Here is a 72,089-nt window from a genome sequence, read left to right as displayed (position 1 = left end):
AAGAAACCAAAGTTGTCGATTCTTAAAGTTTGGGGCTGTGATGCTTATGTGAAAAGTTTCAACCTGATAAGCTCGAACCCAAATCGAAGAAGTGCGTCTTCATAGAATACCCAAAGGAAACTATTGGGTACACCTTCTATCACAGATCTGAAGGCAAAATATTCATTGCTAAGAATGGATCCTTTCTAGAGAAGGAGTTTCTCTCGAAAGAAGTGAGTGGGCGGAAAGTAGAACTTGATAAGGTAATTGTACCTTCTCCCGAATTGGAAAGTAGTTCATCACAGAAATCAGTTCTAGTGATTCCTACACCAATTAGTGAGGAAGCTAATGATGATGATCATGAAACTTCAAATTAAGTTACTACAGAACCTCTACGTCTTCCAAAGTACAATCCGCACCAGAGTGGTACGGTAATCCTGTTCTGGAAGTCATGTTACTAGACCATGATGAACTTACGAACTATGAGGAAGCGATGATGAGCCCAGATTCCGTGAAATGGCTTGAAGGCCATGAAATCTGAGATAGGATCCATGTATGAGAACAAAGTGTGGACCTTGGTGGACTTGCCCGATGATCGGCAATCCATAGAAAATAAATGGATCTTCAAGAGGAAGACAGATGCTGATAGTAGTGTTACTATATACAAAGCTTGACTTTTCACAAAAAGGTTTTTCGACAAGTTCAAGGTGTTGAATAGATGAGATTTTCTCACTCGTATCGATGCTTAAGTCTGTCCGAATCATGTTAGCAATTGCCACATTTTATGAAATCTAGCAAATGGATGTCAAAACTGCATTCCTTAATGGATTTATTAAAGAAGAGTTGCATATGATGCAACAAGAAGGTTTCGTCAATCCTAAAGGTGCTAACAAAATGTGCAAGCTCCAGCAATCCATCTATGGACTGGTGCAAGCATCTCGGAGTTGGAATATATGCTTGATGAGTTGATCAAAGCATATGGTTTTATACAGACTTTTGGAGAAGCTTGTATTTACAAGAAAGTGAGTGGGAGCTCTGTAGCATTTCTGATATTATATGTGGACAACATATTGTTGATTGGAAATGATATAGAATTTCTGGATAGCATAAAAGGATACTTGAATAAAAGTTTTTCAATGAAAGACCTCGGTGAAGCTGCTTACACATTGAGCATCAAAATCTATAGAGATAGATCAAGACGCTTGATAAGATTTTTCAATGAGTACATACCTTGGTAAGATTTTGAAGTAATTCAAAATGGAACAGTCAAAGGAGTTCTTTGCAAGGTGCGAAGTTGAGTAAGACTCAAAATCCGACTATGGCAGAAAATAGAAAGAGAATAAAAAGTCATTCCCTATGCCTTAGACATAGGTTCTATTAAGTATGATATGTTGTGTACCAGACCTATTGTATACCTTGCTCTGAGTTTAGCAAGGGAGTACAATTTTGATCTAAGAGTAGATCACTGGACAGTGGTCAAGAATATCCTTAGTAAGGACTAAGGAAATATTTCTCGATTATGGAGGTGATAAAAGAGCCCATCGCAAAGAGTTACATCGGTGCAAGCTTTTACACCAATCCAGATGACTCTAAGTCTCAATCTGGATACATATTGAAAGTGGGAGAAATTAGCTAGAGTAGATCCGTGCAGAGCATTGTAGACATAGAATATTTGCAAAATACATACGGCTCTAAATGTGACAGACCCGTTTAATAAATTTATCTCACGAGCAAAGCATGATCATACCTTAGTACCCTTTGGGTGTTGATCACATGACGATGTGAACTATGGGTATTAATCATATACAGATATGAATATTGGTGTTAAATCACATGATGATGTGAACTAGATTATTAAATCTAGTGCAAGTGGGAGACTGAAGGAAATATGCCCTAGAGGCAATAATAAAGTTATTATTTATTTCCTTATTTCATGATAAATGTTTATTATTCATGCTAGAATTGTATTAACCGGAAACGTGATACATGTGTGAATACATAGACAAACATAGTGTCACTAGTATGCCTCTACTTGACTAGCTCATTGAATCAAAGATGGTTAAGTTTCCTAGCCATAGACATGAGTTGTCATTTGATTAACGGGATCACATCATTAGAGAATGATGTGATTGACTTGACCCCTTCCGTTAGCTTAGCACTTGATTGTTTAGTATGTTGCTATTGCTTTCTTCATGACTTATACATGTTCCTATGACTATGAGATTATGCAACTCCCGTTTACCGGAGGAACACTTTGTGTGCTACCAAACGTCACAATGTAACTGGGTGATTATAAAGGAGCTCTACAGGTGTCTCCGAAGGTACATGTTGAGTTGGTGTATTTCGAGATTAGGATTTGTCACTCTGATTGTCGGAGAGGTATCTCTGGGCCCTCTCGGTAATGCACATCACTATAAGCCTTGCAAGCAATGTGACTAATGAGTTAGTTGCGGGATGATGCATTACATAACGAGTAAAGAGACTTGCCGGTAACGAGATTGAACTAGGTATTGAGATACCGACGATCGAATCTCGGGCAAGTAACATACCGATGACAAAGGGAAGAACGTATGTTGTTATGCGGTTTGACCGATAAAGATCTTCATAGAATATGTGGGAGCCAATATGAGCATCCAGGTTTCACTATTGGTTATTGACCGGAGACGTGTCTCGGTCATGTCTACATTGTTCTCGAACCCGTAGGGTCCGCACGCTTAAAGTTCGGTGATGATTTATGTTATGAGTTTATGTGTTTCGATGTACTGAAGGTAGTTCGGAGTCCCGGATGAGATCGACGACATAACGAGGAGTCTCAAAATGGTCGAGACATAAAGATCGATATATTGGACGACTATATTCGGGAAAGGTTCTGAGTGATTCGGGTATTTTTCGGAGTACCGGAGAGTTACGGGAATTCGTATTGGGCCTTAATGGGCCATACGGGAAAGGAGAGAAAGGCCTCAAAGGGTGGCCGCACCCCTCCCCATGGACTGGTCCGAATTGGACTAGGAAAGGGGGGTGCCCCCTTCCTTCCTTCTCCTGTTTCCTTCCCTTCTCCTACTCCCACAAGGAAAGGAGGAGTCCTACTCCCGGTGGGAGTAGGACTCCCCCCTTGGCGCACCCTCCTCCTAGGCCGGCCGTCTCCCCCCTTGCTCCTTTATATACGGGGGCAGGGGGGCACCTCTAGACACAACAGTTGATCTCTTGATCTCTTAGCCGTGCGCGGTGCCCCCCTCCACCATATTCCACCTCGGTAATATCGTAGCGGTGCTTAGGAGAAGCCCTGCGTCGGTAGCATCATCATCACCGTCATCACGCCGTCGTGCTAACGGAACTCTCCCGCAAAGCTCTACTGGATCGGATTTCATGGGACGTCATCGAGTTGAACATGTGCTGAACTCGGAGGTGTCGTATGTTCGGTACTTGGATCAGTCGGATCGTGAAGGCGTACGACTACATCAACCGTGTTGTGCTAACGCTTACGCTTTCGGTCTACAAGGGTATGTGGACAACACTCTCCCCTCTCGTTGCTATGCATCATCATGATCTTGTGTGTGCGTAAGAAAATTTTGAAATTACTATGTTCCCCAACATCGTCCAGCCTCCACCGGCTACTGTTCAACCAGCCCTCCATGGGGTCCTGTTCATCCACCCCTACCTCCTCGATCAGGGTCCTGTTCATCCAGCGGCAACGGCCTACCACCACGGGGTCCTGTTCATCCAACCCCTACCGGGAACTATTCATCCAACCCCCAACAACGGTCACTGTTCATCAAGAGGCAGCGGCAGGTTCAATCGGCTTCAGTTAGCAGCAATAATGAAAGGAATCGCTCAATCGGGTTCAGTAACGTACATAGCTAGTGCAATCGCTCAGGTTCAGTAAGCGAACGCCTCGCTTGGGTTCATTTAGATCCCAATGCCTCGCACACACGCGCGTACGTGTACGAGAGAAACGTGCAAACCTCAGTGCATCGTTCAACCCTGACCACCCACGGTAACCGGGAACTCCCCGATATTTTCCTCGACCTCGCTTCTACCATGATTTTTTCTGTCATGGACGGCACAAAGAATGTCATGCAGGTGCTTCCCCAGCCCACCCAGAACGAAAAGCCCATTTTCTATCATGACTTTTTGTCATAGAAGTAGGAGCCCACCACATCTATGATGATACGTGCTTTTGTCACAATTATCACCATAGAAATTCATATGCATGACAGGAAAAAAAATCGTTCGGCCCAAAATGTCATGGATGTGTCTTTTTTTTATAGTGTGTGGTGATATTTCAAACATCAAAGCAAGACATAGCATAGGTTAAAATCACCCAAACAAGTTTATGACATAAAAGTTCAAAATCATGCCCACAAACACCATCCAACCAAATTCAAAATCATCGAAACAAGTTCATGACATAAGTTCACACAAACAAATGGCACATCAACTCATGCCTCATCCTCATCTTCGTCCTCCGATTCTTCATCCTCCGAAGACGATTCTTCATCCTCTTCATTGTGTCACGTCGCATCATCATGGGGAGGTCGGAAGGCATTGGCAAGTTCTCCATCAGCATCAAGCGAAGGCATGTGAGGCACACCGGAAGACATGCGTCACCCATGTCACTGATACGTCTCCAACGAATCTACTTTTCCAAACACTTTTGCTCTTATTTTGGACTCTAACTTGCATGATTTGAATGAAACTAACCCGGACTGACGTTGTTTTCAACAGAACTGCCATGATGTTGTTTTATGTGTAGAAAAGAAAAGTTCTCAGAATGTCCTGAAAATCCACGGAGGCACTTTTTGGAATTTATAAGAATTATTGGGCAAAAGAAATACACTAGGGGGCCCACACTCTGTCCACGAGACAGGGGGGCGCGCCCCCTCCCCCTGGGCGCGCCCCCCTATAACGTGGGCCCCCTGGACCTCCACCGACCTCAACTCCAACTCCATATATTCACATTCGGGGAGAAAAAAATCAAGGAGAAAGTTTCATCGCATTTTACAACACGGAGCCGCCGCCAAGCCCTAATCTCTCTCGGGAGGGCTGATCTGGAGTCCGTTCAGGGCTCCGGAGAGGGGGATTCGTCGCTGTCGTCATCATCAACCATCCTCCATCACCAATTTCATGATGCTCACCGCCGTGCGTGAGTAATTCCATCATAGGCTTGTTGGATGGTGATGGGTTGGATGAGATTTACCATGTAATCAAGTTAGTTTTGTTAGGGTTTGATCCCTAGTATCCACTATGTTCTGAGATTGATGTTGCTATGACTTTGCTATGCTTAATGCTTGTCACTAGGGCCCGAGTGCCATGATTTCAGATCTGAACCTATTATGTTTTCATGAATATATGTGTGCTCTTGATCCTATCTTGCAAGTCTATAGTCACCTATTATGTGTTATGATCCGACAACCCCGAAGTGACAATAATCGGGAAACTTCTCGGTGATGACCGTAGTTTGAGGAGTTCATGTATTCACTATGTGCTTATTCTTTGTTCCGGTTTTCTATTAAAAGGAGGCCTTAATATCCCTTAGATTCCACTAAGACCCCGCTGCCACGGGAGGGTAGGACAAAAGATGTCATGCAAGTTATTTTCCATAAGCACGTATGACTATTTACGGAATACATGCCTACATTACATTGATGAACTGGAGCTAGTTCTGTGTCACCCTATGTTATAGCTATTACATGAGGAATCGCATCCGGCATAATTATCCATCACCGATTCATTGCCTACGAGCTTTTCACATACTATTCTTCGCTTATTTACTTTTCTGTTGCTACTGTTACAACTATTACAAAAACCCAAAAACTATTATCTTTACTTTTGCCACCGTTACTTTTATTATCATACTACTTTGCTACTAAATACTTTGCTGCAGATACTAAGTTATCCAGGTGTGGTTGAATTGACAACTCAACTGCTAATACTCAAGAATATTCTTTGGCTCCCCTTGTGTCGAATCAATAAATTTGGGTTGCACTTCACCCTCGAAAGCTGTTGCGATCCCCTACACTTGTGGGTTATCAAGACTAATTTCTGGCGCCGTTGCCGGGGAGCATAGCTCTATTCTCTGAGTCACTTGGGATTTATATCTGTTGATCACTATGAAGAACTTGAAAGACACTAAAACCAAGATCTATCCCTCAACTACGAGGGGAGGTAAGGAACTGCCATCTAGCTCTGCACTAGATTCTCCTTCCACTATTAGTAAGCTTGCGACACCTAAACCTGCTAATGCTATGAATTCTGATATGTCGCATGTTATTGATGATGCCACTTCTGCTATGCATGATGAAACTACTTCCGTGCGTGATACTACTTTGCCATTAGGTGAATTTCTTGATGAACAACTTGCTAGAGTTAAGGGGAATGAAAATATTGAAGATGCTATTATTGATGATAGTGATGATGTAAGTTCTCCCAATGATTATGTATTACCTATTGTTCCTGAGGGTTATGTTATGAATGAAGAAGCTGCTAGAGCTATCTTTGCTTGCAATGATAGATATGATCTTAAGAAATTATTAGCTAAATGGAAGCAGTAGTCTCTTAATGCTAGAATGAAACATGGTCCTACTTTTGCTACTTCGCCTATCTGTGTTACTGATAAGGATTGTGAATTCTCTATTGATCCTGAGATTATTACTCTAGTTGAATATGATCCTTTTTATGGCCTTGAATCTGAAACTGTTGTGGCACATCTTACCAAGTTGAATGATATAGCTACCCTTTTTACTAAGGATGAAAAGTCTCGCCATTATTATATCCTTAAGATATTTCCGTTCTCGTTAAAGGGTGATGCTAAGACTTGGTATAATTATCTTGCTCATGGGTGTGTGCGTAGTCCCCAGGATATGATTTATTACTTCTCTGCTAAGTATTTCCCTGCTCATAAGAAACAAGTTGCCTTGCGGGAAATATACAACTTTGTGCAAATCAAAGAAGAGAGTCTCCCACAAGCTTGGGGGAGGCTTCTCCGGTTACTTAATACTCTGCCCGATCATCCTCTTAAGAAAAATGAAATACTTGATATCTTTTATAATGGACTAACCGATGCTTCCAAGGACTACTTGGATAGTTGTGCTGGTTGTTGATACGTCTCCAACGTATCTACTTTTCCAAACACTTTTGCCCTTGTTTTGGACTCTAACTTGCATGATTTGAATAAAACAAACTCGGACTGACGTTGTTTTCAGCAGAACTGCCATGATGTTGTTTTATGTGTAGAAAAGAAAAGTTCTCGGAATGTCCTGAAAATCCATGGAGGCACTTTTTGGAATTAATAAGAATTTCTGGGCGAAAGAAATACGTCAGGGGGCCCAGGGCCTATCCACAAGACACGGGGGCGCCCCCCCTAGGGCGCGCCCCCCCTATCTCGTGGGCCCCCTAGAGCTCCACCGACCTCAACTCCAACTCCATATATTCCGTCTCGCGGAGAAAAAAATCAGAGAGAAAGTTTCATTGTGTTTTACGACACGGAGCCGCCGCCAAGCCGTAATTTCTCTCGGGAGGGCCGATCTTGAGTCCGTTCGGGGCTCCGGAGAGGGGGATTCATCGCCGTCGTCATCATCGACCATCCTCCATCACCAATTTCATGATGCTCACCGCCGTGGGTGAGTAATTCCATCGTACGCTTGCTGGACGGTGATGGGTTGGATGAGATTTACCATGTAATCAAGTTAGTTTTGTTAGGGTTTGATCCCTAGTATCCACTATGTTCTGAGATCGATGTTGCTATGACTTTGCTATGCTTAATGCTTGTCACTAGGGCCCGAGTGCCATGATTTCAGATCTGAACCTATTATGTTTTCATGAATATATGTGTGTTCTTGATCATATCTTGCAAGTCTATAGTCACCTATTATGTGTTATGATCCGACAACCCCGAAGTGACAATAATCGGGATACTTCTTGGTGATGACCGTAGTTTGAGGAGTTCATGTATTCACTATGTGTTAATGCTTTGGTCCGGTTCTCTATTAAAAGGAGGCCTTAATATCCCTTTGTTTCCGCTAGGACCCCGCTGCCACAGGAGGGTAGGACAAAAGATGTCATGCAAGTTCTTTTCCATAAGCACATATGACTATTTACGGAATACATGCCTACATTACATTGATGAATTGGAGCTAGTTCTGTGTCACCCTATGTTATAGCTATTACATGAGGAATCGCATCCGGCATAATTATCCATCACTGACCCATTGCCTACGAGCTTTTCATATACTGTTCTTCGCTTATTTACTTTTCCGTTGCTGCTGTTACAACTACTACAAAAACCCAAAAACATCTATCTTTACTTTTGCTACTGTTACCATTATTATTATACTACTTTGCTACTAAATACTTTGCTGCAGATACTAAGTTATCCAGGTGTCGGTGTACTAGAGTAGGGGTACCCTAGTATCCCGAACTTGTGCACGGGCAGTCGCAGCGCCCCGCGGCAAGGCTTGCCGGGTGACCGCCAAGACCCTCCGTGGTTCCCTTGAAGACCATTCAAGAACAAAGTACTCAAACCAAGGCCCCGGCAAGAGGAGCTTGCCGGGAAGGCCAACCCAGGCCCCGACAAGAGGATCTTGCCGGAAGAGACAAGACCCCGACAAGAGGAGCTTGCCGGGAAGGCCACTCAAGGCATACCAAGAAAGCTTGCCGCGACGCGCCCTACGTCCCGGCAAGGCCCGGTGAGCGACAAGCTCCCAAACACGACAAGACGACGACCGCGGAAAGGAGCTTGCCGCGGGAAACCCTCACTTCGTGCCCGCGCTCCAGCACACCTGCTGACGTGTCGCTCTAGGACTCTCCCAAGCACACGTGGCAGGAGGTTGCGCAGCTAGGGGTGCGTGGTGGCGAGCGGAGATGAAGAGAAGGCCATCGTGGCAAACGGTGGTGCTCCTAACAGTCACTTTTTGCACTGTTTAGGCAACTCAGACAGGCATTCAATGACCTTGTCCCCTGCCATCAGAGTTAGGTAGGGTGCACTGTATCCACAGTAGCGGTAGCTGCACCTACCGCATCCTTTTCCATTTTTACCCTTCTAGTCTACGTTGCCCCCTGTCGGTGACCCCTTTAAAGTATAAAAGGAGGCCCAAGCGCAACGTAGAGGGGGGCCGGTTCGGCTCATTCGAAACACCAGGAACACTCCCACGCTCAGTCTGATAGCGTCCATCGCTCCTGAGCAAGAACTCAATACACACAAACAAGCAGCAGTAGGGTTTTACGCATCCGGGCGGCGCGAAGCTGGGTAAAAACTGCTCGCGTGTACCGCCTCGATCCGCTCTTTGTTCGACCTCCGCCCTCACCGAACCGAAAGGGCCCCTGTCCCCATAGGTGTTGGTGGAATCAGCCTCCCCGACATCTCTGGCGCGCCAGGTAGGGGGTGTCGAGATCGTGCGAACCCGATCCGGCGTGCACGCGAGCTAAATCTTCATCGTCTTCATCGACATGCCACCGAAGAAGAAGGATTCGGAGGCAGCTGTTCCATCTGCGTCGCTTTCACCGCCTCCGGAGCAAACGGGTGGTGAAGTGGACACCGGCGGAAGAATGGGCGTTGATTAGGGAGTCCTCAGCGAGGCCAAGTCCAAGGACAAGGAGGCACAGACCTCGGCGTCCATGCACGCACCGCGTCCCTCTCAGGAGGCGCGGGACCAGCAGCGTCATGGCGTTCGCAGCGCCATACGTCCGCTGGGACAAGATCAAGCTGGTGGTTCTCGTGGCACTCAAGACCAACATGCACGTCAACATGCTGGCTCGAGCGAAGTACGGTCGCCTGGACGGGGCACTGCTCCTTCTAACATGGTTAGGAGTCCGAGCACACCCCACTCCTCGCACCGTTCACCTCCGCCGCCCACCACTCCAGCAGAAGCCTTGGCGCGAGCTCAACTGCTCCTAGACTATCCTCCGACGGCGGACAAGACCGACGAATGGAGGGCCACTATCCAGAGCCTCATCGGCTTCACCAACGGCGACACTACGCGGCAACCAAGCACCTCACTGTCGCGGCAGGACAGCCGGACGCGAGCCAATGGCAACAAGACTGGGGGAGGTGCGACTTCCATGCACTCTCCACTACGAAGACCCAAATCGCCGACTCGCCGAGTCCACCCCGACAGCGGCTCCACCGCGTCGTCGGACCCACGAGCTCGTCGCGACCAGCGCCAAGTTCTTCATGAACGACAACAAGAAGACGCTCGAACCCGCATCGAGCGCCGAAGAGAAGCGCGACATCAATCCGACAAGCGCGCTGGGCCCTTTGTTGACATGCATGCGCCAGGGGAACCAGGCGATCTGCCGTACGCGGTAGGTTGTCCTGCGTTCACCCATGAGATGCGGCAAGTCCAGTGGCCCAGCACGAAGAATTTCAAACCAGACGTACCAGAGAAGTACGACGGCAAGACGCATCCGTCGGAGTTTCTCAGCATCTACACCATCGCGGTGCAGGCTGCCGGGGGACGGGATGATAAGATCCTTGCCAACTACTTCCTGCTGGTACTCAAGCCCAACGTCAGGTCCTGGCTCATGCACTTGCCGGACAATTCCATCTCCTCTTGGGCAGATTTATGCCATCAGTTTGTCGGCGCCTTTACAGGCGGCCACAAGCCACATGGCCAAGAGAGCGATCTTCATCTGCTCGCCCAGAAGGAAGGAGAACCACTGCGCAAGTACATTCAGAGATTCAGCCGCGTACAGCACAACATCCCAGACGTCCACCCCGCCGCAATCATCAGCGCGTTCCATCAGAACGTGCGAAACCGAAGGATGAGGGAGGAGATGGCGATGTGTAAGATCAGAGACGTAGCGAGCTTTATGCCCTGGCCGACAAGTGTGCACGCGCTGAAGAGGGGAGGAGGCTCCCCGGAGAGGATACAGGAGCAGGAGGATCTGACAGTGAGGATGCCGCCCCGGCAAAGAAAGGCCGGCGGCGGAACAACAGAAGGAAAAAGGGCAAGGAAGTGCTAGCTGTCGAGCAGACCGGCAACGAAGGAGGCGCCAAGGAAGCTAAAGCTGGTGGCTCCGGCAAGGAGGCCCAGCCTGTGGCGGCCGCCGACAAGCAGGACGGCTCCGGCAAGCAATATTGTAAGATTCACCGCACCAAGGGTCACGATCTCCAGAACTGCAAGAAAGTCGAACTGCTTGTTGAGCAACAGAAAGCTGAGTACGAGCGGCACGACAAGGAGAAGGCCCAGGAAGGTGCTGGTGGATCCGGCAAGAAACGTCCCGGCCGAGGAGGACGCCGCGGCAAGGCCAAGCAGCGGCAAGGAGACAGACCTCCCCACGGCCGCGACAAGGATGAATATGACGACGACGATGAAGACATGGATGATGACGAGGCTGATGAGCAGGAATTTCAGAAAGCTACAGAGGTCCTGTGCGTTGACGGTGGTGCTTCTCTGCATACTTCGCACCGCCAACTCAAGTAGTGGATGCGGGAGGTTAATGCAGCGGAACCATCCGTAGAGTCACGCAAGCCTCTGAAATGGTCCAGCACGCCTATCATCTTCGACATTGAGGATCACCCTGATCGCGTAAATGCGGTCGGGTGCTTGCCGATGTTGGTTTCACCAACTATCCGCAACCTCAAGGTCACGAAGATGCTAGTTGATGGCGGGGCCGGCTTGAACCTGATATCCTCCGAGGTCCTTCAGAAACTCCAGATCCCAGACAGCGAGCTCGAGGAGACCGGCACATTCCAAGGAATCAACCCGGGAAGGAGCAAGCCGAAGGGGAAGATCACGCTGCCGGTCACATTTGGCAGCGAGATGAACTTCAGAACTGAGAGGGTCACATTTGACGTTGCCGATTTTCCATTACCCTACAATGGGATCCTTGGTCGTCCAGCGCTCGCCAAGTTTATGGCAGCCTCTCACTATGCATACAACATACTCAAGATGCCAGGCCCGATAAGTGTCATCTCTGTCCCCGGCGACAAGAAGGATGCCTTATCTGTGCCGACAAGATCTACCGGGAAGCAGCAGCCGCAGCTGATCGCAACACACTTGCCGCTGAAGCTCCCGGAGGGAAGAACAAGACAAAGTCCGGCAAGAGCTCTGATGCCCACTCCGGCAAGCGCACCTCTTCGGAGTGCTGCGCTACCGTCGAGGACGCACCATCGAGCTCCACCGGCAAGTGCAAGAAGATGATGGCAGCTCCACCTGAGACCAAGGAGGTGTCTGCCAAGAAGGACGGCACTGGTGGTACCTTCACCATCAGTGCCACGCTTGACCCCAAATAGGAAAGCGTGCTCATTGCTTTCCTGCGGGCGAATGTCGACGTGTTTGCATGGCAACCGTCTGATATCCCCGGTGTTCCCAGGAAAGTAATCGAGCACCACCTTGCCGTCTGTCCCCATGCGCGGCCCGTCAAGCAGAGAGTCAGGAAGCAAGCAGTGGAGCGCCAGGAGTTCATTGCAGAAGAGATCAGGAAATTGGAAGCAGCAGGCCTTGTCAGAGGAGTGCTCCATCCCACGTGGTTGGCCAATCCTGTAGTCGTGCGCAAGGCGAACGGGAAATGGAGGCTTTGTATAGACTTCACTGATGTCAATAAAGCTTGTCCCAAAGATCCATTTCCCTTGCCGCGCATTGACCAGATTGTTGACTCCACAGCTGGATGTGATTTGCTTTCATTTCTTGATGCATACTCAGGATACCATCAAATCTTCATGGCAGAAGAGGATGAGGAAAAAACCGCATTTATCACCCCTTGCGGCACATACTGTTTTGTACGGATGCCCTTTGGGTTGAAGAATGCTGGTTCAACATTTGCAAGGGTGGTCCATGTCGCTTTTGAGCCACAGATACACAGAAATGTGGAAGCCTACATGGATGATATAGTGGTCAAGAGCAAGGACAAGGCTACCCTGATCCAAGATTTAGAAGAAACTTTTGCAAATCTGCGCAGGATCAACCTCAAGCTCAACCCCGAGAAGTGCGTGTTTGGAGTCCCTTCCGGCAAGCTTCTCGGGTTCTTTGTGTCTCAGCGGGGAATTGAAGCCAACCCCGACAAGATCAAGGCCATCGAGCAGATTGAAGCACCGAAGCGCGTCAAGGATGTGCGAAGGCTTGCCGGTTGTGTGGCTGCTCTCAGCAGGTTTATCTCTAAGTTTGCTGAGCGCGCCCTACCGTTTTTCAAAATATTGAAAAAGGCAGGTCCAATGAAATGGACTCCGGAAGCGGAGGCCGCGCTGCAGGACTTGAAGAGATACCTGTCCTCCACTCCAATACTTGTCGCACCTAAGCCACAAGAGAAGTTGTTGATGTACCTAGCGGCAACCAATCAAGTGGTTAGTGATGCGTTAGTAGCAGAGAGGGAGGCGGATGATGAGCCAGCAACCGCGACAAGTGAATCCAGCGACAAGCAGGGCGCTTCTCTGACAAGCTCTGGCCCCGACAAAGTTGAGTCTGCGCAGGCATGCAAGGAGGTGCATAAGAAGATGGTGCAGCGCCCAGTTTACTTTGTCAGCTCCCTTCTCCAGGGGGCTAGGTCGAGGTACTCTGGTGTGCAGAAATTGCTTTTCGGCCTTCTCATGGCCTCGAGAAAGCTGCGCCATTACTTCCAGGCACACGAGATCACAATTGTCACTCGCTTTCCGCTGAAGAGGATACTGCAGAATCCAGAAGCAACAGGCAGGATTGTCGAGTGGGCTTTGGAACTGTCAAGCTTTGGCCTCAAGTTTGAGAGCACTGCAACGATCCAAAGCAGGGCATTGGCAGAGTTCATAGCGGAGTGGACGCCAACCCCAGACGAAGAAATTCCAGAGATAAGCATCCCCGTCGAGGAGACAAGCAAGGAGTGGCTGATGTACTTTGATGGTGCCTTCTCGCTGCAAGGCGCCGGTGCTGGCGTGCTGCTTATCGCACCCACCGGAGAGCACCTCAAGTACGTAATCCAGATGCACTTTCCCAAGGAGCAAGCAACGAACAATACTGCAGAGTATGAGGGTTTGCTTGTCGGCCTCAGAATCGCAGCCGACCTTGGGATCAAGAAACTCATTGTAAGGGGTGACTCGCAGCTTGTCGTCCGCCAAGTGAACAAGAACTACCAGAGTCCATTGATGGAAGCTTATGTTGATGAAGTGAGAAAGCTAGAAGAACACTTTGACGGCCTGCAAATGGAGCACGTTCCGCGAGCTCAGAATGACATTGCTGACGGCCTGTCAAAGTGCGCAGCACTAAAGTTACCTGTGGAACCAGGGATTTTTGTGCTCAAGCTGACTCAACCATCCGTAACACCGTCGACTGGACAGAGAAAGAAGAGGAAGTTGGTTTCTGATGACTACTTTCCGGCAGAGCTTCCCGAAGCCGCCGCCAAGAAGGTCCTCAAGATCGACGCCAAGAGTGCTGCGGAGCACTCTGCTCCGGCGAACCTCTTGGTTTGTACCGTTGAAGCAAACGCTCCCGACAAGTTTTGCTCCGGCAAGCTTGCCGGGGAATATCACGCTCCGGCCGAACCGCAGGTTCTTGCCGTTGAAGCGGATGTTCCCGCAGCAACAGATACGCCTTTAGTCCTTGTTGTCGAGCCACAAGCTCCAGCATGGGCGCAGCAGATTGTCCGTTTCCTTCAGACAGGAGAGCTTCCCGAAGAGCAAGAAGAAGCTGAAAGAGTAGCCCGGCAGTCAAGTATGTACAAGTTTGTCGACAACACACTGTACAGAATAAGACTCAACGGTGTGAAATTGAAGTGCATTCACCGGGAAGATGGACAACAGCTGTTGGCAGAGATACATGGAGGCATATGTGGTCACCACATTGGCGCAAGAGCACTTGCCGGCAAAGCATTCCGACAAGGCTTCTTCTGGCCGACAGCCCTCCAGGATACAACTGCACAAGTAACCAAGTGTGAAGCGTGCCAGTTCCATTCCAAACAGATACACCAGCCAGCTCAAGCTCTCCAGACGATCCCTTTATCCTGGCCATTTTCGGTCTGGGGGCTCGACATCCTCGGCCCCTTCCCCCGAGCTGTCGGGGGCTTTGAGTTCTTGTACGTTGCAATCGACAAGTTCAAAAAGTGGCCGGAAGTGGAACCAGTGAGGAAGGTGACAGCACAGTCAGCAGTCAAGTTCTTCAGGTCGATTGTTTGCCGTTTCGGGATCCCTAACAGGATCATCACCGACAACAGCACTCAATTTACGAGCCGCACCTTCATGCAGTACGTCCAAGATCTTGGCGCCAAGGTCTGCTTCGCTTCTGTTGCTCATCCGAGAAGCAACGGTCAAGCGGAGAGGGAAAATGCTGAAGTGCTGCGAGGCCTCAAGACCAGAACTTTTGACAGGCTGCACAAGTGCGGAAGAAACTAGATCGAGGAGCTGTCGGTGGTTCTTTGGTCGATCAGGACGACGCCAAATCGAGCCACTGGCCAGACACCCTTTGCTCTAGTCTATGGAGCAGAGGCAGTTCTCCCCACGGAACTCGTTTACGGGTCGCCTCGAGTGCTCGCTTATGATGAGCTCGAGCAAGAGCAGCTGCGACAAGATGATGCGCTGCTCCTTGAGGAAGACCGTCTCCAGGCTGCTGTGCGAGCCGCTCGCTACCAGCAAGCTTTGCGTCGCTACCATAGCCGCAAAGTTAAAGCCAGGAGCTTCGAGGAAGGCGACCTTGTTCTTCGGTGTGTTCAGTCCGCCAAGAATTCCAACAAGTTGACGCCGAAGTGGGAAGGCCCTTATCTGGTGAAACGAGTCACTAGGCCCGGCGCTGTCCGCCTTGAGACTGAAGATGGCATTCCGGTGAGCAACTCCTGGAACATTGAACATCTTCGTAAGTTTTACCCGTAAGGCGCGGTTGCCGGAAGCTTTTCCGGCAACCACCTTTTGTACAAGTCTTGCCGCTGTTGCATGTAATCCTTTGTACAAAGTCGGGCGCAGACCCCATGCACCAGTAAAGTTCATGTGCCCCGCACATCTTGTCAGTTTTTTATGCTATAATCCTTTTTCGCATATGTTATCTGACACTTTGTGCAGCACCAGACCCCGGTAAGCAATAACGAGCCCAAGGCTCCATATCATTACTTTATTTCTCTATTTCTTTCTCAAAAGAAGGAAGGTTCCCTCGCCCACAAGGTTTACCGGGGGGAAGGAGAAGATAATGGTGTGGACCAGGCCGTTCAAGAAAGTTTCTCCTTGCCGGGAAGCAGACGACAGAAAAGTTAAGTTGCTAAAGCTTGAGCAATCAGTTTTTTAAGTTTTTGAGTTATTTTCCTTGAACAACCGTGCTTTGTATGGAAAACCTGTGCACGGAGGAACCAACTCGTAGCTAGTTGCGCCTTTACTTTGTTTCGAGTCCGCTCAACAGCTTAAGTGAGCTGCTAGCGCCCTTACTTTGCTTCGAGTCCGCTCAGCAACTTAAGTGAGCCGCTAGCGCCCTTACTCTGTTTCGAGTCCGCTCAACAACTTAAGTGAGCTGCAACTAGTTGCGACAAGGTTGCTTGTCGGTAGCGACCCCGCCAGCAGGCTGCTGAAGTTCCGCACTCGGCGCTCGCGGCAAGGGTACCTGCGCCGGCAAGTTTCCCTAGAAAGCGTAGGGCAGAACCATACAAAGCCAAGAGTCGAGCAAAGGAAGTAACACGGCAATTTTTTGCCTAAGATAGAGTTATATTACAAAAATAACTTGTCACGCCTCTAATAAAGTGTTCCCATGACATGACTGGCAGCGACAAGAAAAGAAGAAAACGGACGGCCTAATCTACGCGACCGCCGTCAACCCTTTTGACCTCGTTCACCCTATCCACAATGGGTGCGACGAGGGCCTTAAGTGCGTCAAGATCAGCGTCCGCCGGCAGCTTCTTGAGGACGTTGGTGAGGTTGAGGCCCGGATTGCGGAAGGCCACCTTCACCAGCACCTTCTCCAGAACTCTGGCACAAATCGAGCGTGACTCGTCGGCCAACTGCTTTGGGATCCGTTCCCGGAGTTGCTGGAGCGCCGCCGCCACGCCTTTGAAGAACAGAGTGAGCTTGGCGCTGGGTTGGAGGTTCTCGTCGGAGGAGTACCGGAAGCCTTCCACCCCTAATTGCACCAGCTCCTCTTCGATGACTGCAGCAATGTTCACGAGGCCCTCCGTCCAGAGCTCCACAGTATCTCTGAGAAGATTCTGGGTTTCGGCGGCCCTCGCTAGCAGCGCCTCGTTGGCCTCGATGTCCTTCTTCAAGTCTGCCTTCCGTTTCCTGGCGTTGTCCAACGTCTCCGTCAAGGTGGCCAGCTTCAGCGTCAGATCTGCGTTGGAATCCTTGGCGGCGCTCAGTTCCTTGCCCCTCTCGGCGAGTCGGCCCTGCAGCTCACCGTGGGCAAGGGCGTCCTTCTCGCGCTCTAGCTTGAGCGCGGCAAGCTCTTCGCCACCAACCTTCAGATCAGCTTCTAGCTGCGCCACCTTTACCTCCAATTCTTTCTTGGCGGCCTCGGCAGCCGCAGCCGCATCCTTTGCCTCTTGGAGCGACCCGCCAAGCGCCCGTTCGCGCGCGGCAAGCTCCTCTTCGTGGCTGTCGAGGTTCACTTTCTGCTGAGTCAGCTCGCCTTCTCGCGCGTACAGCTTCTCGCCGGTGAGCCGCTGCTGCTCTTCAGCTTCGGCCTTCTCGAGGAGGAAGGCCTTCCGCTCCTCAGCAAGCTGCTCCCGCTCCTCCGCCAAGGCCCGGAGAGTTTCTTGGCAAAGACCCCGGAGCTCCTCCGCACGCTTCTCTATGTCCACGCTCGCCCTCGCGACAAGCGCTTCCCGGGACTCCAACTTGACTTGGTGGGCGCGGTAGAGCGCCAGCAGCCTCCACAGTAGCCGCTCCTCCTCGGGCTCTTCACTGCTGCTTCCCGGCGCGTCGACGATCGACAACCCGGCGGAGGCAAGCACCTCCCCATCCAGAGCTTCTCCTTCCATCGGCGCCCTGGAGCTCGACGCCCAGGGGAGCTTGATGAAGATGCCCTCGCCAGCCTTCAGATAGGCGTCGGGCTGGGGCTCCTCGGAGCCCGACGCTGCGGCAGCGGCGGAGGGATCGGCGGTCGGTGCAGCGCCTGACGCTCCTGCGGCCTCAGGGCCGTCAGTGCGATCACCAGATCCCCCGCCAGCTTCCCCGGCGGCAGCCTTGGCGGCCTCTTCGTCGGCGGGCACGTCAGCGCCGGCTCCTTCTTCGGTGGCCGCGGCATCATCAGTATTGCCGTGCGCGTCCTCCTCACCGCCCGCCTCGGTCTCCATCGGATCCGCGGAGGGTGGGTCTGACGACCGGAGAAGAAGGAGAAATCAAACAAGTATCTGAGAAGAGAAATCAGCAGAAGACTACAAGGAAAGTTTCGGGCAAGAAGGACTACCTGTGCTAGGATCTGCCGTCATGACCTCCACCACCGGCGGATCGTTAGTGCTGTCCCTTGCCAGAGACTCCTCCCTTGCCGGAGGCTCCTCCCTTACCGTAGGACGCTCCCTTGCCGGGGAGTCCGCCCTTGGCGGCGTAGTCGAAGCAGACGACGAGTCGGAGGAGATCACCACGCCCTCCTGATGAAGCTGTTTTGCTCCTGCGCAAACAAACCAGTGATCAGATGTCAACAAAGGAAAAGAGCAACCACGCGCACCCAGAAGTAGAAAGTAAACCATATGCTCACGCTGGGGGCTGCGCTGGGGGCTGCTCTGCGAAGTGATGGTCGGATCCGGCAAGGTGGTCTCGGGCGCGCCTCCTGTCGTCGCAGTGGGCTCGTCCTTGATGACCACCACCTGAGCCTTGGCCCTCTTCGTCGCCCTCTAGGCCAGAGTCCTGAAAATAAGAGCCCAGGGTGGATCGGATCCGATGCAAGACAAGATCAGCAAGTTGAAGAACTACAAGAACAAGCAAGGGAATCTTACTCTTCTTCTTCTTCCTCCTCGTCGGAGCTGAGCGCGGAGAGGTCGAAGTTCGGCCCACTTCCGGCGCGACGAGGTGGAGGGGTGGGATCCCTTGGCTGCTTGGCGGGGACTGCGGCGCCAGCCCGAGATGACTCCGTCCCAGTTGCCACTGTGGCGGGAGGCGCACCCGTGGCAACTGTACTTGCCACGGCGGAGCGCGTCGTGCGGCGCTACGGCTGTTGACCAGCTTGCCGCCCTGCTGCGTCCCCGACCCTGTGGAGGCGCCTTCTTGGCTGCACTGGGGGCTGCGTCCCGGGCCCTGTTTCCGGCAAGCTCCCCGGAGATGGCGGGCCGCTCGCACCCTCGGCGGGCTCACTCAACTCGGCGTCAGGCGCGGCAAGCTCTTCTTCATCTTCGGGCCACTCCCGCTCAGCAAGACTCATCGCCGATGCCGCGTCCGCTTCCTCCACCGTGAACCCAAATTCGCCAGCGGCTGCGGCTGCCGCCGCCTCTTCCGCCCTGGTGGCGATGCGCTCCATCTCTTGATCAGTGGTGTTGCGGGTGAGGAGCTTCTTCTCGTCAGCATTGACCGCCACCTCCACTAGGCTATCGAAGAACTGCTGCACGACGTCGCCGGCGGGCTCTTGCCAAGTTGGAGCGATCCCGTGCGAATCACACAACGGCATCATTGCGCCGATGCGGTCGCGCGAGGAGTTGTTACACAGAGGGATGACGCCTGCCGGCAACCTGAACCACTCGGGATGCTGCGGGTCGTGCTTGAATATTTCCTTAAGTATCCCGTCCAATTCTATGACGGTGAAATTGAAGTTGAGGCCTGGGCGCAACCTCATGATGTCTGCCGGACCTCCAAATTCCCAGGCGGGTCTCCCCTTCGCCTGCAGAGGGGCGATGCGGCGGCGGAGGAAATCCGCGCCGACAGCTCCTACAGTCAACCCGGCAAGCCTGAGGCGCAAGATCCGGGTGGTGGCGATCTTCAACTTGTCATCGTCCGCGGACAGAGCGCTCCAATCATTGCCTTGCACTGCTGGGGCTTGGCGCAGGGCGGTGAACGGCTGCGGGTTCTCCTCTACAACCCAGCACCAGTTTGCTCTCCACTCATCCCACTTGCTGCGGAGCTCCCCCTCCAGATAGGTCTCCTTCTTGCTGGCTCGCGAGATCCAGGCGATCCCCCCGGCAAGGGTTTCCCCTCTCTCGACATGGGGCATGAAGAAATGGCGGAAGAGAGCTACGTTGGGGTGGACTCCGACAAAGTTTTCGCATAGATGGGCGAAAACTGCCATGGTCAAGACGGCATTGGGGGTAAAATCAAGGAGGTGGAGCCCGTAGGTGTTCATGATATCACAGAAGAAATCAGAGAATGGCGGACAGAGCCCGCAGTAGAAGAACACGGCAAAGAAAGGGTACCCGCCAACTGGAGCTTCTTGCGAGGTGATGGCGGAGAGTACCTTTGTGCGCGGATGCGCCCGTGTCTCCGTCGACCAGAAGAGATAGTACCACTCCCTCAGATCCTTTGCGGAGAGCTCGGGGAGGAAGGTGGCCCGCTCTTTCCGCAGATCCTCAAGCCGCTGCGCCTCGGTCGACTTCACAGCTTTCCTGGCCTTCCCCTTTCCGGGCTTCGGAGCCATGGCGGAGGCGGTGGGGGAGATTGACGGCGCTGGTAATGGCGGCGGCGACGGAAGCGGAGCGCTGCTCTCTTTCGACTTTGGAAGCGGAGGAGGGCGGCGGAGATTTCTGAGATTGCAGCAGCGAAGGGCGAAAGTGGGGGAAATGCCCCTGTTTCCCTTGCCTATAAAGAGGGACGGGGCGGACATTTCGGCCTTCCAAATAAACAACCTCCCACGATCTCTCCCACGACGCCGCGTTTGACGCGTGCCGTTCTGGGCGTGCGCGGTGGGAGCGGAGAGATATGCGGCGTGACCTAGGCCGCGCGTGCCCATGCACTGTTTTGGCCCTGGCCCAACAGCGCTCGGCACCATGTATGGCCCAGGCCCGGGGGCTCCTGTCGGTGTACTAGAGTAGGGGTACCCTAGTATCCCGAACTTGTGCACGGGCAGTCGCAGCGCCCCGCGGCAAGGCTTGCCGGGTGACCGCCAAGACCCTCCGTGGTTCCCTTGAAGACCATTCAAGAACAAAGTACTCAAACCAAGGCCCTGGCAAGAGGAGCTTGCCGGGAAGGCCAACCCAGGCCCCGGCAAGAGGATCTTGCCGGAAGAGACAAGACCCCGACAAGAGGAGCTTGCCGGGAAGGCCACTCAAAGCATACCAAGAAAGCTTGCCGCGACGCGCCCTACATCCCGGCAAGGCCCGGTGAGCGACAAGCTCCCAAACACGACAAGACGACGACCGCGGCAAGGAGCTTGCCGCGGGAAACCCTCACTTCGTGCCCGCGCTCCAGCACACCTGCTGACGTGTCGCTCTAGGACTCTCCCAAGCACACGTGGCAGGAGGCTGCGCAGCTAGGGGTGCGCGGTGGCGAGCGGAGATGAAGAGAAGGCCATCGTGGCAAACGGTGGTGCTCCTAACAGTCACTTTTTGCACTGTTTAGGCAACTCAGACAGGCATTCAATGACCTTGTCCCCTGCCGTCAGAGTTAGGTAGGGTGCACTGTATCCACAGTAGCGGTAGCTGCACCTACCGCATCCTTTTCCATTTTTACCCTTCTAGTCTACGTTGCCCCCTGTCGGTGACCCTTTAAAGTATAAAAGGAGGCCCAAGCGCAACGTAGAGGGGGGGCGGTTCGGCTCATTCGAAACACCAGGAACACTCCCACGCTCAGTCTGATAGCGTCCATCGCTCCTGAGCAAGAACTCAATACACACAAACAAGCAGCAGTAGGGTTTTACGCATCTGTGCGGCCCGAAGCTGGGTAAAAACCGCTCGCGTGTACCGCCTCGATGCGCTCTTTGTTCGACCTCCGCCCTCATCGAACCGAAAGGGGCCCTGTCCCCATAGGTGTTGGTGGAATCAGCCTCCCCGACACCAGGTGTGGTTGAATTGACAACTCAACTGCTAATACTCAAGAATATTCTTTGGCTCCCCTTGTGTCGAATCAATAAATTTGGGTTGTACTTCACCCTTGAAAGCTGTTGCGATCCCCTACACTTGTGGGTTATCAAGACTAATTTCTGGCGCCATTGCCGGGGAGCGTAGCTCTATTCTCTGAGTCACTTGGGATTTATATCTGTTAATCACTATGAAGAACTTGAAAGACGCTAAAACCAAGATCTATCCCTCAACTACGAGGGGAGGTAAGGAACTGCCATCTAGCTCTGCACTAGATTATCCTTCTGTTATGAGTAAGTTTGCGACACCTGAACCTGCTACTACTATGAATTCTGATATGTCGCATGTTATTGATGATGCCACTTCTACTATGCATGATGAAACTACTTCTGTGCGTGATACTACTTTGCCATTAGGTGAATTTCTTGATGAACAACTTGCTAGAGTTAGGGGGAATGAAAATATTGAAGATGCTATTGATGATAGTGATGATGAATGTTCCCCCAATGATTATGTATTGCCTGTTGTTCCTAAGGGTTATGTTATGAATGAAGAAGCTGCTAGGGAAATCTTTGCTTGCAATGATAGATCTGATCTTAAGAAGTTATTAGCTAAATGGAAGCAGCAGTCTCTTAATGCTAGAATGAAACTCGAACCTGCTTTTGCTACTTCACCTATCTGTGTTACTGATAAGGATTATGAATTCTGTGTTGATCCTGAAATTATTACTTTAGTTGAGTCTGATCCTTTTTATGGTCTTGAATCTGAAACTTTTGTGGCACATCTTACCAAGTTGAATGATATAGCTACCCTGTTTACTAATGATGAAATATCTCGCTATTTTTATATCCTTAAGATTTCCATTCTCATTAAAGGGTGATGCTAAGACTGGTACAATTCTCTTGCTCCTGGTTGTGTGCGTAGTCCCCAGGATATGATTTATTACTTCTCTGCTAAATATTTCCCTGCTCATAAGAAACAAGCTGCCTTGCAAGAAATATATAATTTTGTGCAAATCAAAGAAGAGAGTCTCCCACAAGCTTGGGGGAGGCTTCTTCGGTTACTTAATGCTTTGCCTGATCATCCTCTTAAGAAAAATGAAATACTTGATATCTTTTATAATGGACTAACCGATGCTTCCAAGGAATACTTGGATAGTTGTGTTGGTTGTGTTTTCAGGGAAAGAACAGTCGACGAAGCTGAAATATTATTGAATAATATGTTGACTAATGAAAATAATTGGACTCTTCCTGAGCCAATTCCTGAAGCAATTCCTGAACCAATTGAGCCAATTCCTGCGCCTATTCCTAAACCCACTCCAAAGAAGAGAGGTGTTTTATTTCTCAGTCCTGAAGATATGCAAGAGGCAAAGAAATCAATGAAAGAAAAAGGTATTAAAGCTGAAGATGTTAAGAATTTACCTCCTATTAAAGAAATACATGGTCTTAATATACCACCTGCTGAAGAACCATATTGTCTTGATAACCCGACATAGGTAGTAAAGGTAAATTCTCTCAATAGATATGATAAAGTTGAAATCCCCTCTACTAAATTTCATAGCCCATGCTTAGATGAATTTGATGACTTTATGGCTAGACAAGAAAGTTTTAATGCTTATGTTGGTAGAGAGTTAAAGAATAATGCTTTCGATATAGGACGTGTAAGTGATAATCTGGCTAGAGTTAAAGATGAACTTCACCGCGTTAGCAAATATGCTTCTATGGTTGCTACTCAAGCTGAGCAAGTACTTAAAGCTCAAAATGATTTGCTTGAGGAATTAAACAATAAAAATGACTTTGCTGTTAGAGTGGCTACTAGAACTGGTAGAATGACTCAGGGACCTTTGTATCCTGAAGGCCACCCTAAGAGAATCAAGCAAGATTCTCAGAGAAATAATTTAGAAGCACCTAGTTCTTCTAAAAAGAAGAAGAAGAAAGATGATAGGACTTTGCATGCTTCTAGTGAACCTACTGTAGACACACCTGAGAATCCCAATGATATTTCTATTTCTGATGCTGAAACTCAATCAGGTGATGAACATGAACCTAGTGATAATGTTAATGATAATGTTCATGTTGATGCTCAACCTAGCAAAAACAATAATGTAGAGATTGAACCTGCTGTTGATCTTGATAACCCACAATCAAAGAATCAACGTTATGATAAGAGAGATTTTGTTGCTAGGAAGCATGGTAGAGAAAGAGAACCATGGGTTCAGAAACCCATGCCCTTTCCTCCTAAACCATCCAAGTCAAAGGATGATGAGGATTTTGAGCGCTTTGCTGAAATGATTAGACTTGTTGTCTTACGTATGCGCTTAACTGAGATGCTGAAAGTAAATACTTATGCTAAGTATATGAAGGATATCATTACAAACAAAAGAAAGATACCAGAAGCTGAAATTTCCACCATGCTTGCTAATTACACTTTTAAGGGTGGAATACCAAAGAAATTTGGAGATCCGAGGGTACCAACTATAACATGCTCCATTAAGAGAAATTATGTTAGAACTACTTTATGTGATCTTGGAGCCCGTGTTAGTGTTATGCCTCTCTCTTTATATCGTAGACTTGAATTGAATAAGTTGAAACCTACTGAAATATCTTTGCAAATGGCTGATAAATCAACTGCTATACCTGTTGGTATTTGTGAGGATGTGCCTGTTGTGGTTGCAAATGTCACCATCTTAACGGACTTTGTTATTCTTGATATTTCTGAGGATGATAGTATGTCTATTATCCTTGGTAGACCTTTCCTTAATACTGCAGGGGTTGTTATTGATTGCAACAAAGGCAATGTCACTTTTCATGTTAATGGTAATGAGCATACGGTACACTTTCCGAGGAAACAATCTCAAGTTCATAGCATCAATTCTATTGAAAAAGTTCCAACTATTATTTTTGGAGATTTTGAATTTCCTCTCCCTACTGTCAAGAAAAAGTATGATATTCTTATTTTTGGGGATTTTCATATCCCCGTTGAGGTAACTTAGTGTTATTTGAAATTTCTTCGGTTCTGTGTTATTTGGAATGAGTTTGTTAACAAGACTTGATCAACCTTGTTAGTGGGTTCATTTTGACAATCACGAGATGGATGAAACTAGAAGGCACAACCTTCTGTACCCTCTTTTTACTTTCTGTTATTTAGAATAAATAAAGCAAAAATAGTTTTATCCATCTGTTTTCTGATTTATCCGTGCATTAAAAAAAAGTCCAAAAATAAAAGTGCTCCAAATGCCCTGCAAATTTAATATGATTTTTTCTGGAATATTTGAGGATTTTAGACACTGAAAACACTACAGGAGGGGCAAGCACCAGGCCACGAGAGTGTAGGGCGCCCCCCCCCCTATAGGGCGCGCCCCCTGTCTCGTGGGCCCCTGGTGGCTCCCCTTCACTTATGCCAGCACCCACACACTTCATCTTCTACCCAAAAAAATCCCCATCCAGCTCAAGCACGAGTTCTAGCTCGTTTTGCTGTGATTTTCGATCTCCTTGCTCAAAGCTCCATTCACAAAACTGCTTTGGGAGATTGTTGCTTGGTATGTGACTCCTCCATTGGTCCAATTAGTTTTCGTTCTAGTGCTTTATTCATTGCAAATTCTTGCTGCTTAGGTGACCATGTTCTTGAGCTTGCATGTTAAATTTTTGAGGTCCCAAGCAACTCAAATGCATGATATAGGCTCTAGGAACTTGTAGGAGTAGTTGATATCAATCTTGTTTAGTTTTATGCACCTTCATTTTGAAGTTACTAAAATTTCAGAAATTTTCAAAAAATGTTGAGGAAACTTTTGAGGGGCTCTTCTAGCCAAGGCTCTCAGGAAAAACAAGCCAAAGAAAAGGAAAAGGCCAAGTATAATCTTCCTCGCTTAGCGGAAGTACGGTTGTGTGAATGGCCATGCGAGGATTTCTTGAAAGAAGCTGGAATTCATGAAGATTTTTATTCTTTGATCGAGACTGCAGGCCTCATAGATTTCATCAACGACCGAAGCGATCAGTATCTCTTACTCACAAATACTTTCTTGCAGAACTTTTATTATTATCCTAAGAAGTCACCACCTGCAGTATCATTTCATTTATATGATGAATTCAGAGAAATGTCTTTAAGTAATTTTTGCGCGGTGTGTAGGATACCTTATGAGGGAGAATTAGAGGAATCCCATCGCAAAGATGTGGATGGCTTTGTTAATAATATCGATGTAGAGGAGCCAAAGAAGGGCTCTGAGGCAAAAGTCTCTAACATACACTTTCCTGTTTTACGCTACTTTGCCATATTTGCTAGTAGATGCTTGATTGATCGTGGAAATAGTGGAAACCTGGCATTCCTGATATTATTATTCTTCAACATGCCTTGCTTGGAGACAATACTTTTAGTATGGGTGCCGTCGTTGCTAAATGGCTAGCCCTGAATCGTACAAAAGGCCCCATATTTGGAGGTATCTATGTTGCACGTCTTGCTAAACATTTTCAAATACCCATTAGGCACCTTGAGAAGGGGGAGATCAAATTGCCTCCTCACATTTTAGATTACAAGAGCATGGTAGCACACAAGTTTATTGTTGACAACAAAGATAGGATGCTCTTGTATAAACTTAGGTTCAATAAGAAACACGTTGAGATTATTATTTTGCATGCGCCTCTGTTGTTTGATTTACTTGCAGAAAATTTTCTCGTCACACCAGAAGCAGTGAACAATCATCGAGCCCAAGCTTTTACTCCAGAACCTGAGCCTGAGCCGGAACCAGAGCTGGACCCTTATCGTGCATCATCTGTCCAGTGGGATCCGGAGATGACAAGCCAGTATTATCCTGATTACACCTCTCATTACACCGAAGAGAGTAGCGGCGGTCCTTGGTTCTAGACCAACTTAGGCCAAAAGCCTAAGCTTGGGGGAGTACGTATTTCTCACCGACTTTACATTCATGTTCACACACTAGTCATCGGTGCTCATACTCTTTCATTATATTATCCATGCTAGTTTCAATTTCTTTTTCTAGTTTTCTTCTTGTGTGTTTGATAAACCTTAAGAAAAACCAAAAAAAATTAGTTAGTTTAATTTCCTTGGTTGTAGTAGGAATTAAAATGAAAACCCAAAAAGATTTCTAGTTCTTCTTCTTACTTTTTGGGAGCTTTCCCGTGTAAATAGTTTTATTTTCTTTTCTTTCCTTTGGGGGTCGAGAAGACCATATTGAAAATGCTTAGTGGCTCTCATATGCATGATTGTTTATTTAATTTAGAGCCCATATTACTTGTCTTCTCTTTTGAGTTGAATCCTTGCAGATTCCAGCTTAGTCCAATGCACGTGCACTCTTATTACTATACACATCGTTCGGTCGTGCAAGTGAAAGGCAATAATGATGATATATGATGGACTTATTGGGATGAGAAAAGCTGGTATGAACTCGACCTCTCTTGTTTTTGTAAATATGATGAGTTCATCGTTCCTGATTCAGCTATTATGAAGTAAACATATTTGCAATGACATTTAGAGATTATAGTTGCTTGTGCCATGCTTGATTAGCTATGAGTTATAATGGTTTACCTTGTGTGCCAACATGCTATTAGAATGATTATGATGTGGTATGATGGGATGGTATCCTCCTTTAAATGAATTGAGTGACTCGACTTGGCACATGTTCACGCATGTAGTTGAAACAAATCAACATAGTCTTCACGATATTTATGTTCATGGTGGATTATATCCTACTCATGCTTGTATTCGATGTGAATTAATTTTAATGCATGTTTATGACTGTTGTCGCTCTCTCAGTTGGTCGCTTCCCAGTCTTTTGCTAGCCTTCACGTGTACTAAGCGGGAATACTGCTTGTGCATCCAAACTCCTTAAAACCCCAAAGTTGTTCCATATGAGTCCACTATACCTTCCTATATGCGGTATTTACCTGCCGTTCCAAGTAAATTTATATGTGCCAAACTCCAAACCTTCAAATGAAATTCTGTTTTGTATGCTCGAGCAGCTCATGTTTCAACTAGGGCTGCCTATATCTTCCATGCTAGGTGGGTTATTCTCACGAGGAGTGGACTCCGCTCCTCATTCACGAGAAAGGGCCGGTAACCGGGATGCCCAGTCCCATGATCCAAAAAGATCAAAGCAAATCAAAATAATTAAACAAAACTCCCCCAGGGCTGTTGTTAGTTGGAGGCACTCGTTGTTTCGAGCAAGCCATGGATTGATGCTTGTTGGTGGTTGGGGGAGTATAAACCTTTACCATTCTGTTTGGGAACTTCCTATAATGCATGTAGTATGGAAGATACAGCCATCTCATAGATGTTGCGTTGACAGCAAAAGTATGCCGCTCAAAAGGTTATTCAATCTCTATTTTAAAATCGAGATTGGCACCTCTACAAATCCCTGCTTCCCTCTGTGAATGGCCTATCTATTTACTTTTATGTTGAGTCATCACCCTTCTTATTAAAAGCACCCGCTGGAGAGCACACTGTCATTTGCATTCATTATTGTTGGTTTATATTGGGTATGACTTGACTGGATCTCTTTTACCATGAATTACAATGTTTAGTCAGTCCTTGATCTTTAAAGGTGCTCTGCATTTATGTTTTGCAGTCTCAGAAAGGGCTAGCGAGATACCATTTTGTTATATCATGTTATGATTGTTTAGAGAAAGTGTTGTCATCCAAGTTTTATTATTATGGCTCGCTAGCTGATTATGCTATTGATATGAGTAACTGTCAGACCCAAGTATTATTTTGAGTATGGTTAGTTCATAATATTTGCTGAAACCTGAATCCTGGCTTTTCATGTTTACAACAACAAGAGCAAACAGAGTTTGTTAAAGTTTTTCTTTATCACTTTCAGTTTATCAATTGAATTGCTTGAGAACAAGCAAAGGTTTAAGCTTGGGGGAGTTGATACGTCTCCAACGTATCTACTTTTCCAAACACTTTTGCTCTTGTTTTGGGCTCTAACTTGCATGATTTGAATGAAACTAACCCGGACTGACGTTGTTTTCAGCAGAACTGCCATGATGTTGTTTTATGTGTAGAAAAGAAAAGTTCTCGGAATGTCATGAAAATCCACGGAGGCACTTTTTGGAATTTATAAGAATTATTGGGCAAAAGAAATACACCAGGGGGCCCACACACTGTCCATGAGACAGGGGGGCGTGCCCCCTCCCCCTGGGCGCGCCTCCCTATCTCGTGGGCCCCCTGGACCTCCACCGACCTCAACTCCAACTCCATATATTCATGTTCGGGGAGAAAAAAATCAAGGAGAAAGTTTCATCGCGTTTTACGACGCAGAGTCGCTGCCAAGCCCTAATCTCTCTCGGGAGGGCTGATTTGGAGTCTGTTCGGGGCTCCGGAGAGGGGGATCCGTCACCGTCGTCATCATCAACCATCCTCGATCACCAATTTTATGATGCTCACCGCCATGCGTGAGTAATTCCATCGTAGGCTTGCTGGACGGTGATGGGTTGGATGAGATTTACCATGTAATCAAGTTAGTTTTGTTAGGGTTTGATCCCTAGTATCCACTATGTTCTGAGATTGATGTTGCTATGACTTTGCTATGCTTAATGCTTGTCACTAGGGCCCGAGTGCCATGATTTTAGATCTGAACCTATTATGTTTTCATGAATATATGTGTGTTCTTGATCCTATCTTGCAAGTCTATAGTCACCTATTATCTGTTATGATCCGACAACCCCGAAGTGACAATAATCGGGATACTTCTCGGTGATGACCGTTGTTTGAGGAGTGCATGTATTCACTATGTGCTAATGCTTTGTTCCGGTTCTCTATTAAAAGGAGGCCTTAATATCCCTTAGTTTTCACTAGGACCCCGCTGCCACGGGAGGGTAGGACAAAAGATGTCATGCAAGTTCTTTTCCATAAACATGTATGACTATTTATGGAATACATGCCTACATTACATTGATGAACTGGAGCTAGTTCTGTGTCACCCTATGTTATAGCTATTACATGAGGAATCGCATTCGGCATAATTATCCATCACCGATTCATTGCCTACGAGCTTTTCACATATTGTTCTTCGCTTATTTACTTTTCCATTGCTACTATTACAATTATTACAAAAACCCAAAAACTATTATCTTTACTTTTGCCACCGTTAATTTTATTATCATACTACTTTGCTACTAAATACTTTTCTGCAGATACTAATTTATCCAGGTGTGGTTGAATTGCCAACTCAACTGCTAATACTCAAGAATATTCTTTGGCTCCCCTTGTGTCGAATCAATAAATTTGGGTTGTACTTTACCCTCGAAAGTTGTTGCGATCCCCTACATTTGTGGGTTATCAGTCACCCGGAGGTGTCTCCCATGCCTGCCACGAGAGACGCAAAACTCATGCCTCCCATGGTAGGTCCGAAGCCACCCATGCCTCCCATGGCCCCCATGGTAGCTCTCAAGCCACTGATGCCTCCCATGCCGCCCATGGTAGCTCCGAAGCCACCGATGCCGCCCATGCCACCGATGCCACCCATGCTGCCCATGCCAACCATGGCTCTTTTTTGGACAAGGACTTCTTCACAGGCAAGATTGATGTACTCCTTTGGCTTCTCATCGAGGGTAGATGTGTCCATGAAGAACAAGTACTTCTCCCATTCCAACAATCTAGTTCGATCCCCCATGGCCAATTTATTCTCCTACAATGCCACCTTCCTCTCCTCGGCCGCCACTCTCCTCTCCTCGGCCGTGGCATCTTGGTTCCTTGCCATCTTCCTCACTTCGTTTGCTTCCTTTCTTGCGTTCACAATAGCTTCCACATCATTAGCTCGTCATCTCCTTTTCTCTTCTTCTTTTCTTTTCCGTCTTTCTTGCATCCATCCGATCTTTTTGGCTTGGAGTATGAAACCAAGTTTGGTGTAGGGCTTCTCTTGCCGTCATCACTTGATGCCTCCTCATCATCATCATCCAAATCAATAGTTCGCTTGCGTTATTGCTCTCCTCATCATCGACACCATCACGGGGCTTCCATTTCTCTTCATCCTTCAATTCTTCATAGCAATGAGGCAAGGTAAATGGTCTCCCTTTCTTGATCTTCCCTTTCTTGGTCTTCTTCTCCTATCCTTGGAATAAGTTTTGTGCAATAGTGAGCTACAAACAAAAGAACAAGTTAGCACTTGAAACACCAAGAAGAAGCATGATGAACATGGAAGAATCATGAAAGAAATGGCACTTACCCCATCTCTATCATTAGTGCCACTTGGGTTCAACGTGTCAACCGCCTTAAGTGCGGCCGCCCACCTTTGACAATCTCGGTCGATTGTTGACCATCGGGAGCGAAGAGATCTTCCAGAGCGGTCGATTCCACTTTTGTTGTGTAGATCAAAGTCCTCCTTCATCCGGAGCCAATATGCATCTCTACTTTGATCCCCTCGAACGGTGGGATCCCACAACACTTGCAACCAAGTATTGCATAGCAAGATGTCTTCGTCCATGGTGTAGTTGCCCCCTCTTCCTTTCGGTGCATCGACAATGCCCTCACCATCCTCGTCCACCTCAAATTCATGATCGTCGAAATGCATCTCATTGGTTTGAGACTAATGAGAATTGTTGGAACCAACACCCATAGTTGACATACATGCCTCATCATTGAAACTACAAAGTATATATAACAAAGCAAATAAGCTATCCATATGTATGCATTAAAAAAAAGTGGGTGGAATTTTACCTTGTGGGAATTTCATCGAACACCTTGCGTGCGTCGGCCGTCGGCTCAACAAGTGAGCTCGCCGGTGCTTCGGTCGCCGCCGCGTCTGTCACACGCCCTGCAAAGCTTCTTCTTCGGTCGCCTAGAGGAGCCGTCCGCCGCCTTGTTCTTCTTTGCGGACACCTTGCCCGTCTTCGCCCGTGCCGCATTTGGGATCTTCGAGAGGGGGGCACGTGGCTTCACGGCGGGCGCCGGCACGACGCCATCCGCCGTCGAGGTCGTCCGTGGCGGCATGAAAAGGCCGCGCGCGATGCCGGTGCTTGGAGGAGCACTGGCGGAGGTGTAGCCAAAGCTCCCCGCGCTAGGGTTTGCGGCGGCGGCGGAGGGGTCGTGTGTGTAGGAAGGGGTGAGGGGGATGTCGGCGCGTCCGTCCATCGGGTGAATTCGCCGGCGGTGACGCGTGCGGGGCGAAAGAGGCTCGGAGGTGCGGCGCGGGAGCTCGAGTGTGCAGGGCGTGGGAGCGGGCGCAGCAAATAAACGACGCATGATGCCGTTTCGGCCGGCGCGCTGAACTACTTATGCCGCGCGTGCGATTTTAGCGCCTCCGCTGGAGCTCCCGGGGAGGTTGCGTGCAAAAAAAACAAATTTTCCAGCGCGGCGCTTATATAGCGCGGCTGTTGGAGATGCTCTTCGAGCTTTCCTGCATGGACCCTCGTGCCTAAGCAATCGGTACTTTATTAGTTTGTGGCTTGCGCTACGGAATTTATTCCCTGTTTTTTCATTTACACAAGTCTACACATCATCCATGAGCTCATGAAACCCCTGCAAGAACGTTGCCAAACGGCGCCAATTCGTCACTAAACACCGCACCATGATCTAGCAAACAGACAACCATGCCGGGTTGCACAACCGATCGCAGTCATCGGCGACAACCATGCTAACTGCCTATGCGAGATCGCCGGCCGCCCCCGAAACCTACAAACGCAAGCCCCCAATCGACCAGTGCAGCAACATCATACGTACTTATTATATATATATACGTGCGCGCATGGACACAATCATCAGCAAATCAACCATTGCAAATCAACCATTTTCAAGAGCTGAGCTGCACCGATCGATTGTCGCACGCCATGGTGGCTCTGGCTATGGCGCCCGCTGCAGGGCTGGTCCTGGCTTCGCTCGCCGTGGTGCTGGCAACCACGCTGTGGAAGGCTGCGGTGCACCTGGTGTGGCGCCCCTACGCCGTAGCGAGGGCCTTCCGGCGGCAGGGGATCCGCGGGCCGGCGTACCGGTTCTTCGTCGGCAACAACGAGGAGGTCATGGCGATGCGCGCGGCGACGGCCGACGACGTGCTCGACCTCGGCTCCCACGACATCATCGCGCGGGTGATGCCGCAGTACAAGGCGTGGGTGGCGTCCTACGGTAAGATTTTCCTCTCGTGGTCGGGGTATACGCCGTCGCTCTGCGTCGGCGACCACGACATGGTGAAGCAGATCCTGTCCAACAAGACCGGGCTGTACGCCAAGCCCAACCCGGGGCCCAACTTCCTGGCCCTGCTGGGCAAGGGCCTCGTCTTCTCCGACGGCGACGACTGGGCGCGCCACCGCCGCATCGTGCACCCGGCGTTCACCATGGACAAGCTCAAGATGATGACCAGGACGATGGCGGAGTGCGCGGGGGACATGGTCCGGCCGTGGGAGGCGCTCGCCGAGGCGAGCGACGGCGGCGTGGCGAGGGTGGACGACGTCGGCCAGCAGTTCGTGGAGCTGACCGCCGACGTGATCTCGCACACGGCGTTCGGGAGCAGCTACAGGGAGGGGAAGGAGGTGTTCGTGGCGCAGCGGGAGCTCCAGTACATCGCCTTCTCCACCATGAACAACGTCCGTGTCCCGGGCCTCGAGAACCTCCCCACCAAGACCAACCTGCGACGGCGGCAGCTCACGGGCAAGGTGCGCGGCACGCTCATGGCGATCATCCGCGAGCGGCAGGCCGCCGCTAAGGAGGCCAAAGGCTACGGCAACGACTTGCTTGGCCTGATGCTCGAGGCCAACGCGTCGGTCGGCGCCGGCGGCCAGAAGGCGGCCGCCATTAGCATGGACGAGATCATCGACGAGTGCAAGACCTTCTTCTTCGCCGGGCACGACACAACCTCGCACCTCCTCACCTGGGCCATCTTCCTCCTCGGCACGCACCCCGAGTGGCAGCAGAAGCTCAGGGAGGAGGTACTCCGGGAGTGCGGCGGCACGGGCACGCCGCTGCACGGCGACGCGCTCAACAAGCTCAAGCTGGTAATGCGCTCAACAAGCTCAAGCCTATCCCATCATTCTGACCCACTTAATGCACACTCCACAACGACAAGTGACACGCACTTCACCTGTGATCGATGATGGCAGACGACGATGGTGCTTTACGAGACGCTGAGGCTCTACGGCGCTGTGATCATGATAGCGAGGGAGACAACGGCGGACACCGAACTCGGCGGCGTGAAGATCCCCAGGGGAACGACTACCATGATACCGATGGCGATCATGCACCGGGACGAGGAGGTGTGGGGCGCGGAAGCCGGCAAGTTCAAGCCGGACCGGTTTCAGAACGGCGTGGGCAGAGCCGCGAAGCACCCGAGCGCGATGCTCGCCTTCTCCGCCGGCCCGCGGTCGTGCATCGGGCAGGACTTCGCGATGCTGGAGGCCAAGGCGACGCTCGCCGAAATCCTGCGCCGGTTCGAGTTCGAGGTCGCGCCGGAATACGTGCACGCGCCGGCCGAGTTCCTGACGCTGCAGCCCAAGTGCGGGCTCCCCGTGCTGCTCAAGCTCCTGGATCAGGAAGAGTAGCTGCCTCTTTGAACGACTACTGCCATAGTACAAGTACAAAATACATGAGTGATTTGCTCACGAGTCACCAGTGGGCTTGTATCTTTTTTGGTTTTGTTTCTGAGCTGTGGGCTCGTATCTTCACTGAGTATACCTCTTCCATTTGTGAGCAGAAGGTTGTGAGGTGTTTTTATAAGTATGAATTGTTGAAATATGAGACGGGCCTAGAGCCCATCTGATAATTTCAGATTTAATCTCTAAGGGCCCATATAGGTGGCATGACAAGGTGGTGGGAAGTTTAGTCTCACCATGCTAGTGAAAAAAGAGTTGGAGTGGTTTATAAGGGATTCTCTCCCACATGCTATTGGAGCTTGAGAAGAGAAGAAGCCCTCGCGCACTCCTCCTCCTCCGCGCGCCTCACCACGCCACACCACGCCACGCAGCCCGCGTCTCTCCACGCGCGACCGCACATATATATGTGGGGCGCTGCCAACCCTAGCCGCCGCGAAATAGAACGCATCTCCGCCTCCACGCCCACGTCGTTCCTTTGCTGCTGCTGCCGCCGGCGACTCCGTCCCGTTCACTGCGTTGGTTGACGGGAGAGCAGGCTGAAGGAAATATGCCCTAGAGGCAATAATAAAGTTATTATTTATTTCCTTATTTTATGATAAATGTTTATTATTCATGCTAGAATTGTATTAACCGGAAACATAATACATGTGTGAATACATAGACAAACATAGTGTCACTAGTATGCTTCTACTTGACTAGCTCGTTGAATCAAAGATGGTTACGTTTCCTAGCCATAGACATGAGTTGTCATTTGATTAACGGGGTCACATCATTAGGAGAATGATGTGATTGACTTGACCCATTCCGTTAGCTTAGCACACGATCGTTTAGTATGTTGATGTTGCTTTCTTCATGACTTATACATGTTCCTATGGCTATGAGATTATGCAACTCCCGTTTACGGAGGAACACTCTGTGTGCTACCAAACGTCACAACGTAACTGGTTGATTATAAAGGTGCTCTACAGGTGTCTCCGAAGGTACATGTTGGGTTGGCGTATTTCGAGATTAGGATTTGTCACTCCGATTGTCAGAGAGGTATCTCTGGGCCCTCTCGGTAATACACATCACTTAAGCCTTGCAAGCATTGCAACTAATGAGTTAGTTGCGGGATGATGTATTACGGAACGAGTAAAGAGACTTGCCGGTAACGAGATTAAACTAGGTATTGAGATACCACGATCGAATCTCGGGCAAGTAACATACCGATGACAAAGGGAACAACGTATGTTGTTATGCGGTCTGACCGATAAAGATCTTCGTAGAATATGTGGGAACCAATATGAGCATCCAGGTTCCGCTATTGGTTATTGACCGGAGACGTGTCTCGGTCATGTCTACATTGTTCTCGAACCCGTAGGGTCCGCACGCTTAAGGTTTCGATGACAGTTATATTATGAGTTTATAAGTTTTGATGTACCGAAGGAGTTCGGAGTCCCGTATGAGATCGGGGACATGACGAGGAGTCTCGAAATGGTCGAGATGTAAAGATTGATATATTGGACGACTATATTCGGAGTTCAGAAAGGTTCTGAGTGATTCGGGTATTTTTCGGAGTATCGGAGAGTTACGGGAATTCGTCGGGGAGTATATGGACCTTATTGGGCTTTAGGAGAAAGAGAGAGGAGAGGCTGGGCGCCCCCCCCCCCCCCAAGGCCTAGTCCGAATTGGACTAGGGGGAGGGGCTGCGCCCCCTCCTTCCTTCTCTTCTCTTCCCCCTTTCCTTGACTCCTACTCCTACTACTTGGAAGGGGGGGATCCTACTCCCAATGGGGGTAGGACTCCTGGCTGGCTGCCCCCTCACCCTTGATCCTTTATATACGGGGCAGGGGGCACCTCTAGGCACAACAACAATTGATCGCTTGGATCTCTTAGCCGTGTGCAGTGCCCCCTCCACCATAGTCCACCTCGATAATATCATAGCGGTGCTTAGGCGAAGCCCTGCGACGGTAGAACATCAAGATCGTCACCACGCCGTCGTGCTGACGGAACTCTCCCTCGACACTCGGTTGGATCGGAGTTCGAGGGACGTCATCGAGCTGAACATGTGCTAGAACTCGGAGGTGCCGTAGTTTCGGTGCTTGATCGGTCGGGCCATGAAGACGTACCACTACATCAACCGCATTGTTCTAACGCTTCCGCTTTCGGTCTACGAGGGTACGTGGACACACTCTCCCGTCTCGTTGCTATGCATCACCATGATCTTGTGTGTGCGTAGGAATTTTTTTTTGAATTTTTTTGAAACATGTGTATGTGCTAATTGATCATTATAGGTTGTGTTAACTTGGTGCAGGATTTCATCACGAAGGAATTAAATCTAGCTTGCTTCGTCATCTTACTGGTAGTACTACATATGCCTATGGGGTAGTGCCAAAAGAGGTTGCATGTAAGCATGCTTCTCCTCTTCCAGATCCCTCCAGCATCAAACTTAAACACTAATAAGGAGCCCATATATGTTCCACACGAGTGTAGAGAAACGACTGTTTAAACAAGCAATGATGGGAGTATATCACTACTGAGCGCAGATGGGTGGCCGGTGGCGATGTTTAAGCGGTTTTGGCAAGTGCTTAAAGGTCCTATTTTTGACGTTTGCAATGGTTTTATGCGGGGTACGGTAGATATCTCTCACCTGAACTTTGGGGTTCTCTCTTTGATCCCCAAGGTCCCGGGCGCGGATCATATTAGGCTTTTCCGCCTTATCGCTTTGATTAATGTTCCGTTTAAAATTTGTGCTAAGGCTTGTTCGACTCGCTTGTCTCCGATAGCTCATCGCATTATTAGTAGGAACCAGTCGGCTTTCATTCGTGGCCGTAACAATACTGATGGGAGGTGATCGTCGTGTATGGCCCGGCCGATCACTCGCTTTCGCTCGAGTTCTTGGGAGAACTCCAGACAAAGGTAATGTCTTCGAGCGCGCGCAACCTTCCTCTGCTCGTCGGCGGGGATTTCAACTTGATCCGTTCGGGAGCGGATAAAAATAACGGTATTATTAACTGGACAAGGGTGTCCATATTTAATAATGCAATCGCATACATGGCCCTTAGGGAAGTGGCTCGCGTGGGGGCTCGATACACCTGGACCAACAAACAGCTAACGCTGGTGCAGTCGGTCTTGGACAGGGTTTTCATGTCCTCGGAGTGGGAGGTGTTGTTTCCCTTGTGCTCTTTGCACGGCGGAACAAGGATTGGGTCGGTCCACGTCCCCCTCATTCTTTCCTCGGGGGAGGAAAGGTTAAAACGCAGCCCGCGCTTTTTCTTTGAAACCGCGTAGCTTGAGTCTCCAGACTTTGAGCAAATCTTCCTTTCGAAATGGGAGAATTGCGTCGCCCGGGTCGGGCGTGCGCGCGGGCCGATGGAGTTCTGGATTGCTGCTGGGGCGGGTTTGTGTGCGGCTCTCAAAGGGTGGGGAGCTAACCATGGACGTGAGGATAAGCTATTACGATCGCGCCTGACCGAGGAGCTCGCCCAGTTGGACGCAGCGGCGGACGTGCAGGTCATCTCCGAGCATGACTAGGCTCAGCGCTACGCGCTTGAAGCCCAAGTCGAGTCCCTCCTTAGAGCCGAGGAGGAGTACTGGCGCAGGCGTGGTGGTATTAAGTGGACGCTCAAGGGCGACGCGAATACTAAGTATTTCCACGCTTACGCTAATGGCAGACGTCGTAAGTGCGCCATCCTGAGACTACAATCGGAGCAGGGGCTCCTATTGCGGCAACAGGATATCGTCCGGCACATTTATGAGTTTTACATCCAACTTATGGGTTACAGGGAGGAATCCCAGGCTCGGCTTAGGGCGGATGTGTGGGACCCTGCGTTGCGGGTCACGGACAAGGAAAATGAGGGCCTGGGATTGGCCTTCCTCCCTGAGGAGATTGACAAGGCAACGCTGGGTATGAAATCCGATACTACGCCCGGGCCGGATGGGTGGCCGGTGGCGATGTTTAAGCGGTTTTGGCAAGTGCTTAAAGGTCCTTGACGGTGTCCTGGACTAGGGGGTACTCAACGCGTCGTCTCCCGATCAGTTGGATTGGGTCGAGGACCCCCATGGCCGTATACTCATGGGCCAGTCCGGACAGCTGCCGCATACAAGGAAGAATCCACAAGACTTGGCGATCAAGACAAGGACTCCTCCCCCACCGGCGTATTCGGCTAGGACTCTTGTTATCCTAGGCCTCTGGTGCATTATATAAACCGGGGCCAGGCTAGTCGATAGACATATGCAACAATAATCATACCATAGGCTAGCTTCTAGGGTTTAGCCTCTCTGATCTCATGGTAGATCAACTCTTGTACTACTCGTATCATCAATATTAATCAAGCAGGAGTAGGGTTTTACCTCCATCGAGAGGGCCCGAATCTGTGTAAACATTGTGTCCCTTGCCTCCTGTTACCATTGATCCTAAGACGCACTGCTTGGGACCCCCTACCCGAGATCCGCCGGTTTTGACACCGACATTGGTGCTTTCATTGAGAGTTCCGCTGTGTGATCGGCGAAAGGATCAATGGCTCGACTGCAGGTCAACTGCGACGTCGGCTTCTTCGTCACCAGCTCGACTGGTCACCTTGGCTTGACCGAGGACTGCGCCCTACCTCCGATCGTCATGTTCGGATGAAGGCCTTCATCAACACCAACTCCGATCTCTATCAAGATCATGGAGGAGTCATCCATGGAGCTCGGGGGCTCAACGTCAACATTGCCCTCAGGCGACCGTGCTGTTTTTCTGGACAGCAAACTTGTATCCGCCGCCACCGCCTCCTCGAGTGTCGCTTAAACGATTACTTCGGTGGAATTATGCGGAATTAAGTCTACAACAACCCTGCAAAAATTTCGTCGAGTTCCGATGGAGGAATCTCCGGCAATCTCCGATATACCGGAGCCCTGTTGAATCTGGACGAGAATCCGGACGAGTTTAGGGCGTGGTATCCAGCATCTAGCTCGGATGTCCTTTGGAGGATCCAACCGTTGATTTGCTGCGGAATTCCCATATCTACCACCTGCCAAAAATTCAGCTCGATCCGACCGTCCAAACTCCGGGAAACTTCCGATTAGTGCATCACTTTTTGGATCTGTTTTCTGCGCGAGAACGAATCCGACCCGAATTCATCTTCTTTATGAACGGGATCTCGGACATCCTTTTTGAAGGAAGTTTTCGTATGGGGTGTTGTGTTTTATTCTCAAACACATCCCAGTAGTATTAAAAGTATTCTTGCAATACGAACTTCACCGTCGCGCCGGTGTCAAACCAGCCCGACAACATCACTCCACGGCGGCCGACCTGCGTTAGACACGTCGTCGCTTTGTTGAGCCGAGCTCAATTTCTTCGGATCATCATCTCGGCCAGCCGAACAATAGTTCGGCATCGCGAAGGATAAATCGTCACCAACATCGCCGCCCCACGGATTACACGGAGCGGGCACACCTGCATCGCCACACGGTCACTTCATCAAGCCGGCATCGACCACGTCACGACCTGCATCGCTGGACCGGGGGCTTCATCATCTCTTCATCAACCTACTCCGGAGACTTCGGCGTCGCCTCGGCGAGCCAACCTTTGCCAGCATCGCCATGCCGTTGCTTTATCGCCCATCAGGCGATAGGTGTGCGGATCGAGTCCCAATTTTGGGAATCACCTTTCTTCGGATTGCTACAACAAATAAGCCAGGTGCTATTAATCCTAGTATTTTTTGCTTGTTAGGGTTCATTTTTCCCAATGAATTATTACTCTGGTTTGTCCGTCATATGTACGCAGGTCTATCAAATGGTGGCCGCATTAACGACGGTCGCATGGTGGTTCGGTCAGTTTCCGTACATAGTCCGGCGAACGCCGCATCCGGAACTCGAACCGACCTGTGAATTCAGGCCTTGCCATGCCTTTACCGCATCACGCCGCCGCCCTGCATCGACATTGACTTCGGCGCCAGGCCATATTTCTTTTATTACTCACTTTGCATAAATTATTTGTTATGCAACGATTTTTTTATTTTATTATTATTACTATTATCTCCGGTTTGCACTATTTTTTGTGCACAGGAAAATGATCCAGCCGGACTATATCCTTTGGCGTCACCTCGGCTGGACGGGGGGCTTCGTCAACACTTCATTACCCCATGCCGGGGACTTCGGCATCACCCTGCCGTCCTGCATTGACCGTGCTATGTCACCACTTCGGAGTGCCGAGCTCTTTGCTCCGCCACCTCGGGACCGGCTCGGGGATGGAACCTTGTCCCGCATCAAGCTCGGACCGCGTCATCAATACCGAACACATTAACCAGCTAAGTTGTCTTCATGCTCAAAGTTTTAAATTTTTAACTTGTGTTCGGCTCGGCCAAGCATTATACTTTTTTGGAAAAAAGTTGCTTGTAAAAATTTCCTTGTCCAAACTTTGTTTGTGACGCGCAAATTCAAATACCCCGTTTACTTGGGGGCTTCCTTCATGAAGCTTTTTCCTCTTGCATATGGTTATACTTGTACGGCTTCGTTCCTTGTTCGTGTATTACGCCACAATATGCACCATATTGACTTAAGCGATTTGCAAGCTGGGTTGCCTGGCTCCTGTGCTTACCCCTACGTTCCCGATTGTTCGGCTAGGGAGTAAAGGGAGCACCTCTGCGATTGTCACGATCGGGTCACCCGAGCCGGACCTCAGACTGGGTGAAGCCGAAAGCTAGCGCTCTTATTGTTTTCAATCATGGTCGGCACACAACGGAACTCATGAGTACAAAAAATCTATTGCACAAGTCTCATAATAACAATGAGCACCGAAGAAAGGTATCGGTGGGGGTACTATTTTCTTCGAAGATGCTTCTTACTCTTCGCAGTAATATAGCATAAGTTCCCTGAGCGCGCTTTGTCTGTTACAGCCTTATGGCCTGATTGCCTGGTTATTGGAAACACCGTCGATATTCTCGACAGATGGAGTACATAACACTTTTCGGTCCTTGACCGAAGAGGGAGAAGCCGACGGTCGGTTAAGACGCGTTTAAAGTTCGGTTGAACATAGATATGATATAAGTACTTCGGTACATGCAATCATTCTTTTACCCAAGTCACTTGGGGGCTCTTAAATTTATATGAGCCGTTTTATGATAAGTGTTTTTCTTCTTAGTCGTTGCAAAGTTTTTATTATTATTTATCACTCCTTTTTTCGACACAAGTGTGCGGTCACTAGCCGGGGAGCCTAATTTCTCTCTCAAAGCCGCTAGAGTTTAGTTTGCTAAACTGGCCTAGTAAGAAGTACTCCGCCTTCGGGATAGGAGGTTGAAGCCGTAGGCTGACCCGCTTGAAGTTTTGAGATAGGATGTGTCATGTTAAAGCACGGCAGAAGCACCTTTTTTTTCTAAAGTCCAATTTTCGGATTGGCACCGAACACTTGATCTAGTTCGGACATTAACCTTTTGAATAAGTTTTTTGGCTTTTCGAGCCCATGGCACTTTTAAACTATTTGTGTGTTTTCAGCACAAGTCTCGCAGTGCAACGCCGGACACCTTTAGAGATTCGGCAAAAACATTCTCGGATATTGCTATATATGCATCGGTTTCGAATTGTGTCTTCGGTCAATAGTTGGGTTGCCCGGCTCCTGCGCTTGCCTCCTATGTTCCGCTTTGTTCGGCTAGGTGTGCAAAGGGAGAACCACTGCGATTGTGCTTCCAGCTCACATGGTTAAGCACCTCAGTGGAGAAAGCCGAAAACTGACTGTCACAATAAGCGTAAACTGGTCGGCGATCCGATGACGGCGTTAAACGACGGGCCATTCATAACAATGGCCGAAGTGTTTACGGCTTGACCTCGACTGTCGCCGAACACTACCGGGGGCTATTAACTGGCCTCCCAAACTAAATCCTCGATATTTTGCTCTTACATTGGAGCTGAGGTTTCATGATCATGCTTAGCATGACAACCCAAAGAAAGGAACCGATAGCGGGACTATTTTCTTTGGAAGACATTTCTTCTGTTAAACAGTAATATAACATGTCTCTCCGCGTACCTTTGTTTATAAAACCGTATGGCCAGATTGCCTTGTTTGTTGTAAATCTTTGCCCTCATAAAGGCTTTATAAAGTAGGACAAACACTCCTCGGCTATTGGCCGAGGAGGTGGAAGCCGATGGTCGGTCAACAAAGTTTTGTACAATGCGGATCCGAGCATTAATGACGTAAAGTACTTGGATACATAGAGTCATTACACATAATTTGTGATTTTACTATGGATATCGATCCTTAATTCGGCCTCCCGTGCCCGCATTAAGGCTCGGGGGCTACTGGGCTTCGGGCTTATTATTTACAAATATTAAAGGGGCACATCGATCCCCTGATCTGGTGTTGCCACCCGACCAGTGTCTCGGGGGCTACTGCATTGCCTGTTCTATGCAGAAAATTTTAAGTGCAATACAGTTTCCGAGGAGATTTTGATCCTCAGGTTGGTCGGCCGCACCCAACCTGAGTCTCGAGGACTGAGCACGCCGCTTTTTGTGTCCCGAAGTATTCTGCCGAGCTAGGACTTGATCCTCAGACTGATTTTGCAAATCAACCTGAGTCTCAGTGGCTACGGGGATCAGCGGTCTTATGTCATCCTTCATGTGCATCTCGGGTTTTAGACCGATACCCACCTTGAGGGCTACTGGCTATGTATCTCGGCAGAGAATAAATTGCACCAATCAAAAATATTGATAAAAATCGGCCCACATTCGGGGAGGTGCACCACCTCGGAAGCAGTCCGGCATAAAGCTCGGGCGCTAGTGGCTGGCTCCATAGAGGGCATTTCCGGCATTAAGCTCGGATAAACTCCTTCAAACTTCTTTGAACCAAGGTGATTTACGACACCTCGGATATAGTCCGGCGTTGGAGCTCGGATACATAGTCCGGCGCTGGAGCTCGGATACAGTCCGGCGTTGGAGCTCGGATACATAGTCCGGTGTTAGAGCTCGGATACATTCCGGTGTTAGAGCCGGGAAGCAGTCCGGAATTGGTGCTCGGCTACAAAAGATAATTTGAATGCAGTCCGGCATTAGAGCTCGGACGCAAGAGGACACTGCCTCCCGGGAACAACTCCGAACCCGAGGTGTGGCATAAAAATAACAAGGCATTGATAAAGGCCGGAAACTTAAAGGGGCTCCTCAGATACCCGACATGTAAACTCGTCGAATGCATTTCGGCGATCCTCAAGATAGAAGATGAGAAGATTTGTTGAACCAGTTTTCAAGAGCGGCAACCGAAGATGAAGAACAGTTCGGAAGAATCGAGGAGCGTCCCTAACTTGAAGACCGATTCAGGGGGCTACTGACGGTGTCCTGGACTAGGGGGTACTCAACGCGTCATCTCCCGATCAGTTGGATTGGGCCGAGGACCCCCATGGCCATATACTCATGGGCCAGTCCGGACAGCTGCCGCATACAAGGAAGAGTCCACAAGACTTGGCGATCAAGACAAGGACTCCTCCCCCACCAGCGTATTCGGCTAGGACTCTTGTTATCCTTGGCCTCTGGTGCATTATATAAACCGGGGCCAGGCTAGTCGATAGACATATGCAACAACAATCATACCATAGGCTAGCTTCTAGGGTTTAGCCTCTCTGATCTCGTGGTAGATCAACTCTTGTACTACTCATATCATCAATATTAATCAAGCAGGAGTAGGGTTTTACCTCCATCGAGAGGGCCCGAACCTGGGTAAACATTGTGTCCCTTGCCTCCTGTTACCATTGATCCTAAGACGCACTGCTTGGGACCACCTACCCGAGATCCACCGGTTTTGACACCGACAGTCCTATTTTTGACGTTTGCAATGGTTTTATGCGGGGTACGGCAGATATCTCTCGCCTGAACTTTGGGGTTCTCTCTCTGATCCCCAAGGTCCCGGACGCATATCATATTAGGCTTTTCTGCCCTATCGCTTTGATTAATGTTCCATTTAAAATTTGTGCTAAGGCTTGTTCGACTTGCTTGTCTCCGATAGCTCATCGCATTATTAGTAGGAACCAGTCGGCTTTCATTCGTGGCCGTAACATCTTGGAGGGGCCGTTGGTCCTCTAAGAAATAGTCCACTCCCTAAAATGTGCTCGACAGCTCGCGATTCTCCTCAAACTTGATTTTGAGAAGGCGTACGACCGTGTGAACTGGGAGTTTCTCCGACAAGTCCTCCTGGATCGAGGATTCTCGTCGGTTTGGGTTCATCGCATGATGTAGTTGGTCTCGAGAGGCCAAACGGCGATTGCGGTGAATGGAGAAGTAGGGACCTTCTTCCGCAACAAGCGCGGGCTGCGTCAAGGGGACCCAGCCTCGCCGTTGTTATTTAACTTTGTGGCGGACGCCTTAGGCGCCATGCTCGACAGAGCTCGTTTGGCCGGCCACATCAGGGGAGTGGTGGACAATCTGATCCCGGGGGGAGTGTCTCACTTGTAATATGCAGACGACACACTTCTCCTATTCGAGCCCGATACACACAGTATCGCTTCAGTCAAGGCAATACTGATGTGTTTTGAACTCATGTCGGGGCTTAAAATAAACTTCCACAAAAGTGAAGTGGTGTCCATAGGGATGGACACGACCGAAAGTCAGCGGGTCGCCAACTTGCTTAACCGCAAACTTGGTCAGTTCCTGTTCACCTACCTCGGTCTCCCCATTGAGGCGAAGAAGTGTTCTATCGCCGATTGGGAACCTCTCTCCTCCAAGGTTGCGGACAGGGTTTGCCCGTGGAGGGGTCGTTTTATGTCTTCAGGGGCAAGACTTATCCCAACCAACTCCAGCCTCTCTTCTCTTCCCATGTTTGCCATGGGTTTGTTCTTGCTGGCGGATGGGATACACTCTAAGTTTGATACCCCGCGGTCCCATTTCTTTTGGGAAGGAGCAGGACCGAAACGGAAATACCATATGGTTAAGTGGCAGGCCGTGTGCCGTCCTAAAGCCCAGGGGGGCCTTGGGATCATCAATTCCAAGTTGATGAACATCGCACTAATGTGCAAGTGGATCTGGAGAATGTCTCAGGGAGAGACAGGCCTTTGGATCGACCTCCTCCGTGTGAAATATTTCCCGCATGGGAACTTCTTTGACGCGGCTTCTCGAGGGTCACCTTTTTGGAACTCCATCCAATCCCTCAAACCCTTCTTTTCCAGGGGTGCAAAGTTTGGGGTTAACAATGGGCGCTCCACGCGTTTCTGGCTTGATCTTTGGATTGTCCAGCGGCCTTTATGGTCGGAGTTTCACCAACTCTACTCCATAGCAGTCGAGCCCGATCAACGGGTTGCTTCGGCTCTTAGCGCCTCCCCTCCCTGCATTAATTTCAGGCGCGAACTAACGGGGCCGGAGTTGGCAGATTGGGATCGCCTTCGGGCTCTGCTTGCGGACGTCCGCTTGTCGGATTCCGCGGACACGATCTCGTGGAAGCTTTCGGGCTCTGGCAAATTCTCTGTCAACTCCCTATAAAGAGAGCTTTCCCGCGGCCAGATCCCGTCGGCGGCCACGGGGCTTTGGAAGGCTAAAATTCCCCTCAAGATCAAGGTCTTCCTCTGGCAACTTTGCCAAGATCGCCTTCCTACCTCTATTAACCTTGCTAAACGCAATGGCCCCGCCTCCGGCCCCTGTGCGCTGTGCGGGGTCCCGGAAAATGCTGACCACGCTTTCTTCCGGTGCTCTTTGGCTCGTTTTGCCTGGAGCGCGGTCCGTGCGGCCGCGGGAGTGGATTGGGATCCACGCTACCGATCTGAGCTCGTGTCTTCCTTGTCTCTGGTTCAAGGCACGTCTCGTAGGGTCATGTGGACTTGTGCGGCGGCTATGCTATGGGCTATTTGGAATATCCGTAACAGGTTTACTATTGAGGGTGTGTTTCCCTCGCATCCCGCTGACGTTATCTTCAAATGCATCGTGTTCTTGCAGCAATGGGCTCCGTTGGGAAGACAACAGGACTCTGATCTCCACCGCCAAGCTATCTGTCGTCTGCGCTCTGTCTACTCCGAGTCCCGAGCCCCGTCGTCCGATCCGTTGGCTGCCGCATAGGGATGGGCAGCCCCTTTTGGTCCTCGCACCTCCCGAGCCCGCGTGCTCGTTGTTTTGGCTGATATAGCCTTGTACCGCACCTATTCGCTTGCCTCGCGGTCGTTTCCTTAACTTATTTGCCTCATCTGGCGCCGTGTCTTGGTCTTGTGGTTGTGATACTCTGCCTAAGTTGTGGGCTTTATTAATTTAAAGCCGGACGTCCCTCACGTCTATGTTCTAAAAAAAAAAGCACTGACACTGCATACATGTTCCACACATATACCTAAGCCTTGACTCCTGTGAACGAGCGTAGTGTTTATTTGAGACCAAATAATTTGTTTAATCGTTAATCCATGACTAATTCTGCTGCAATCTTACTCTTGATTGATTTTATAATATACAAAATTTTCAATTGTCGTATTCGTCATAATGTCACATTGTTCTTCTTAATTCAGACATTTTCAGGGATGTAGTTAAACACAAGCAGGGATAGTAACATTGTGCAATTACCTTTGTGGTTTGATAGGTGCACGCTTATCCGTGGCATCAGGTTGACATTCTAGGGTACAAAATAAAGGCCATAGAGCACACTCACTTGATCAGTGTATTCAGCAAGATACTCCTAGAGGCCTAATACGCCGGACCAGGAATCGCCAACCATTGGTACCACAAGACAAATGGGTATGATAAGGAAGCAAGACCATGGATCAGCCGATTAGCCGAATCGGCTGTGAAGCAAGCAAAAACACGGTGTAGAAACGAGCTTCTGCATTTTCTGGCCAAGCACATCAATAGATTCACCATTATCCTTCGTCAACCTAACACAAACCCTCAATTTCTGAATGTTTGGTATGTATCTTTATAGCATTAGATCAAAACCGTGGTCGTCTTGGAGAACTATTGTAAAAGAAACTTTTGTTCTGTTACGATACTACTTAATGAAAGGTTAGGAGAATGATGTTCTGTTGAACTTAGGATTTTATTATAATTAGTTACATGTCGAACATTAATGTCAGGTAAATGTGCATTTTAGCTATAGAAATGTTTCCTAATGAAACTATCTTCTCTTTACACACAAGGCAATTAGCCAAAGTACAAACGCTCTCTGTGAAAAAAGTCAACTATTTGTTTTGCATGCCCCATAGCCCTTTTACGTACAATATACAAGTTCATATATTATTCAAGATTTTATTTTAATTGGCTATCCAAATGGATTTTAGAGACTATAAATATCGTTAACATAGACTTATGAACATTAAGAGATGATGGATCCTTCAAATATTGTGCCCGTGCAAGTAAGATGATTTGGAAGGCAAGAAAATTCTACATAATACAAGGTGGCCAAGATATGCTAAGATCATGTTTGTCGACTCCCTAAACAGAGTTATTTTTTTCCATTACTCTGTGATGTCATACTTTTAATGGAAGAAGTTCGTAGCACTAAACACATCTAAGACAAAATTATTTTTGCAAAAGTCTACTATTTCTAAGTGTCATCCCATTTCGTCCTAATTTTTCTTTACACAAATCAAGTAATACATTCTCATTATTGAACTTTCTAAAATTCTAGCCCGTGCATCGAGCGTGCCACTTTACTAGTTAAACTAATCATATTAGACAGGATTAAACTAATCATCCATACTCTGATTAAACCAATCATGCAGATTTAAGATCACTATAATAATTAAACGAACCACAAAAGTTTACGGAAATAACTGGCGACCGTAAGCTAGGAGGGATTTCACAGCGACCCCTCCATCTCCCATCGATTTTGTTTGCACAAATCTTGGCGCAGAATCCTTGCCACGTCGGATTCGCAAACCCATTCGCTACAAGGGAAACGCCAGCGAACCATATGTTCAAGGCGGCTGCTACTAAACAACCGGCCGATCTTAGAGAAAGATCTGCCCCCTTGTCAGCCGTCTGATTCAACCGCAGGTAGCCGTTTGGTCAAATTGTGCAATGCATCTTCCTTCCCTTTCGCCTAGTACATCCAGCGACGAGACGTGGCATACCTTCTGTCGCAGCGACGACACGCCCTTCAGCAGCAGCGATGATGTCCACTTTATACATCACTAGTGGTTGGGGCGCCACCCTGTGACGCCGCTTGAGAGAAAGTTGTGCGCACGTTTTCATTTAGAAAAATTCATAGAGTCTTCGCCGCTTTTCTAAAAAACTTCTCTGAAAAAAATCATCACCTTCATCTAAAGAAAAGTAAAAATGAAAAAAGAAAAAAATTACCAGAGGTCCTCATCTCCGTCGAAAAAAAAATATATTTAAAAAATAATCCACACCTTCATCTAAACAAAATTCTAAAAGATTTCTTACCGCGGCCAACCAGCTTGCGACACGTGGCATAGCTGGTTGGCCACCCTTCATGCGTAGCTTAATAGGTTTAATTAATGGGTGCCGACATGGATGCTACTATGCAGCCATGCCACCCCACCATTTATGCTTTGGAGCACCGTCCTCGCTCCTGCAGTACCGACAGCAACCACTGCCGCTCCATCACATCACTGATGCATCTCTGCAGCGACACACGTGTTGCATAGCAGCGTGGGCAACACCGACGAGCATTGCATTGCGCACTAGCAGTTGCCGAGCAACATCACTGGTGCTTTTCTGCAATGACGTGCATGCTGTTGCAAAGAAGCGCCGGCAGCACCAACGAGTGTTGCGCCGAAGCACTGGTCGTCAACGACAACACTGGCCATCTCCAACAAGCCTCGACAGACATCGGCTAGCGCTGCATCACAGCACGGATGGACGCCAACGAGCATTCGTCGTGTCGTACAACAATGGTGGCAACTGCAGCATCGTTGCACTCGTCGCACCATCCGTCGTGTTGCACTGGCCACTGCAGCGTCGATGCCACCCTCCCCGCTGCAGCGGTGCTTCAGCGTCATCCTTTGCAACGTCCACTCTCCCAACCATGGCGACCACCGACCACTGCAGGTGCAATAACCCAAGCCAGCGCCCGGGCACATCGCGGTCGTGCCTCCCTTGCGTGCCTCCCTCGCACTGGCGGAGCTACATGTATGTCTACAGGGGCCATGGCCCCCCCAACATTGACAAAATATCTGAAGGATTTTTTTTGGGAGTGCTTAATTAGAAAAAGTATAGTCTTTGGCCCCCTCAAGATTGATGTAATTACCTTTCGCCCCTCCATCATTTCTTCTCTAGCTCCGCGACTGCTCCCTCGGGCCCCAGGTGGTCACCCTATCTCAAAGCATCGGAAGCAGCTTGCAACGGCGACGATCGCTGAAGGAAGGAAGAAGAAAGAGGGAAAGAAACGAGAGCCTCACGCGTGCGGAGGAATATATAAGTATGGGGCGGGCCTACAGGGACGTGTGGCAAGCGGCAGAGGTGGCTTACGCCCCAAAATTAATCAATGGGTACTTCTTAGGGCATCTCCAACAGTTTGTATGTTAGCTTGTTGGTAAAATATTGCATGTCATCAACCAACACTTTAACATATAACAACAACAATAGGTTGTATCTAGTTCGCCTAATAGGATGTGAGATAATAAATAAGGTGTTCTCTCATTCTACATTGGAGCTTGTGCAAGTGGTGTTAGTTCATGTACATACAACCTTCCTCTTTTTCCTCATTTATTCTATGACACATCACGAAAAATCCTATGTGGCAAAGTCTACCAACAACTATTTTACAACCATTGGAGATTCCCTTAAGTGTTTTCCTATATCAAAAGGTACTAAAGCTAGCCCATTGGCTAGCAGTGCACCCATTCGCCTAGGGTCACCTGGGTTCGAATCCTAGTCCATTTGTTTTTTTCCCATTTACTCACTATAGATAGATATCATTTTCTCTAGGAAAAAAACATGGTAATTCACAAACTTTTAAACTACGTTAATGGCATTTTTATTTTTCTATTATGAGACATGCCACTTTTATTTTTTTTAAGAGGTGGCATTTTTCATATTAAGAAATGGCATTTTGTTCACTAGATGTCATTTTGTCTAGAAAAAGCAACATGGTAGTTTACAAACTTTTAAACTACGTTAATGAAATTTTTATTTTTCATTATAAGAGATGGACTTTTTATTTATTCAAGGTATGGCATTTTTTATATTAAGAAATGGAATTATGTTAATATTATGAGATGGCATTTTATTTTTTATATTATTATATTTTGAGGGATGGCATTTTTATTTATTTAAGAGATGATATTATGTATATTAAGAGATGACATTTTTATATGATATGGCATTTTTTTTACTGGATGGCATGTTTTTAATATCAATAGATGGCATTTTTTTAAGAGATGGAATTTTTTATTTTTGATAGATGTCATTTTTTTCATATCAAGAGATGGCATTTTTGTTAGTAAGATATGGCATTTTTAATATTTAAGAGATGGCATTTATTATTATTAACAGATTGTATTTTGTAAGAGATGGCATTTTAAATTTTTAAGACATGGCATTTTTAATATCAAGAGATGGCATTTTTATTATTAATAGATGGAAATTTATTTATTATTAAGAGATGGCATTTTTATTATTAAGGGATATCTTATTATTAAGGAATGGTATTTCTTATTATTAAGGGATGGCATTTTTTATTATTAAGAAATGACATTTTATTATTATTAAGAGATGGAATTTTTTATTATTATTAAGAGATGGCATTTTATTATTATTAAGAGATGGAATTTTTTATTATTATTAAGAGATGGCATTTTTATTATTAAGATATGGCATTTTTTATAATTAAGAGATGGCATTTATTATTATTGAGAGATGGCATTTTTATTATTAAGAGATGGCATTTTTATCCTGAGGAATGTCTGTTTTTAGCATGGCATTTTTCATTTCTATAGTTCATGCAACTTTTTTTATGGTATTCATTGTATATTGTATAAAATTTAGAGAGATGGCATTTTTTACATAGTAGCCTGACATTTTTTCCATAAGTTAGTTCATGGCAATTTAGTGTGTTTTTTTCTTGATTGTATTTTTTCGAAAAAAAAGGTTTAAATGGGCTTCTGGCCCAAACAAGAGGTGCGAGCTAACTAGGCGAAAACGTTCGCTGGAGGCAAAGGAATACCCTATTTGACGCGCGCTGCGTCAAACTGTCGGCCCTTCGCACAGGGACCTCCTATTTACCGCTCGTTGCGGCAAGCATTCGGCGGTTCGCACAGGGCGACTCAGCTGGGACGGCCCATTTCCAGTGCACGGGTGTTGACGTGAAAAAAGGCAGAAAAAGAAGGAGATCGCGCCGGGATTCGAACACGACACCTCAAGGTTGGTTACACGCAGTATGCAATCCATTAGCCACTTAGACACATGAGTTCTCGTGTCATAACTGCAGCGTGGTGTTTAAATAGGTAAACAACAGCGGCGAAACTTAAAACATCACATAGAAAAAATTCCCATAAACACGAACACATTTTCTGAACCTCTTGTACTGACGAACATCGCTAGCCACCATCATTACTAACATTTTTTAAATCCCATGAACATTTTTTGAATTCACGAACACATTTTGAAAACATGATTTTTTTGTGAACAATTTGGAAAGTGAAATTCCCAAACATTTCTAAAATTTGTGTACAAAAATTCAAAGGTGAACGTTTTTTGAATTCATGAACACATTTTGAAAACATGATTTTTTTTTTGTGAACAATTTGAAGAGAGAAATTCCCGAACATTTTTTGAAATTTGTGACCAATAATTGAAAGGCGAACATTTATTGAAATTTCCTAAACAATTTTTGATTTCATGAACCCATTTTGAAAACATGGTTTTCCTTTGTGAACAATTTGGAAAGTGAAATTCTCGAATATTTTTTTAAATTTGTGAATAAAAATTCAAAGACGCACATTTTTTGAAATTCTCTGAACAATTTTTGTATTCACAAACACATTTTGAAAACATGATTCGTTTGGTGAACAATTTGGAAAGTGAAATTCCCGAACATTTTTTGAAATTCGTGAACAAAAATTCAAAGGAGAACATATTTTGAAATTCCCTGAACAATTTTTGTATTCTCGAACACATTTTGAAAACATGATTGTTTTTTGTGAACAATTTGGAGAGTGAAATTCCAGAACATTTTTTGAAATTTGTGAACAATAATTGAACGGTGAACATTTATTGAAATTCCCTGAACAATTTTTGAATTCACGAACACATTTTGAAAACATGATTTTTCTTTGTCAACAATTTGGAAAGTGAAATTCCTGAACATTTTTTGAAATTTGTGAACAAAAAATCAAAGACGAACATTTTTTTGAAATTCCAAGAACATTTTTTGTATTCTCGAACATATTTTGAAAACATGATTGTTTTTTGTGAACAATTTGGAGAGTGAAATTCCCGAACATTTTTTCAAATTTGTGAACAATAATTGAAATGTGAACATTTATTGAAATTCCCTGAACAATTTTTGAATTTAGGAGCACATTTTGAAACACATGATTTTTCTTTGTGAACAATTTGGAAAGTGAAATTCCCGAATATTTTTTGAAATTTGCGAAAAAAAATTCAAAGACTAACATTTTTTGAAATTCCCTGAACAATTTTTGTATTCACGAACACATTTTAAAAACATGATTCTTTTGGTGAACAATTTGGAAAGTCAAATTCCCAACATTTTTTGAAATTTGTGAACAAAAATTCAAAGGAGAACAGTTTTTGAAATTCCCTGAACAATTTTTTACTTCACAAACACATTTTGGAAACATGATTGTTTTTTTTTTGAACAATTTGGAAAGTGAAATTCCTGAATTTTCTTTGAAATTTGTGAACAAATATTCAAAGGCGAATATTTCTTGAAATTCCCTGATAATTTTTTGAATTCACGAACATATCTTGTAAACATGATTATTTTGTGAACAATTTGGAAAGTAAAATTCCTGAACATTATTTAAATTAATGAACAAAATTGAAAGGTGAACTTTTTTAATTCCCGGAATTCATCTTGAATTTGTGAACAAATCTTGAAAACATGAGCAATTTTTTGAATTTGTGAACAATTTTGAAAACTGGGAACATGTTTTGAAATTCCCGAACACTATCTAAATTTTTGAATTTGTGAACACATTTTGAGAACGGGGACATTTTTGAATTGATGAACAAAATCTTGAAAACAGGAATTTTCTAAATTTTTTGAGCATTTTCTGAAAATCTCAAACAAAAAATTCGGAAATCACGTCTTTTTCCTGAAATTCCAAACATTTTTCAAAAATGCGAACGAGAAAAGAGAGACAACATTTTGAATTCTGATGAATATTTGATATTTCAAATCAATTTTCGAAAAAATTAACAAATAAATTCTAACAAAAAGAGGAAATGAAAACAGGAAAGAAGAAAAAAAAACTGGAAAAACAAAAAACAATAAACCTGAAAGTCAGGAGAAAAAAAGTTCCAAAGCGAAGCGAACGAACTGTGTAAATGGGCCGGCCCAGTCGATTCGCTAGTGCGCCTCCCCCTGTGCAAAACGGGGACAATTTGCCGCAAAGTGCGGCAAATAGGGATTTCTCTTCGCACAGGCGAAGAGACCGAGCGAGGCGATGGGCCGGCCCATTATGCATACGCAGTTCCTGTACTATCATCCGGTTTTGGGAACCTTCCAGAATGTTCCCTGAACCGGTTTATTTTCTTTTACCGGTTTTCCTTTTAATTTCCGTTTTGTTTTTTTCCTTTTTCTTTTTGACATTTTTATGTTTCTTTTTCTTCTTTCTATTACCTTTTTTCTGTTTCTTTTTTGTTTATCTTTCCTGTTTCGAGTTACTTTTTTCTTTCTTCACTTTTTTCATATTTTGAAAAGTGTTCCAAAAACAAAAAAAAAATGTTCATTTTTTAAAAAACGAATCGTGAGCTCAAATTTTGGTCATAAATTCGGAAAATGTTCCATTTTTAAAATATTCTTCTAGTTTCAAAAAATGTTCCTGTTTTAGAAAAATTGTTTGCAAATTTCAGAAAATGTGCATATTTTCCTTTCTTCAGGAGTTTCGAAATTGTTCAGTCTCAAATTTTTGTTCACAAATTTCAGAAAAATGTTTGGGTTGTTCAAAACATGTTCCCATTTTAAATAAATTGTTCATAAATTTCAAAAAATGCAAACAGTTTCATGTTTTAGTTTCAAAATTGTTCAGTTTCAAATTTTTGTTCACAAATTTCAGAAAATGTTTGAGTGGTTCAAAACATGTTCCCATTTTCAAAAATTGTTCACAAATTTAAAAAATGTGCACATTTTCTTTTTTTCAGGAGGTTCGAAATTTTTTAATTTCAATTTTTTGTTCATAATTTTCAAAAACTGTTTGGGCAGTTGAAAACATATTCCTGTTTTTGAAAATTGTTCAGAAATTTCAAAAATGTACACGTTTTCATTTTTTCAGGAGTTTCGAAATTGTTCAGTTTCAGTTTTTTGTTCACCAATTTCAAAAAATGTTATTGGTTTCATATTTTTCAAAATATGTTCGTGTTTTCAAATTTTGTCTTGGAATTTCAAAAAATGTTCCCGTTTCAAACAAAATGTTCCATATTTTAAAAAATATTTCAGTTTTAAAATTTTATTCGCAAATTCGTAATTTGTTTGTGTTCACAGACCCGTTCGTTTTTTTCAATAAAAACTGATTTTGAAATTCAGGATATTATGTGGATCTGTGCTGGTTCTTTAAGCTTGGCACTGCAATATATTCAGTGAAGAATGCTAGTTCAACTGGTAGAACGACGTCAGGTATAGCCTGAGGTCTTGGTTTCGAATTCCCGCCACAACGACATTTTGTTTAGCTACATCATGCTGTCAGTCGTTACATTCATGGGCCGGCCCAGTTGGACAACCAGCTGTGCGAAACCGCGCCTGTTTGCCGCAGCGAGCGGCGGATAGGAGCTCCCGGAGGCAAACCCCCTAGCTCTCGATCGCCAGGTAAGGGCGTCCCAGATTTATTAGGGCATATCCAAAGCAGACTCTCAAACCTCCCGCAAGCGTCCGAACCGCTTTGTCCGGACGCAGTTTGCCATCCAACACGGTCATGTATCGGTATGCCGACGCGTACGGACATATGTTTTCCCGCAAACCCAAGACAAAACAAAGAAGGGCACCTCCCGCAAGCGTCCGAGCCGCTTTGTCCAAACGCAGTTTGCCATCCAACACGGTCATGTATCGGTATGCCGACGCGTATGGACATCTGTTTTCCCGCAAACCCAAGACAAAACAAAGAAGGGCACCTCCCGCAAGCGTCCGAACTGCTTTGTCCGGACGCAGTTTGCCATCCAACACGGTCATGTATCGGTATGCCGACGCGTAGGGACATCTGTTTTTCCGCAAACCCAAGACAAAACAAAGAAGGGCTTTGCGCGAGTCAAACCACCACGTACCTTCTCCTCCCTATCCGGATGGCGAAAGGCCGCCCTGCTATTTGGCTGATGCATGTTGCTTTAAGTGACCATAGCATGTTGTTCGGCGGAGGCAGAAGGTTTAGCATGTACTTAGTTGGCGGAAGGTTTAAACATTGATATGTTGTTGGCGGAAGGTTAAGCTTGCATGCATGTGTTTACACTTTTTTTTTCCTTTTCAAGTGCTTTTATCCATGTAAATTGTGACTAATATATTTGGCGGGGGTGAAAGCGGATGGATATTTGAGGTATAAGGTTGGATGGACGGCTTCCGTATCCGTGTCCGGACCAATTTTTGAATAAATACTACTCCCTCTGTAAACTAATATAAGAGCGTTTAGATCATTACTTTAGTATTCTAAACGCTCTTATATTACTTTACGGAGGGAGTACGTCCGTTTGCGGGTCGGCGTTGGAGATGCCCTTAGCCAGGATCGAAAAGAAAAAGAAATCCACTCCTGAGTCGTGGCGTCCATTTTCACAAGTGGAACAAAAGTAAACATGAATTGATATCCATGATGTGCATGCCAGTTGCCAAAACAAAAACCATCTTTAGCCGGATGAAGAAAAAGCAAACCGGAACTGGAAACAGAAAAGGCAGAGGAGGAGGTTCAGGAACACCTTTCCCGAGTTCCTGACGCTGCAGCCCCAAGTGCTGCTCAAGCTCCTGGATCAGTAGAGCAACTGCCTGTTTGAGCTACTACTACTGCACCGAGCAGAAGTACAAAATACACGAGTGATTTGCTCACAAGTGGGCTTGTATCTTTTGGGTTTGGGTTTTGAGCTGTGGGCTTGTATCTTCACTGCATATACTTCTTGCATTTCTGTACTGAAGATTGTGAGGTGTTTTCATACTAAAATCACTGAGGTTTTTCCTCACCCTGATTGAACTGATTGCTAAGGTTTATCCTGGCTGATTAAACTAATCAGAAAGGTTTACCCTCACTCTGACTAAACTAATCACAAAGGAAATTCATTGCAGACGTCCATTTTCATCAAGTGGAACAAAAGTAAACATGAATTGAAATCCTGATGCGCATGCCAGTTGCCAAAACAAAAACCATCTTTAGCTGAGTGAAGAAAAGGCAAACAAGAACAGGATACAGAAAAGGAGGAGGAGGTTCAGGAAACACCTTTCCCTCATTACTTTACAACGCTGAAAGAAACAAAACAAAGTTGCTTCGATTCCTATTTCGAGATTCCCCTCTATCCAACCAGCATTTTTAGAATCCAATCCAATAATTCCATCGAGCCACGGCGACTTGCAACTAGTATAATAAGCAAACACAGATAAAATAAATGGAAGATGTCCCTGGCAAGATGGGAGCCATATCATCATGTGATGGCACTGCTTGTTTGCTACATGTACAGATGAAATTTCCTTTGCAGCGGTGGGAGGCAATGGCGGAATGGATATCGTGTCTATATTCGACCAATCTTGCGGTACAAAATCCTTTTTGTGCACACAGCTTTTGCTACTATTACAAGGCCGTAACAGGAAGTAGCAACGAACATCACAGCAACAGGGGAGGAAAAGGAAACCTTAACTAAAACAGCAGCAGCAGCGACAACAATGGATGGATGATTTGATGAGACGATGGTGGACGAGAAGAATACCCGAAATGGTCCGGGAGAACCTTCCAAGATTCCCCCGGCAGCTCAGTTTCCATCGATCCTCCCTCCACCAGATATGCTAGATTTGAGAGTGCGGTGGTGCAAGAAGTGGATCGAGATCCGTATTGGGAGGTCGCGGCGGTCATGACGGCGGGGCGGCGAGCGGCTGCGGCTGCGGCAACGCGACGAAGGGGTGCTGCAGCAGCTGCGCGGCGGAGAGGCGGTTGGCCGGGTTCTTCTGCAGGCAGCAGGCGATGAAGCCCCGGAACTCTGGCGAGGCGGTGGCGGGCGACGGCTCGGGCGGGTCCGAGTAGCAGATGGCGACCATGAGCGCGGCCCAGTCGCCCTGCCGGCCGAGGTTCTCGCCGAAGGGGAACCTGCCGAGGTAGAACTCGAGGATGCTGAGGCCGAAGCTCCAGATGTCGCCGGCGTAGCCGTCGTAGGCGCCGTCGTTGATGTCGGTGTTGATGCGCTCGGGGCTCATGTAGGCGATGGTGCCGACGGAGGAGTTGCAGGGGTCCATGGTCTGGTTCAGGATCCGCCCCACCCCGAAGTCGGCGATCTTGACGCGGCGCGCCGAGTCGATGAGCAGGTTGGAGGGCTTGATGTCGCGGTGCACGATGTGGCGCCGGTGGAGGTATGCGATCCCGGAGAGCACCTGGCGGGCGACGTGGGCGAGGAAGGGCTCGTCGGCGATGCGGCGGCCGTCGAGGGAGCCGCCGTCCATGTACTCGAGCAGGATCTGCAGCTCGCCGCCGCGCTCGTACATGCCGTGGCAGCGCACCACCGCCGGGTGCTCGGCGGTGCGCAGGATGGCGATCTCCCGCGCGATCTGCCGCCGCACCGCGTCGTCGTGGTTCCCGTAGAGCACCTTGAGCGCGTAGCAGCGGCCCGTGGCGCGGTGCCGCACCATCCACACCGTCCCGCCCGCGCCGCTGCCGACGCGGCGCACGCGCTCGAGCTCGTGGAGCGGGGGCGGGGGCGGGGTCGCCGCGGGCGGGGCCACGAGCGGCTGGGCGGCGCCGGGGGGAGCGGCGGTCGGGGGCGGGAGCGGGAGCGGGACGGCGAGGGAGGAGGAGACGTCCGGGCGCTGCGGCATCGGGAGGGTGAGATCCGGGCGGCGGCGCGGGCGGCCCGGCGTGCCCGGCTGGGCCGGGAGGCTGATGCCGGCCGGACGCATGGCTCGCGTGGGGGTGGGGGTTGGCAGTGGCGCTGGCGCTGCCGCCTAGCGGGGATTTGTCTGGTTGCGCGCCGTCTGTTTGATGGGGGGTCGGGTTTGTTGGGGTGGACGACCTGTCCTGAGAGTGGGAGGGGGAGAGGACAGGAAGCCGGAAGCGTGCTGCGCGCGTCGCGTCGCGTCGGCCGGGAAAACGGAAGGGCCGCCGCTGCTTCTTCGGCTCGGAGAAAAAGCGGGGAAAATGTATGCGTGTCACTGTTCCTTCCCATCCACAAGGGAAAAACAGCTCACGTTTCTAACTACAGCGAGCGCCATGGCATGTCGCCCAGGCGCACAGTACTGCCGTCTCAAACCGAGAAAAAAGGACATTCGTGTGGCATTGTGGGGCTTTGAATGACTTTTTATGATTATTATCCTCTTAAAGATATCATATCGTTGAATTATGGTTGGCGGTACGCTCACTTTGATCTCAAACTGTCCAAACACCGGTGGTTTCGGTACTGATACCGTGCTCCTCGCCAAATCATACATGCCCTCAGTAATCGTGTGACGATTCAATAGACTTCCTTTTCGGTGTTTTACTGTAAGGATGGCTCTCGATCTAGGGATCCAGTTAGGGTCCATGGCGAAATGGGGAGCGAAGTAGTGTGCTTATCCTCCCAACCTCCCTCACGACTACAGGATCCGATTACAAGCTACGCCGAAGCCATCGTCCAGGTCCAAGCCAGCGAAAGGAACGTTACAAGTTTGTATTTAAACTATTGGGTCCAGTCCGGACCGGAGTTCCACCTGGGCCGCGAGCAGTCTCGAATCTTGCCGCTTCTTCCTCACTTGTTGGATTTGCTACAGTGCCTTCACATGTTGTTGCCAACACGCCTTGTTCTTCAGTTATCGCTTCCTGACTGACAGAGTTGTTGACATTCCTCCCTCCTTGAGAGCTGGCTTGCCCCCAAGGCGGTGCATGGGGAAATTGCTGCTTCAAGAATTCCAAGTCCTCCCATGTGGCATCAGCAGGTGAAGATTCAGAACATTGGATTAGCCCTTGAGCAATGGTGTGGTTTCCAATCTGTCGCACCCGCTGTTGTAACACTTGGGGAGGAAATTGCAGTGTAGCATGAACTTGAGGTAATTTCAGATTCAGAACAGCTTCCCGCAGCAAGAATCGCTTGAGCTGAGAAACATGAAACACTGGATGTAGGTGGCTACTATCAGGAAGATCCAGCTTGTAAGCCATGTCACCATTCTTCTCCGCTATTTGAAATGGTTCATAGAACTTAAAAGCCAGCTTGTGATCTGTTCTGCAATACAATGAGAGTTGAGCACATGGTTGAAGCTTGAGAAATACTGCATCACCCACAGCAAATGTTATGTGAGTCATGTGCTTGTCAGCTTGACTTTTGCTAAGTTATTGTGCTCTCAGTAAATTTTGCCTAACTGCTTCAGTGATTGTATGACGAGATTGCAGCCACTCTTGCATTTCCACTCGAGCAATTGTATCTGATTCACAGATGCCAAAATATCTAGGAGTATATCCATAAAGAACTTCAAAAGGAGATTTCCCCAAGGCAGAGTGCCAATTAAAATTGTACCAAAATTCACACATGGGCAGCCACTTACTCCACTTATGAGGTTGATCACTGATGAAACATTTGAGGTAACATTCCACCTACTGATTTACTCTTTTAGTGTGACCATCAGTCTAAGGGTGATTGGTTGTACTCATATCCAGCTGGGTCCAGTTTTAGTGACTAGCATTTTTCAAAAATGATTGGTGAAAAGTGGGTCCCTATCAGAAATTATGATACTAGGCATAGTACACATTATCAAGAAACACTTCAACAACTTTTTGAGCATTAAACGGGTGCTTCATAGCAATAAAATGACCATATCTGGAAAACTTATCAATCACCACCAGTATGCAATTATATTGAGGAGGAGGGAGTCCATTGATGACATCCATGGAAACAGTGTCCCAGGCCTTTTTTGGAACTGTCAATGGTGAAAGCAATCCTGGATACTGGACTCTCTCAAGTTTAGCTTTCTAAAAGATCAAGCAAGACTGAACTTGAGCTACTATAAACATTTTCATACCAGATCAAGAAAAAATAGCATGAATCACTACTAGGGATAACCCTAACAGTAGCGCTGGAAATAGTGCTAGCAGTAGCGCGGGTACCAACGCTACCACTAGGGCGCTACAGCTAACTTGGAGTAGTAGCGTTGGTTTTCCCATGCTAAGGCTATACCTACTTAACAGTAGCGCGCCCTATAAATAGCGTTACTGCTAACTGTAAATAGCAGTAGTGTTTCTTATAAACAGTGCTACTGCTAAATTTTTCTGTATTTTTTCTGCAGCTTATTGGCGCTGTATTTGTACAGGGTTTATATAGTAGTTCATCATATGATTTTATGACCATGATGAGTTATCATATATATCAATGGGTGAAATGAACATGGATTAGATTCAAGTGGAGGCAACAACTTGTTGCCTCCACTTGAATCTAATCCATGTTCATTTCACCCACTGATATATATAATAACTCATTATGCTCATATAACAACTTAGCATCATGCATCATCATAATAATAACTCATCATCGTTATCATAATAACAAGTCATACTCATCATCATCATCATCATCATAGTCATCTAACAACTTCTAATCGTTAATAATAACAAGTCATACTCATCATCATCATAGTCATCTAACAACTACTCGTTATCATAATAACAAGTCATACTCATCATCATCATAGTCATAACCAAACCTAGTTAATTGTTCCTAGCACATGATCATGAGTATTAGCTAGGACCTGCTACCCCTCTCTAAGGTAAAATAGCATAAAACAACATAGCCCCTGACTCTAAATTATGGAGAATGGAGATTATATTGTCTCCAATTCATGGGCTTCGCACAATGTTGCTTCTAAGTAGCTCCATACGATCATTCATAACTTTTTCCCATTCTTTTATTGTGAAGTCTTCATCTGTGCGAGAAATCTTGTATGAACAGCGGTGACCCATAGGCAGACTTGGCATAGGCTAACAACATCCATGTGACCTTTCGTATGCATCAGATGAGGCACACAATTCTTCGGGAGTTTCTGTTGAATAACATAATAGCACCGTAGTTAGCAATGAAGTTTAGCCTTAATTAGAAGAATGTATGCAAAAGATGCACTGTTTTCATAATAATAATAAATCTTACCATGCCATTTCCGTGGATGTTGTCGTAGTTCAACACGTGGACTAGTGGCACGTATTGACCATAATGTGGAGGAGTTTCATAATTCTTATAGAAAGTCTCAACATCAATAATGAAGGAGACAAGATGATCTTTCTCCTCGTAAGTTAGTTCAGAACCGTCAGTGTAGTAGGTTTTGTCTAATATTTTCCTAACATTTTTTGAAGAATGGAAATAAGTTGTCAATGGAAATATATAAGTTGTCAACTATTATTATAAAAACAATATAAATTACTTAATAAATATGTTTGAGAAACTCACATAGAGGTAGAAGTGGAAGCGTATCAACAAGGACCCAAATGTCGATATTCTCTTCGTCGATATTATCTTCATTGACATTATCTTTGTCGATGTCATCTTTAGGATCACCAAGATCGAAGTTGACATGCATACCCTCATGAAAACCATACTTCTTGCACAGTGCTTTCCAATTTGAGCAACCAAAATGGGAGTGTCTCTCTGCATTGTATAGCTTTACAGCAAAAGCATAACCATGATGGGTCCTAAGGTGAACTATCTTTGTCTCCATATTCTCATGATCTTCGAAATTCAGCTTCTCCAGGACATAACATCTTGCATGGCATGGGATGCACTAGTCGAATTGTAAATGATGGAAATTACGGGTTGAAGAAGCAGAAATCATGCTTAATTACGAAAAAAGACTTGTCGTCGTTGCGTACCGTTTCAACATTGAAGGTCTTGTCGAGCTAATACTAAAGCGTCGGCCGTCTTCCAAGTGAGGCATGTCGCATAGACCACGATCGTCGCCGCAATAGTCGCACTCAGGGATCGTATCGTAGTCGTCAGACATTTCCTATGTGTTGGGAAACGTAGCATGCAATTTTAAAAAAATTCATATGCTCACGCAAGATCTATCTAGGAGATGCATAGCAACGAGAGGGGGAGAGTGTGTCCACGTACCCTCGTAGAACAAAAGCGGAAGCGTTTGCTTAACGCGGTTGATGTAGTCGAACGTCTTCTCATTCCGACCGATCAAGTACCGAACGTACGACACCTCTGAGTTATGCACACGTTCAGCGCGACGACGTCCCTCGAGCTCTTGATACAGCAGAGTGTCGAGGAAGTAGACGAGTTCCGTCAGCATGACGGCGTAGTGACGGTGATGGTGATGTGATCCGCGCAGGGCTTCGCCTAAGCACCGCGAGAATATGACCGGAGGCATAAACTGTGGAGGGGGACGTCGCGCGACTTTGGAACAATTGATGTGTGTTGTAGGCGCCCCCTCCCCACGTATATAAAGGAGGGAGGGGGAGGGAGCCAGCCCTAGGCGCGCCCAAGTAGGAGGAATCCTACTTGGGTTCCTAGTTGGATTCGACCCCCCCCCTTTCCTTTTATCGGAGGGGAAAAAAGGGAAAGAGAGAGGGGGGGAGAAGGAAAGGGGGCACCGCCCCCTCTCCTAGTCATATTTGGACTCCTTACCTGTGGGGGGCGCGCCACCCCTTTGTGGGCCGGTGTGCCTCCCTCCTATGGCCCATATGGCCCATATCTTCCCCCGGGGGGTTCCGGTAACCCCCCTCCCCCCGGTACTCCGATATGTACCCGATACATTCTGGAACACTTCCGGTGTCCGAATACTACCTTCCAATATATCAATCTTTACCTCTCGACCATTTCAAGACTCCTCGTCATGTCTGTGATCTCATCCGAGACTCCGAACAACATTCGGTCATCAAATCACATAACTCATATAATAAAAATCGTCCTCGAACGTTAAGCGTGCGGACCCTACGGGTTCGAGAACTATGTAGACATGACCGAGACACCTCTCCGGTCAATAACCAATATCGGAACCTGGATGCTCATATTGGCTCCCACATATTCTATGAAGATCTTTATCGATCGAACCGTTATGTCAACATATGTTATTCCCTTTGTCATCGATATGTTACTTGCCCGAGATTCAATCATCGGTATCGTCATACCTAGTTCAATTTCATTACCGGCAAGTATCTTTACTCGTTCTATAATGCATCATCCCGCAACTAACTCATTAGTCAAATTGCTTGCAACGCTTCTTATGATGTGCATTGCCGAGAGGGGCCATAGATACCTCTCCGATACACGGAGTGACAAATACTAATATTGATCTATGCCAACCCAACAAACACCTTCGGAGATACCTGTAGAGCATCTTTATAATCACCCAGCTACGTTGTGACGTTTGATAGCACACATGGCATTCCTCCGATATCCGGAAGTTGCATAATCTCATAGTCGGAGGAATATGTATTTGACATGAAGAAAGCAGTAGCAATAAAACTGAACGATCATAATACTAAGCTAACGGATGGGTCTTGTCCATCACATCACTCTCCTAATGATTTGACCCTGTTCATCAAATGACAACACATGTCCATGGCTAGGAAACTTAACCATCTTTGATTAACGGGCTAGTCAAGTAGAGGCATACTAGGGACACGGTGTTTTGTCTATGTATTCACACATGTATCAAGTTTCCGGTTAATACAATTCTAGCATGAATAATAAACATTTATCATTATATAAGGAAATATAAAATAACAACTTTATTATTGCCTCTAGGGCGTATTTCCTTCAGTCTCCCACTTGCACTAGAGTCAATAATGTAGTTCACATCGCCATGTGATTTAACATCAAAATTTCACATCAACATGTGACCAACACCCAAATGGTTTACTAGAGTCAATAATCTAGTTCACATCGCCATGTGATTAACATCCAAAGAGTACTAATGTGTGATCATGTTTTGCTTGTGAGAGAGGTTTAGTCAACGAGTCTGTCTCATTCAGATCCGTATGTATTTTGCAAATTTCTATGTTTACAAAGCTCTGCATGGAGCTACTCTAGATAATCGCTCCCACTTTCAATATGTATCCAGATCGAGACTCGGAGTCATCCGGATTGATGTTAAAGCTTGCATCGACATAACTCTTTACGACGAACTCTTTGTCACCTCCATAACCGAGAAACATTTCCTTAGTCCTCTTTAGGTACCTAAGGATAATTTTTACCGTTGTTTAGTGATCCACTCCTGGATCACTATCGTACCCCCTTGCCAAACTCATGATAAGGTACACAATAGGTCTGGTACACAACATAGCATACTTTATAGAACCTATGGTTGAGACATAAGGAATGACTTTCATTCTCTTTCTATTTTCTGCAGTGGCCTGGTTTTGAGTCTTACTCAACTTTACACCTTGCAACACAGGCAAGAACTCCTTCTTTGACTGTTCCATTTTGAACTACTTCAAAATATTGTCAAGGTATGTACTCATTGAAAATCTTACCAAGCGTCTTGATCTGTCTCTATAGATCTTGATGCCCAATATGTAAGCAGCTTCACTGAGGTCTTTCTTTGAAAAACTCCTTTCAAACTCTCCTTTATGCTTTCTAGAAAATTCAACATCATTTTCCGATCAACAATATGTCATTCACATATACTTATCAGAAAGGTTGTAGTGCTCCCACTCACTTTCTTGTAAATACAGGCTTCACTGCAAGTCTGTATAAAACTATATGCTTTGATTAACTCATCAAAGCGTATATTCCAACTCCGACATGCTTGCACCAGTCCATAGATGGATCGCTGGAGCTTGCACATTTTGTTAGCACCTTTAGGATTGACAAAACCTTCTGGTTGCATCATATACAATACATCCATTAAGGAATGCAGTTTTGATATCCATTTGCCAGATTTCATAAAATGTGGCAATTGCTAACATGATTCGGACAGACTTAAGCATCGATACGAGTGAGAAAATCTCATCGTAGTCAACACCATGAATTTATCAAAAACCTTTTGCAAAAATTCGAGCTTTGTAGATAGTAACACTACCATCACCGTTCGTCTTCCTCTTGAAGATCCATTTATTTTCTATGGCTCGCTGATCATCAAGCAAGTCAACCAAATTCCGCACTTTGTTCTCATACATGGATCCTATCTCAGATTTCATGGCCTCAAGCCATTTATCGGAATCTGGGCTCATCATCGCTTCTTCATAGTTCATAGGTTCATCATGGTCTAGTAACATGACTTCCAGAACAGGATTACCGTACCACTCTGGTGCGGACCGTGCTCTGGTTGACCTACGAGGTTCAGTAGTTACTTGATCTGAAGTTTCATGATCATTATCATTAGCTTCCTCTCTAGTTGGTGTAGGCATCACGGGAATGGTTTTCTGTGATGACCTACTTTCCAATTTCAGAGAAGGTACAACTACCTCATTGATGTCTGCTAGAACTACGTCGGTATTTCTCCAAAGAGGAAGGGATGATGTAGTATAGTGAATGTAGGTATTTCCCTCAGTGATGAGACCAAGGTTATCGAACCAGTAGGAGAACCTCCTCACACCACGTAAACAACACCTCCACACAAATAACTAATCTCGCAACTGGACGTGTTAAAGGGGTTGTTAATCCCTTTCGGGTACGGCGCCTCAAGATAGGCAAATAACGTGAGGTAAAAGTGGTAGATAGGATAAATAGATCGCGGAACAAATAAATTGCAGCAAGGTATTTTTGTATTTTTGGTTTAATAGATCTGAAAATAAATGCAAAGGAAAATAGATCGCAAAGGCAAATATGATGAAAAAAGACCCGGGGGCGTATGTTTCACTAGTGGCTTCTCTCGAGAAAAATAGCAAATGGTGGGAAAACAATTACTGTTGGGCAATTGATAGAACTTCAAATAATCATGACGATATCCAGGCAATGATCATTATATAGGCATCATGTCCAAGATTAGTAGACCGACTCCTGCCTGCATGTACTACTATTAATCCACACTTCGACCGCTATCCAGCATGCATCTAGTGTATTAAGTTCATGGAGAAACGGAGTAATGCAATAAGAATGATGACATGATGTAGACAAGATCTATTTATGTAGAACTAGACCCCCATCTTGTTATCCTTAATAGCAACGATACATACGTGTTGTTTCCCTTTCTGTCACTGGGATCAAGCACCGTAAGATTGAACCCATCACAAAGCACCTCTTCCCATTGCAAGATAAATAGATCAAGTTGGTCAAACAAAGACCAAATATCGAAGAAGAAATACGAGCCTATAAGCAATCATGCATATAAGAGATCAAAGAAGACTCGAATAACTTTCATGGATAAAAACATAGATCTGATCATAAACTCAAAGTTCATCGGAACCCAACAAACACACCACAAAAAGACTTACATCATATGGATCTCCAAGAGACCATTGTATTGATAATCAATAGAGAGAGAGAGAGAGGAAGCCATCTAACTACTAACTACGGACCCGTAGGTCTACAAAGAACTAATCACGCATCATCGGAGAGGCACCAATGGACATGATGCACCCCTTCGAGATGGTGTCTAGATTGGATCTGGTGTTTCTGGACTCTGCGGCGGCTGGAATTGATTTTCGTCGACTCCCCTAGGTTTTCTGGAATATTGGGGTTTTTATAGAGCAAAGAGGCGGTTCAGGGGCACCCGAGGTGGGCACAACCCACCGGGGCGCACATGGGCTCCCAAGCGCGCCCTGGTGGGTTGTGCTACCCTGGGAGCCCCCCCCAAGGTGCTTTCTTGGCCCACTAGATATCTTCTGGCCCAAAAAAATCCTCAAAAAGTTTCGCTGCGTTTGGACTCCGTTTGGTATTGATTTCTTGCAATGTAAAAAACATGCAGAAAATAGCAACTGCCATTGGGCACTATGTCAATAGGTTAGTACCAAAAAATGATATAAAACACTAGTGCAGAACCGGGCTATAGCCCCGGTTCGTAAGGGGGCCCGATTCATAAGGGGCTTTACTGCCGGTTCTGTAACCGGCACTAAAGGGTGGGGACTAAAGCCCCCCCTTTAGTACCGGTTCGGCTCGAACCGCAACTAAAGGGCCACCACGTGGCACGAGCCAGGGCCGGGTGTGGGGAGAGCTTTAGTACCGGTTGGTGTTACCAACCGGTACTTTTATTTTTCCTTTAATTTTGTGTTTTCCATTTAATTCTTTTTCTTTTGCTGGTATTTTACGATACTACCAATTGTACACATTATGCATATATATAAATAGAATTTCTCGTAGAACTGATTATATATATATATATATATATATATATATCATCGAATGTCTCACAACACCATTAATTCACACATACACATGCATATATATACAGTTTTTCCTACATGTAGCCTTTCAGAGCCAGTGACATTTGTCTTGGTGCCTTCGGAGCATGATGACAATTGGGAGTAGTCCATTGGGGCGGTAGCGGGTAGTAGAATTCCCCTTTGGGATCTATGACCTCGTCGAGCAAAAATCCCGTTGTTTCCTCTTGAAGTGCTTGTATGCGCTCCACTGGTTGGAGCATCTCCCGCACCGATTCGAACTGTCAAGAAGGAGATCAATATGCATGTGTATTAGTTATGTGACTAGATATCAATAATGACGTAAAAATTGTCAATAGTGTTCTGTCAAACACGCGTACCCATAGCCGTCTCTCAGTTTTGGTCCTTTCGGACGTCATCATGCGAATGTTCTCAAAAACATAGTATGCATAATGATATCTCCCCTGTGACTGCTTCAGGGCCTTTACAAGAATAGAATTTAATCAGATAATAATTAATCAAGCATGATAATTAATGGTATTGAAACTAGAATTAAAGAGATGCATGGTAAGATAGTAGTACTTAATTAATTATACCTTGGGTCGAAACCAATGCAGCCTTTCTCTCCATTCGCCTGGAACCTCTTTTGAATTCCTGAACTTTGCCCAAGCCCTGCCCGCCGGCAAAGAAAATGAATAAACGAGTTATAAATAGTTGATATCAGGAAATGACGAACTAAAGAGGCCGACATATAGTTAATAATGATTGAAATTACCTGTCGACTATCCCCTTCATGGTTGTGTACTCTCTCTTCTCTTTAAGTAGTCAGTCCAGTACTTAAACTGTTCCTTCATCAACTTTAATGATTAACAAGATCCAATGGTAATTGCATGCACACAAGTTTGCATGTCTTAATTAAGCGGGCATGTGCATAACACTCATCAACTACCCTAAACCCTATACACTTAATTATTAATATCTAGCTAGCTAGTAAGTAAAAACAGAATTTGAAGTACAAGACAATGTGACTCACGTGTAGTTGTAAGGAAGTAGTATATGTTCATTGGTATTGAGGCGCTTCAAGAACTCTAGCATGTTTTTCTCTACCTCGGTTTGATACCATGCATATCCCCATGTTTCTTCATTAATGGTATTTGGGTCAATGAACCCAATGCCATAGCGTCCAGCTTTTTTCATTTCATACATCTTCATCCTGCCTAATATACCACAGAAAAGAATATAGTGAAGATAATTACAGGTAATGATCGATCAATGAGCAGTACCGCTAGCTTGAGACTTGAATTACAGAAAGAAATCACTTACAGACAATACAAACTGATGATGGATTTGTCGAGTGCGTCTTGATGGAATAACTGAAATAGTTCTAAATACTCAATGGACAGAGCTAGCTTATGGAAGTAATACTCTTCCTTGACTTTCACCATGAGGCCCTCTCGTTTGCTACTCTTGGTAATTTTCATGTACCAATCATGCAATTTATACATTCTCGTTGGGAGGTTCTTGACCTCCTTAGGCCTTACCAAAGGTTGGCCGCGGGCATATTTCCATTTTATCTCATCCTCTTTAAGCTTGGGCATGGGCTCAATCTCAAGGAGTTGTCCAACAGTGATGCCGACCATTTCAGCATTCCGTCTATGCTCCTCGGTTATTACCAGCTGACTGGCGCCGGTACTCTCATGTGTTGGTACAACAAGCGGGGGGATCGATTGCGCTGCCTGTTCTCCTAGATGGGGAACGGTTTTCCCGCATTTTTGGCCAGCTGCTTGGCTCGAGCTCGAGCTCGACCCCTATTGTTTTTCTCGATGTGCCTTCCTGATTTGGCGCTCATAGTCTGAGTCAACGGGCTTGGGAGCTGGTGGTCACACCATACGAATAAAGTGGTCAATCTTCTCCTCGGGCACTTTCTCCCTTGGCGGCGGTGCCGGTTTTGGTGCGAAATGGGCCTCCACTTGGGCCTTCACTATGGCATCGTTTTGCTCCTTGGTCATGTTGTAAGGCCTCTGCGGAAGAGGCGCGAGGCTTTTTGGACCATATTGAAATCGCTTGCCTCTGCATGTACCTCCTGTACTACCTCGACTTGTAGCACTACACACCATAGCTGCGGCGGCTCTCTTCCACGATTGCTGAGGCAGCGGAGACAGCTGACGCGGTGTCGGACTTGGAGGAGGAGTGGCACGCGTTGGTGGACTTGGAGGAGGAGGAGTGGCCTCACGCGTTGGCTGATTTGAAGGAGGAGGAGTGGCCTCACGCGTTGGCTGAGTTGAAGCAGGAGGAGTGGCCTCATGCAATGGCTGAGTTGAAGCAAGATGAGTGGCCTCACGCGTTGGCTGAGTTGAAGCAGGAGGAGTGGACTCATGCGTTGGAGGAGCGTGAGTCGTCTGCTCCTCATCACCTCCTGGAATTTCAAGCTCTAGCTGACGCGGTGTCGGTGGCCTTGGAAATATGATGCAATCCTTTCTCCATAGGATGATACGATGTATGGCCTCTCCCAATGTGTGCTCCTCGTCACCTCCAGAAATGTCAAACTGTAGCCCTGAATAATGGTCCACCACCTCATCAACCACGACACGAGCATAGCCGGCTGGAATCATTTCGCAATGGTAGGTTGCTCCGGGGGGATTTGTATAAGCAAGCGTCCGCCGCCTTCACGGATATGTTCTTTACTTTGAAGTGTAGCTCACAGTTAGTGTTCTCCTTGATGTTATCCACAGGGTATCTATCCAGCAGTCGTCGCCCGGGGCGGAACCCATGCTGCTTCTCAGCATGGATAGGACGATGCTATCCAATGCTGGATCATGCGCTAGCTGCGGCCGCTGCTGAGACCCCCTTCAATGTCGAGTACATGTCATCTTCAATATCACCATCATGCATGGCACGGTCTGCAACCAACCGGCGAAAGTCCTCGTTTGTTCACGTGTAATCCAGTCGTCAGACTGCTCCGGGTGTTGGAGTGTAGAAAATTCTTGTGTTCCTCCATATACGGAGCCACCAAGGCGTAATTCTGTAGAACTGTGTAGTGTGCTTCAGTGAGAGAATGCCCATCTATACATATTATTTGATCCCCTCCTAGCATGCCTTTTCCATCCAGTCTGCCCTTATGCCGCGATTTAGGAACACCAATCGGCTTAAGGTCAGGAATAAAGTCAATACAAAACTCAATGACCTCCTCATTTTCATGGCCCTTCGAGATGCTTCCTTCTGGCCTAGCACGGTTATGAACATGTTTCTTCAAGACTCCCATGAACCTCTCAAAGGGGAACATATTGTGTAGAAATACAGGACCCAAAATGTTAATCTCTTCGCAAAGGTGAACTAGGACGTGCGTCATGATGTTGAAGAAGGATGGTGGGAACACCAACTCGAAACTAACAAGACATTGCACCAAATCATTTTGTAACCTTGGTATGATTTCTGGATCGATTACCTTCTGAGAGATTGCATTGAGGAATGCACATAGCTTCACAATGGCTAATCAAACGTTTTCCGGTAGAAGCCCCCTCAATGCAACCGGAAGCAGTTGCGTCATAATCACGTGGCAGTCATGAGACTTTAGGTTCTGGAACTTTTTCTCTGCCATATTTATTATTCCCTTTATATTCGATGAGAAGCCAGACGGTACCTTCATACTGAGCAAGCATTCAAAGAAGATTTCCTTCTCTTCTTTGGTAAGAGCGTAGCTGACCTGACCCTGATGTATGCCATCTTTTCCATGCATACGTTGCTAGTCCTCCCGTGCCTCTGGTGTATCTTTTGTCTTCCCATACACGCCCAAGAAGCCAAGCAGGGTCACACAAAGATTCTTCGTCACGTGCATCACACCCGTTGTATTTGAACGTAGAGCCTATCACACCCGGTCATCATGTGGTGTCTTAGCATGAAGAGCTTTTGCAACGGTGCATACTCGGGGAGAACACTTATACCTTGAAATTAAGCTAAGGGATCATCTTATAATGCTACCGCCGTACTAAGAAAAATAAGATTCATAAAGATAAACATCACATGCAATCAAAATATGTGACATGATATGGCCATCATCATCTTGTGCTTTTGGTCTCCATCTCCAAAGCAACGTCATGATCTCCATCATCACCGGCTTGACACCTTGATCTCCATCGTAGAGTCGTGGTCGTCTCACCAACTATTACTTCTACGACTATCGCTACCGCTTAGTGATAAACTAAAGCAATTACATGGCGTCTTTATTTCATACAATAAAGCAACAACCATAAGGCTCCTACCAGTTGCCGATAACTTCTACGAAACATGATCATCTCATACAACAACGTATATCACATCATGTCTTGACCATATC

The 72,089-nt window shown here is 47.0% G+C and overlaps 1 protein-coding gene and 1 pseudogene across 1 annotated transcript; one reads left to right on the top strand and one right to left on the bottom strand.

Annotated features, from left to right (window-relative positions):
- Window positions 1-32,482: 32,482 nt before the first annotated feature.
- Window positions 32,483-34,391, top strand: LOC123162445 (cytochrome P450 709B1-like; annotated as a pseudogene).
- A 22,526-nt stretch (window positions 34,392-56,917) lies between these two features.
- LOC123160064 (mitogen-activated protein kinase kinase 5) lies at window positions 56,918-58,555 on the bottom strand. The gene has a single exon (XM_044577886.1). The coding sequence runs from the start codon at window positions 58,435-58,437 to the stop codon at window positions 57,400-57,402; it is 1,038 nt and encodes a 345-aa protein (XP_044433821.1). The 5' UTR covers window positions 58,438-58,555; the 3' UTR covers window positions 56,918-57,399.
- Between the last annotated feature and the right edge of the window lie 13,534 nt (window positions 58,556-72,089).

Source organism: Triticum aestivum, chromosome 7B, assembly GCF_018294505.1.
Source record: "Triticum aestivum cultivar Chinese Spring chromosome 7B, IWGSC CS RefSeq v2.1, whole genome shotgun sequence".
In the NCBI taxonomy this organism is placed as follows: Eukaryota; Viridiplantae; Streptophyta; class Magnoliopsida; order Poales; family Poaceae; genus Triticum; species Triticum aestivum.
The sequence above is the reverse complement of the archived record's forward strand: the minus strand, read 5'-3'. Positions and strand labels throughout refer to the sequence as shown.

Excerpts from the sequence above, each read along its gene's own strand:
- LOC123160064 (XM_044577886.1), bottom strand. The coding sequence starts at position 58,437 with ATGCGTCCGGCCGGCATCAGCCTCCCGGCCCAGCCGGGCACGCCGGGC.